Raw genomic sequence first — 59556 nt, forward strand, 5'->3', positions numbered from 1 at the left:
TTGCCACTACTTTGCCGTACTTTGCCACTACTTTTCCGTCCTTTCAGTACTTTGCTGTACTTTGCCACTACTTTGCCGTACTTTGCCACTACTTTGCTGTACTTTACTACTACTTTGCCGTATTTTGCCACTACTTTGCCATACATACCTCTACTTTGCCACTACTTTGCCGTACTTTGCTACTACTTTGCCGTACTTAGCCATTACTTTGCTGTACTTTGCTACTTCTTTGCCATCCTTTGCCACTACTTTCCCGTAATTTGCCACTACTTTGCCACTACTTTGCCTTTCTTTCAGTACTTTGCCGTACTTTGCCACTACTTTGCCGTACTATGCTACTACTTTGCCGTATTTTGCCACTACTTTGCCGTACTTACCTCTACTTTGCCGCACTTTGCCACTACTTTTCCGTACTTTGCCATTACTTTTCCGTACTTTGCCACTACTTTGCCGTACTTTGCATTAACTTGCTGTACTTTGCAACTACTTTTCTGTACTTTGCCACTACTTTTCCGCCCTTTGCCACTAATTTTCCGTACTTTGCCATTACTTTGCCGTCCTTTGCCATTACTTTTCCGTACTTTGCCACTACTTTGCCGTACTTTGCAGTACCTTGCCGTACTTTGCCACTACTTTGGCATCCTTTGCGACTACTTTGCAGGACTTTGCCACTACTTTGCCGTACTTTGCAACTACTTTGCCGTACTTTGCTTCTACCTTGCTGTACTTTGCCAGTACTTTGCAGTACTTTGCCACTACTTTGCCGTACTTTGCCACTACTTTGCCGTACTTTTCAACTACTTTGCCGTACTTTGCCTGTACTTTTTCGTAGTTTGCCACTATTTGCTGTACATTGCACTACCTTGCTGTACTTTGCCACTACTTTTCCGTACTTTGCCACTACTTTGCCGTACTTTGCCACTACTTTGCCGTCCTTTCAGTACTTTGCTGTACTTTGCCACTACTTTGCCGTACTTTACCACTACTTTGCTGTACTTTACTACTACTTTGCCGTATTTTGCCACTACTTTGCCATACTTACCTCTACTTTGCCACTACTTTGCCGTACTTTGCAACTACTTTGCCGTACTTTGCCACTACCTTGCTGTACTTTGCCAGTACTTTGCCACTACTTTGCCTTACTTTGCACTACCATGCTGTACTTTGCCACTAGTTTGCAGTACTTTGCCACTACTTTGCTGTACTTTGCCACTACTTTGCCGTACTTACCACTACTTTGCCACTACTTTGCCCTTCTTTACCACTACTTTGCCGTACTTTGCCATTACTTTGCTGTACTTTGCTACTTCTTTGCCATCCTTTGAAACTACTTTCCCGTAATTTGCCACTACTTTGCCACTACTTTGCCGTCCTTTCAGTACTTTACCACTACTTTGCCGTACTTTGTCACTACTTTGCGGTACGTTGCAACTGCTTTGCCGTACTTTGCCACTACTTTTCCACACTTTGCAACTACTTTGCCGTACTTTGTCACTACTTTGCCGTACTTTGCCACTATTTTGCCGTCCTTTGCCACTACTTTCCCGTACTTTGCCATACTTTGCCACTACTTTGCCGTACTTTGCCACTACTCTGCCGTTCTTTGCATCTAGTTTGCCGTACTTTGCCACTACTTTGACATACTTTGCCACTATTTTGCCGTCCTTTCAGTACTTTGCTGTACTTTGCCACTACTTTGCCTTACTTTGCCACTACTCTGCCTTACTTTGCTACTACTTTGCCGTATTTTGCCACTACTTTGCCATACTTACCTCTACTTTGCCACTACTTTGCCATCCTTTGCACTACTTTGCAGTACTTTGCCACTACTTTGCCGTACTTTGCCGTACTTTGCCACTACTTTGCCGTACTTTGCCACTACTTTGCCACGACCTTGCTGTACTTAGCCACTACTTTGCCGCACTTTGCCACTAACTTTCCGTAATTTGCCATCACTTGTCCGTACATTGCCACTACTTTGCCGTAGTTTGCACTACCATGCTGTACTTTGCCACTAGTTTGCAGTACTTTGCCACTACTTTGCTGTACTTTGCCACTACTTTGCCGTACTTTGAAACTACTTTGCGGTACTTACCACTACTTTGCCCTACTTTACCACTACTTTGCCCTACTTTGCTACTACTTTGCCGCACTTTGCCACTAATTTTCCGTACTTTGCCATTACTTTGCCGCACTTTGCCACTATTTTTCCGTACTTTGCCATTACTTTTCCGTACTTTGCTACTACTTTGCTGTACTTTGCTCTACCTTGCTGTGTTTTGCCACTACTTTGCTGTGCTTTTCCACTACATTGCCATACTTTGAAACTACTTTGCCCTACTTATCACTACTTTGCCATTACTTTGACATACTTTGCTACTACTTTGATGTACGTTGCCATTACTTTGCCGTACTTTGCCACTACTTTGCGTCCTTTGACACTACTTTCCCGTACTTTGCCACTACTTTGCTGTACTTTTCCACTACATTGCCATACTTTGAAACTATTTTGCCCTACTTATCACTACTTTGCCACTACTCTGCCGTACTGTGCCACTACTTTGCCGTACTTTGCTACTACTTTGATGTACGTTGCCATTACTTTGCCGTACTTTGCCACTATTTTGCCATACTTTGCCACTACTTTGCCGTCCTTTCAGTACTTTGCTGTAGTTTGCCACTACTTTGCCACTACTTTGCTACTACTTTGCCGTATTTTGCCACTACTTTGCCATACTTACCTCTATTTTGCCACTACTTTGCCGTACTTTGCCACTATTTTGCCATCCTTTACCACTACTTTGCAGTACTTTGCCACTACTTTGCCGTTCATTGCCGTACTTTGCCACTACTTTGCCGTACTTTGCCACTACTTTGCCGTACTTTGCACTGCTATGCTGTACTTTGCCACTAGTTTGCAGTACTTTGTCACTACTTTGCTGTACTTTGCCACTACTTTGCCGTACTTACCACTACTTTGCCACTACTTTGCCCTTCTTTACCACTACTTAGCCATACTTTGCCATTACTTTGCTGTACTTTGCTACTTCTTTGCCATCTTTTGAAACTACTTTCCCGTAATTTGCCACTACTTTGCCACTACATTGCCGTCCTTTCAGTACTTTGCTGTACTTTTTGCCGTACTTTGCCATTACTTTGCCGTATTTTGCTACTACTTTGCCGTATTTTACCACTACTTTGCCGTACTTTGCGATACTTTGCCACTACTTTGCCGCACTTTGCCACTACTTTCCCGTACTTTGCCACTACTTTGCCGTCCTTTCAGTACTTTGCTGTACTTTGCCACTACTTTGCCGTACTTTGCCATTACTTTGCTGTACTTTGCTACTACTTTGCCGTATTTTGCCACTACTTTGCCATACTTACCTCTACTTTGCCACTACTTTGCCGTACTTTGCAACTACTTTGCCGTACTTTGCCACTACCTTGCTGTACTTTGCCAGTACTTTGCAGTACTTTGCCACTACTTTGCCCTTCTTTACCACTACTTTGCCGTACTTTGCAACTACTTTGCCGTACTTTGCAGTACTTTGCCACTACTTTGCCCTTCTTTACCACTACTTTGCCGTACTTTGCACTACTTTGCCACTACTTTGCCCTACTTTACCACTACTTTGCCGTACTTTGCCATTACTTTGCTGTACTTTGCTACTTCTTTGCCATCCTTTGAAACTACTTTCCCGTAATTTGCCACTACTTTGCCACTACTTTGTCGTCCTTTCAGTACTTTGCAGTACTTTGCCGTACTTTGCCACTACTTTGCCGTACATTGCTACTACTTTCCCGTATTTTGCCACTACTTTGTCGTACTTACCTCTACTTTGCCGCACTTTGCCACTACTTTTCCGTACTTTGTCATTACTTTCCCGTACTTTGCCACTACTTCGCCATACTTTGCCACTATTTTGCCGTCCTTTCAGAACTTTGCTGTACTTTGCCACTACTTTGCCGTACTTTGCCACTACTCTGCCGTACTTTGCTACTACTTTGCCGTACTTTGCCATTACTTTGCTGTATTTTTGCTACTTCTTTGCCATTCTTTGCCACTACTTTCCCGTAATTTGCCACTACTTTGCCATCCTTTCAGTACTTTGCTTTACTCTGCCGTACTTTGCCACTACTTTGCCGTACTTTGCTACTACTTTGCCGTATTTTGCCACTACTTTGCCGTACTTACCTCTACATTGCCACTACTTTGCCGTACTTTGCCGTGCTTTGCCACTACTTTGCCGTACTTTGCCACTACTTTGCCACGACCTTGCTGTACTTAGCCACTACTTTGCCGCACTTTGCCACTACCTTTCCGTAATTTGCCATTACTTTTCCGTACTTTGCCACTACTTTGTCGTACTTTGCACTACCATGCTGGACTTTGCCACTAGTTTTCAGTACTTTGCCACTACTTTGCTGTACTTTGCCACTACTTTGCCGTACTTTGAAACTACTTTGCCTTACTTACCACTACTTTGCTACTACTTTGCCCTTCTTTACCACTACTTCGCCGTACTTTGCTACTACTTTGCCGTACTTTGCCATTACTTTGCTGTACTTTGCTACTTCTTTGCCATCCTTTGCCACTACTTTCTCGTAATTTGCCACTACTTTGCCACTACTTTGCCGTCCTTTCAGTACTTTGCTGTACTTTGCCGTACTTCGCCACTACTTTGCCATTCTTTGCTACAACTTTGCCGTATTTTGCCACTACTTTGCCGTACTTACCTCTACTTTGCCGCACTTTGCCACTAGTTTTCCGTACTTTGCCACTACTTTGCCGTACTTTGCACTACCTTGCTGTACTTTGCCACTACTTTTCTGTACTTTGCCACTACTTTTGCCGCACTTTGCCACTAATTTTCCGTACTTGGCCATTACTTTTCCGTACTTTGCTACTACTTTGCCGTAGTTTGCACTACCTTGCTGTGCTTTGCTACCACGTTGCTGTACTTTTCCACTACATTGCCATACTTTGAAACTACTTTGCCCTGCTTATCACTACTTTGCCACTACTTTGCCGTACTTTACTACTGCTTTGATGTATGTTGCCATTACTTTGACGTACTTTGCAACTACTTTGCCGTCCTTTGACACTACTTTCCCGTGCTTTGCCACTACTTTGCTGTACTTTTCCACTACTTTGCCAAACTTTGAAACTACTTTCCCCTACTTATCACTACTTTGCCACTACTTTGCCGAACTTTGCCACTACTTTGCCGTACTTTGCTACTACTTTGATGTACGTTGCCATTACTTTGCTGTACTTTGCCACAATTTTGCCGTCCTTTGACACTACTTTCCCGTACTTTGCCACTATTTTTCCATACTTTGCCACTACTTTGCCGTCCTTTCTGTACTTTGCTGTTCTTTGCCACTACTTTGCCGTACTTTGCCACTACTTTGCTGTACTTTGCTACTACTTTGCCGTATTTTGCCACTACTTTGCCATACTTACCTCTAATTTGCCACTACTTTGCCGTACTTTGCCCCTACTTTGCCATCCTTTGCCACTACTTTGCAGTACTTTGGCACTACTTTGCCGTTCATTGCCGTACTTTGCCACTACTTTGCCGTACTTTGCAACTACTTTTCCGTACTTTGCCACTACCTTGACGTATTATGCCACTACTTTGCGGTACTTACCTCTACTTTGCCATTACTTTTCCGTACTTTGCCACTACTTTGCCGTACTTTGCACTACCTTGCTGTACTTTGCCACTACTTTTCTGTACTTTGCCACTACTTTGCCGCACTTTGGCACTAATTTTCCGTACTTTGCCATTACTTTTCCGTTCTTTGCTACTACTTTGCCGTACTTTGCACTACCTTGCTGTACTTTGTCACCACTTTGCTGTACTTTTCCACTACATTGCCATACTTTGAAACTACTTTGCCCTAATTATCACTACTTTGCCACTACTTTTCCGTACTTTGCCACTACTTTGCCGTACTTTGCTACTACTTTGATGTACGTGGCTATTACTTTGCCGTACTTTGCCACTACTTTGCCGTCCTTTGACACTACTTTCCCGTACTTTGCCACTATTTTGCCTTACTTTGCCACTACTTTGCCGTCCTTTCAGTACTTTGCTGTACTTTGCCACTACTTTGCCGTACTTTGCCGTAGTTTGCCACTACTTTGCTGTACTTTGCTACTACTTTGCCGTACTTTGCCATACTTACCTCTACGTTGCCACTACTTTGCCGTACTTTGCCAGTACTTTGCCATCCTTTGCCACTACTTTGCAGTACTTTGCCACTACTTTGCCGTTCATTGCCGTACTTTGCCATTACTTTGCCGTACTTTGCAACTACTTTGCCGTATTTTGCCACTACCTTGCTGTACTTTGCCAGTACTTTACAGTACTTTGCCACTACTTTGCCGTACTTTGCCACTACTTTGCCGTACTTTTCAACTACTTTGCCGTACTTTGCCTATACTTTTTCGTACTTTGCCACTATTTGCTGTACTTTGCTACTACTTTGCCACTACTTTGCCGTACTTTGAAATTACTTTGCCGTCCTTTGCCACTACTTTGCGGTACTTCGTCACTACTTTGCCGTACTTTGCTACTACTTTGCCGTACTTTGCCATTACTTTGCCGTACTTTGCCACTACTTTGCCGTCCCTTGCAACTACTTTGCCGTACTTTGCCACTACTTTGCCATACTTTGCCACTATTTTGCCGTCCTTTCAGTACTTTGCTGTACTTTGCCACTACTTTGCCGTACTTTGCCACTACTCTGCCGTACTTTGCTAGTACTTTGCCGTATTTTGCCACTACTTTGCCATACTTACCTCTACTTCGCCACTACTTTCCCGTACTTTGCCACTACTTTGCCATCTTTTGCCACTACTTTGCAGTACTTTGCCACTACTTTGCCGCACTTTACCGTACTTTGCCACTACTTTGCCGTACTTTGCCACTACTTTGCTACCACCTTGCTGTACTTAGCCACTACTTTTCTGCACTTTGCCACTACCTTTCCGTACTTTGCCATTACTTTTACGTACTTTGCCATTACTTTGCCGTCCTTTGCCACTACTTTCCCGTACTTTGCCACTACTTTGCCATACTTTGCAACTACTTTGCCGTCCTTTCAGTACTTTGCTGTACTTTGCCACTACTTTGTCGTACTTTGCCACTTCTCTGCCGTACTTTGCTACTACTTTGCAGTATTTTGCCACTGCTTTGCCGGACTTACCTCTACTTTGCCACTACTTTTCCGTACTTTGCCACTACTTTGCCATACTTTGCCACTACTTTGCAGTACTTTGCCGCAACTTTGCCGTACTTTGCCGTACTTTGCCACTACTTTGCCGTCCCTTGCAACTACTTAGCCGTACTTTGCCACTACTTTGCCATACTTTGCCACTATTTTGCCGTCCTTTCAGTACTTTGCTGTACTTTGCCACTACTTTGCCGTACTTTGCCACTACTCTGCCGTACTTTGCTAGTACTTTGCCGTATTTTGCCACTACTTTGCCATACTTACCTCTACTTCGCCACTACTTTCCCGTACTTTGCCACTACTTTGCCATCTTTTGCCACTACTTTGCAGTACTTTGCCACTACTTTGCCGCACTTTACCGTACTTTGCCACTACTTTGCCGTACTTTGCCACTACTTTGCTACCACCTTGCTGTACTTAGCCACTACTTTTCTGCACTTTGCCACTACCTTTCCGTACTTTGCCATTACTTTTACGTACTTTGCCATTACTTTGCCGTCCTTTGCCACTACTTTCCCGTACTTTGCCACTACTTTGCCATACTTTGCAACTACTTTGCCGTCCTTTCAGTACTTTGCTGTACTTTGCCACTACTTTGTCGTACTTTGCCACTTCTCTGCCGTACTTTGCTACTACTTTGCAGTATTTTGCCACTGCTTTGCCGGACTTACCTCTACTTTGCAACTACTTTTCCGTACTTTGCCACTACTTTGCCATACTTTGCCACTACTTTGCAGTACTTTGCCGCAACTTTGCCGCACTTTGCCGTACTTTGCCACTACTTTGCTACGACCTTGATGTACTTAGCCACTACTTTGCCGCACTTTGCCACTACCTTTTCATACTTTGCCATTACTTTTCCGTATCTTGCCACTACTTTGCCGTACTTTGCACTACCATGCTGTACTTTGCCACTAGTTTGCAGTACTTTGCAAATACTTTGCTGTACTTTGCCACTACTTTGCCGTACTTTGAAACTACTTTGCCATACTTACCACTACTTTGCCGTACTTTACCACTACTTTGCCGTACTTTGCTACTACTTTGCCGTACTTTGCCATTTCTTTGCTGTACTTTGCTACTTCTTTGCCATCCTTTGTCACTACTTTCCCGTAATTTGCCACTACTTTGCCACTACTTTGCCATCCTTTCAGTACTTTTGCTGTACTTTGCCACTACTTTGCAGTACGTTGCCAGTACATTGCCGTGCTTTGCCACTACTTTGCCACGACCTTGCTGTACTTAGCCACTACTTTGCCGTACTTTGCCACTACTTTGCCGTAATTTGCTACTACTTTGCCGTAATTTGCCACTAATTTGCCACTGCTTTGCCGTCCTTTCAGTACTTTGCTGTACTTTGCCGTACTTTGCCACTACTTTTCCGTACTTTGCCCTTACTTTTCCTTACTTTGCCACTACTTTGCCGTACTTTGCACTACCTTGCTGTACTTTGCCACTATTTTTCCATACTTTGCCAATACTTTGCCGTCCTTTCAGTACTTTGCTGTACTTTGCCACTACTTTGCCGTACTTTGCCACTACTTTGCTGTATTTTGCTACTACTTTGCAGTATGTTGCCACTACTTTGCCATACTTACCTCTAATTTGCCACTACTTTGCCGTACTTTGCCACTACTTTGCCATCCTTTGCCACTACTTTGCCGTTCATTTCCGTACTTTGCCACTACTTTGCCGTACTTTGCAACTACTTTGCCGTACTTTGCCACTACCTTGCTGTACTTTGCCAGTACTTTGCAGTACTTTGCCACTACTTTGCCGTACTTTTCAACTACTTTGCCGTACTTTGCCTATACTTTTTCGTACTTTGCCACTATTTGCTGTACTTTGCTACTACTTTGCCACTACTTTGCCGTACTTTGAAATTACTTTGCCGTACTTTGTCACTACTTTGCCGTACGTTGCAAGTGCTTTGCCGTACTTTGCCACTACTTTTCCATACGTTGCAACTACTTTGTCGTACTTTGTCACTACTTTGCGGTACTTTGCCACTACTTTGCCGTACTTTGAAACTATTTTGCCGTACTTTGCTACTACTTTGCCATACTTTGCCATTACTTTCCCGTACTTTGCCATACTTTGCCACTACTTTGCAGTACTTTGCCAGTACTCTGCCGTTCTTTGCATCTAGTTTGCCGTATTTTGCCACTACTTTGCCGTTCTTACATCTTCTGTGTCACTACTTGTCCTACTTTGCCACTACTTTTCCGTCATTTGTCACTACTTTCCTCTACTTTGCCATACTTTGCCACTACTTTGCCGTACTTTGCCACTACTTTGCCATTACTTTGCCGTCCTTTGCCACTAATTTGCCGTACTTTGCCACTACTTTGCCGTACTTTGCTACTACTTTGCCACTACTTTGCCGTACTTTGCTACTACTTTGCGATACTTTGCCATTACTTTCCCGTACTTTGCCATACTTTGCCACTACTTTGCCGTACTTTGCCAGTACTCTGCCGTTCTTTGCCACTACTTTCCCGTATTTTGCCACTACTTTGCCATACTTTGCCACTATTTTGCCGTCCTTTCAGTACTTTGCTGTACTTTGCCACTACTTTGCCGTACTTTGCTACTACTTTGCCGTATTTTGCTACTACTTTGCCGTACTTACCTCTTACTTTGCCACTACTTTTCCGTACTTTGCCATTACTTTGCCATCTTTTGCCACTACTTTGCAGTACTTTGCCACTACTTTGCCGCACTTTACCGTACTTTGCCACTACTTTGCCGTACTTTGCCACTACTTTGCCGTATTTTGCCACTACTTTGCCATACTTACCTCTAATTTGCCACTACTTTGCCGTACTTTGCCTCTACTTTGCCATCCTTTGCCACTACTTTGCAGTACTTTGCCGTTCAGTGCCGTACTTTGCCACTACTTTGCCGTACGTTGCAACTGCTTTGCCGTACTTTGCCACTACTTTGCCGTACTTTGAAACTACTTTGCCGTACTTACCACTACTTTGCCGTACGTTACCACTACTTTGCCGTACTTTGCTACTACTTTGCCGTACTTTGCCATTTCTTTGCTGTACTTTGCTACTTCTTTGCCATCCTTTGTCACTACTTTCCCGTAATTTGCCACTACTTTGCCACTACTTTGCCGTCCTTTCAGTACTTTGCTGTACTTTGCCACTACTTTGCAGTACTTTGCCACTACTTTGCCGTGCTTTGCACTACTTTGCCGTGCTTTGCCACTACTTTGCCACTACTTTGCCGTCCTTTCAGTACTTTGCTGTACTTTGCTACTACTTTGCTGTACTTTGCCACTACTTTGCCATCCTTTGCCACTACTTTGCAGTACTTTGATACTACTTTGCCGTTCATTGCCATACTTTGCCACTACTTTGCAACTACTTTGCCGTACTTTGCCACTACCTTGCTGTACTTTGCCAGTACTTTGCTGTACTTTTCCATTACATTGCCCTACTTATCACTACTTTGCCACTACTTTGACACTACTTTCCCGTAATTTGCCACTATTTTTCCATACTTTGCCACTACTTTGCCGTCCTTTCAGTACTTTGCCACAACTTTGCCGTACTTTGCCACTACTTTGCTGTACTTTGCCGTACTTTGCCACTACTTTGCCATCCTTTGCCACTACTTTGCAGTACTTTGCCACTACTTTGCCGTTCATTGCCGTACTTTGCCACTACTTTGCAACTACTTTGCCGTACTTTGCCACTACCTTGCTGTACTTTGCCAGTACTTTGCCACTACTTTTCCGTACTTTGCCACTACTTTGCCGTACTTTGAAACTACTTTGACGTACTTACCACTACTTTGCCGTACTTTACCACTACTTTGCCGTACTTTGCTACTACTTTGCCGTACTTTGCCACTACTTTGCCGTCCTTTGCCTCTACTTTGCCGTACTTTACCACTACCTTGTTGTAATTTGCCACTACTTTGCCGTGCTTTGCCACTACTTTGCCGTGCTTTGCCACTACTTTGCCGCGACCTTGCTGTACTTAGCCACTACTTTGCCGCACTTTGCCACTACCTTTCCGTAATTTGCCATTACTTTTCCGTACTTTGCCACTACTTTGCCGTACTTTGCACTACCATGCTGTACTTTGCCACTAGTTTGCAGTACTCTGCCACTACTTTGCTGTACTTTGCCACTACTTTGCCGTACTTTGAAACTACTTTGCCGTACTTACCACTACTTTGCCACTACTTTGCCCTTCTTTACCACTACTTTGCCGTACTTTGCTACTACTTTGCCGTCCTTTGACACTACTTTCCCGTACTTTGCCACTATTTTTCCATACTTTGCCACTACTTTGCCGTCCTTTCAGTACTTTGCTGTACTTTGCCACAACTTTGCCGTAATTTGCCACTACTTTGCTGTACTTTGCTACTACTTTGCTGTACTTTGCCAACACTTTGCCATCCTTTGCCAATACTTTGCAGTACTTTGATACTACTTTGCCGTTCATTGCCGTACTTTGCCACTACTTTGCAACTACTTTGCCGTACTTTGCCACTACCGTGCTGTACATTGCCAGTACTTTGCTGTACTTTTCCATTACATTGCCCTACTTATCACTAGTTTGCCACTACTTTGCCGTACTTTGCTACTACTTTGATGTACGTTGCCATTACTTTGCCGTACTTTGACACTACTTTCCAGTACTTTGCCACTACTATCCTGTACTTTTCCACTACATTGCCATACTTTGAAACTACTTTGCCCTACTTATCACGACTTTGCCACTACTTTGCCGTACTTTGCTACTACTTAGATGTACGTTGCCATTACTTTGTCGTACTTTGCCACTACTTTGCCGTCCTTTGACACTACTTTCCCGTACTTTGCCACTATTTTTCCATACTTTGCCACTACTTTGCCGTCCTTTCAGTACTTTGCTGTACTTTGCCACAACTTTGCCGTACTTTGCCACTACTTTGCTGTACTTTGCTACTACTTTGCCGTACTTTGCCACTACTTTGCCATCCTTTGCCACTACTTTGCAGTACTTTGCCACTACTTTTCCGTTCATTGCCGTACTTTGCCACTACTTTGCAACTACTTTGCCGTACTTTGCCACTACCTTGCTGTACTTTGCCAGTACTTTGCAGTACTTTGCCACTACTTTGCCGTACTTTGCCACTACTTTTCCGTACTTTGCCATTACTTTTCCGTACTTTGCCACTACTTTGCCGTACTTTGCACTACCTTGCTGTACTTTGCCACTACTTTTCTGTACTTTGCCACTACTTTGCCGCACTTTGCCACTACTTTCCGTACTTCGCCACTACTTTGCCATACTTTGCAACTACTTTTCCGTCCTTTCAGTACTTTGCTGTACTTTGCCACTACTCTGCCGTACTTTGCTACTACTTTGCCGTATTTTGCCACTACTTTCCCGTACTTACCTCTACTTTGCCACTACTTTGCCGTACTTTGCACTACCATGCTGTACTTTGCCACTAGTTTGCAGTACTTTGCCACTACTTTGCCACTACTTTGCCACTACTTTGCCGTACTTACCACTACTTCGCCACTGCTTTGCCCTTCTTTACCACTACTTTGCCGTACTTTGCCATTACTTTACTGTACTTTGCTACTTCTTTGCCATCCTTTGAAACTACTTTCCCGTAATTTGCCACTACTTTGCCACTACTTTGCCGTCCTTTCAGTATTTTGCTGTACTTTGCCGTATTTTGCCACTACTTTGCCGTACTTTGCTACTACTTTTCCGTACTTTGCCATTACTTTTCCGTACTTTGCTGTCCTTTGCCACTACTCTGCCGAACTTTGCCGTATTTTGCCACTACTTTGCCGTACTTACCTCTACTTTGCCACTACTTTTCCGTACTTTGCCACTACTTTGCCATCCTTTGCCACTACTTTGCAGTATATTGCCACTACTTTGCCATACTTTGCCGTGCTTTGCCACTACTTTGCCGTACTTTGCCACTACTTTGCCACGACCCTGCTGTACTTAGCACTACTTTGCCGCACTTTGCCACTATCTTTCCGTAATTTGCCATTACTTTTCAGTACTTTGCCACTACTTTGCCGTACTTTGCACTACCATGCTGTACTTTGCCACTAGTTTGCAGTACTTTGCCACTACTTTGCTGTATTTTGCCACTACTTTGCCGTACTTTGAAACTACTTTGCCGTACTTACCACTAATTTGCCACTACTTTGCCATCCTTTGCCACTACTTTGCAGTACTTTGCCACAACTTTGCCGTACTTTGCCGTACTTTGCCACTACTTTGCCACAACCTTGCTGTACTTAGCCACTACTTTGCCGCACTTTGCCACTACATTTTCGTAATTTGCCATTACTTTTCCGTATTTTGCCACTACTTTGCCGTACTTTGCACTACCATGTTGTACTTTGCCACTAGTTTGCAGTACTTTGCCACTACTTTGCTGTACTTTGCCACTACTTTGCCGTACTTTGAAACTACTTTGCCGTACTTACCACTACTTTGCCGTACTTTACCACTACTTTGCCGTACTTTACCACTACTTTGCCGTACTCTGACATTTCTTTGCTGTACTTTGCTACTTCTTTGCCATCCTTTGCCACTACTTTCCCGTCATTTGCCACTACTTTGCCACTACTTTGCCACTACTTTGCCGTCCTTTCAGTAGTTTGCTGTACTTTGCCACTACGTTGCCGTACTTTGCCACTACTTTGCCGTACTTTGCTTCTACTTTGCCGTATTTTGCCACTACTTTGCCGTACTTACCTCTACTTTGCCGCACTTTGCCACTACTTTTCCGTACTTTGCCATTACTTTTCCGTACTTTGCCACTACTTTGCCGTACTTTGCACTACCTTGCTGTACTTTGCCACTACTTTGCTGCACTTTGCCACTACATTGCCGTACTTTGAAACTACTTTGCCGTACTTACCACTACTTTGCCACTACTTTGCTGTACTTTGCTACTACTTTGCCGTACTTTGCCATTACTTTGCCGTACTTTGCCACTACTTTGCCGTACTTTGCTACTACTTTGCAGTATATTGCCACTACATTGCCGTACTTTGCCACTACTTTGCCATACTTTGCCACTACTTTGCCACTACTTTGCCGTACTTTACCACTACCTTGTTGTAATTTGCCACAACTTTGCCGTGCTTTGCCACTACTTTGCCGTGCTTTGCCACTACTTTGCCACGACCTTGCTGTACTTAGCCACTACTTTGCCGCACTTTGCCACTACCTTTCCGTAATTTGCCATTACTTTTCCGTACTTTGCCACTACTTTGCCGTACTTTGCACTACCATGCTGTACTTTGCCACTAGTTTGCAGTACTCTGCCACTACTTTGCTGTACTTTGCCAGTACTTTGCCGTACTTTGAAACTACTTTGCCGTACTTACCACTACTTTGCCACTACTTTGCCCTTCTTTACCTCTACTTTGCCGTACTTTGCTACTACTTTGCCGTACTTTGCCATTACTTTGCTGTACTTTGCTACTTCTTTGCCATCCTTTGCCACTACTTTCCCGTAATTTGCCACAACTTAGCCAATACTTTGCCGTCCTTTCAGTACTTTGCTGTACTTTTCCGTACTTTGCCACTACTTTGCAGTACTTTGCACTACTATCCTGTACTTTTCCACTACATTGCCATACTTTGAAACTACTTTGCCCTACTTATCACGACTTTGCCACTGCTTTGCCGTACTTTGCCACTACTTTGCCGTACTTTGCTACTACTTAGATGTACGTTGCCATTACTTTGCTGTACTTTGCCACTACTTTGCCGTCCTTTGACACTAATTTCCCGTACTTTGCCACTATTTTTCCATACTTTGCCACTACTTTGCCGTCCTTTCAGTACTTTGCTGTACTTTGCCACAACTTTGCCGTACTTTGCCACTACTTTGCTGTACTTTGCTACTACTTTGCCGTACTTTGCCACTACTTTGCCATCCTTTGCCACTACTTTGCAGTACTTTGCCACTACTTTGCCGTTCATTGCCGTACTTTGCCACTACTTTGCAACTACTTTGCCATACTTTGCCACTACCTTGCTGTACTTTGCCAGTACTTTGCAGTACTTTGCCACTACTTTGCCGTACTTTGCCACTACTTTTCCGTACTTTGCCATTACTTTTCCGTACTTTGCCACTACTTTGCCGTACTTTGCACTACCTTGCTGTACTTTGCCACTACTTTTCTGTACTTTGCCACTACTTTGCCGCACTTTGCCACTAATTTTCCGTACTTTGCCATTACTTTTCCGTACATTGTTACAACTTTGCCGTCCTTTGCCACTACTTTCCCGTATTTCGCCACTAATTTGCCATACTTTGCGACTACTTTTCCGTCCTTTCAGTACTTTGCTGTACTTTGCCACTACTCTGCCGTACTTTGCTACTACTTTGCCGTATTTTGCCACTACTTTGCCGTACTTACCTCTACTTTGCCACTACTTTGCCGTACTTTGCACTACCATGCTGTACTTTGCCACTAGTTTGCAGTACTTTGCCACTACTTTGCCACTACTTTGCCACTACTTTGCCGTACTTACCACTACTTTGCCACTGCTTTGCCCTTCTTTACCACTACTTTGCCGTACTTTGCCATTACTTTACTGTACTTTGCTACTTCTTTGCCATCCTTTGAAACTACTTTCCCGTAATTTGCCACTACTTTGCCACTACTTTGCCGTCCTTTCAGTATTTTGCTGTACTTTGCCGTATTTTGCCACTACTTTGCCGTACTTTGCTACTACTTTTCCGTACTTTGCCATTACTTTTCCGTACTTTGCTGTCCTTTGCCACTACTCTGCCGTACTTTGCCGTATTTTGCCACTACTTTGCCGTGCTTTGCCACTACTTTGCCGTGCTTTGCCACTACTTTGCCACGACCTTGCTGTACTTAGCCACTACTTTGCCGCACTTTGCCACTACCTTTCCGTAATTTGCCACTATTTTTCCATACTTTGCCACTACTTTGCCGTCCTTTCAGTACTTTGCCACAACTTTGCCGTACTTTGCCACTACTTTGCTGTACTTTGCCGTACTTTGCCACTACTTTGCCATCCTTTGCCACTACTTTGCAGTACTTTGCCACTACTTTGCCGTTCATTGCCGTACTTTGCCACTACTTTGCAACTACTTTGCCGTACTTTGCCACTACTTTGCTGTACTTTGCCAGTACTTTGCCACTACTTTTCCGTACTTTGCCACTACTTTGCCGTACTTTGAAACTACTTTGACGTACTTACCACTACTTTGCCGTACTTTACCACTACTTTGCCGTACTTTGCTACTACTTTGCCGTACTTTGCCACTACTTTGCCGTCCTTTGCCTCTACTTTGCCGTACTTTACCACTACCTTGTTGTAATTTGCCACTACTTTGCCGTGCTTTGCCACTACTTTGCCGTGCTTTGCCACTACTTTGCCACGACCTTGCTGTACTTAGCCACTACTTTGCCGCACTTTGCCACTACCTTTCCGTAATTTGCCATTACTTTTCCGTACTTTGCCACTACTTTGCCGTACTTTGCACTACCATGCTGTACTTTGCCACTAGTTTGCAGTACTCTGCCACTACTTTGCTGTACTTTGCCACTACTTTGCCGTACTTTGAAACTACTTTGCCGTACTTACCACTACTTTGCCACTACTTTGCCCTTCTTTACCACTACTTTGCCGTACTTTGCTACTACTTTGCCGTCCTTTGACACTACTTTCCCGTACTTTGCCACTATTTTTCCATACTTTGCCACTACTTTGCCGTCCTTTCAGTACTTTGCTGTACTTTGCCACAACTTTGCCGTAATTTGCCACTACTTTGCTGTACTTTGCTACTACTTTGCTGTACTTTGCCACTACTTTGCCATCCTTTGCCAATACTTTGCAGTACTTTGATACTACTTTGCCGTTCATTGCCGTACTTTGCCACTACTTTGCAACTACTTTGCCGTACTTTGCCACTACCTTGCTGTACATTGCCAGTACTTTGCTGTACTTTTCCATTACATTGCCCTACTTATCACTAGTTTGCCACTACTTTGCCGTACTTTGCTACTACTTTGATGTACGTTGCCATTACTTTGCCGTACTTTGACACTACTTTCCAGTACTTTGCCACTACTATCCTGTACTTTTCCACTACATTGCCATACTTTGAAACTACTTTGCCCTACTTATCACGACTTTGCCACTACTTTGCCGTACTTTGCTACTACTTAGATGTACGTTGCCATTACTTTGTCGTACTTTGCCACTACTTTGCCGTCCTTTGACACTACTTTCCCGTACTTTGCCACTATTTTTCCATACTTTGCCACTACTTTGCCGTCCTTTCAGTACTTTGCTGTACTTTGCCACAACTTTGCCGTACTTTGCCACTACTTTGCTGTACTTTGCTACTACTTTGCCGTACTTTGCCACTACTTTGCCATCCTTTGCCACTACTTTGCAGTACTTTGCCACTACTTTTCCGTTCATTGCCGTACTTTGCCACTACTTTGCAACTACTTTGCCGTACTTTGCCACTACCTTGCTGTACTTTGCCAGTACTTTGCAGTACTTTGCCACTACTTTGCCGTACTTTGCCACTACTTTTCCGTACTTTGCCATTACTTTTCCGTACTTTGCCACTACTTTGCCGTACTTTGCACTACCTTGCTGTACTTTGCCACTACTTTTCTGTACTTTGCCACTACTTTGCCGCACTTTGCCACTACTTTCCGTACTTCGCCACTACTTTGCCATACTTTGCAACTACTTTTCCGTCCTTTCAGTACTTTGCTGTACTTTGCCACTACTCTGCCGTACTTTGCTACTACTTTGCCGTATTTTGCCACTACTTTCCCGTACTTACCTCTACTTTGCCACTACTTTGCCGTACTTTGCACTACCATGCTGTACTTTGCCACTAGTTTGCAGTACTTTGCCACTACTTTGCCACTACTTTGCCACTACTTTGCCGTACTTACCACTACTTCGCCACTGCTTTGCCCTTCTTTACCACTACTTTGCCGTACTTTGCCATTACTTTACTGTACTTTGCTACTTCTTTGCCATCCTTTGAAACTACTTTCCCGTAATTTGCCACTACTTTGCCACTACTTTGCCGTCCTTTCAGTATTTTGCTGTACTTTGCCGTATTTTGCCACTACTTTGCCGTACTTTGCTACTACTTTTCCGTACTTTGCCATTACTTTTCCGTACTTTGCTGTCCTTTGCCACTACTCTGCCGAACTTTGCCGTATTTTGCCACTACTTTGCCGTACTTACCTCTACTTTGCCACTACTTTTCCGTACTTTGCCACTACTTTGCCATCCTTTGCCACTACTTTGCAGTACATTGCCACTACTTTGCCATACTTTGCCGTGCTTTGCCACTACTTTGCCGTACTTTGCCACTACTTTACCACGACCCTGCTGTACTTAGCACTACTTTGCCGCACTTTGCCACTACCTTTCCGTAATTTGCCATTACTTTTCAGTACTTTGCCACTACTTTGCCGTACTTTGCACTACCATGCTGTACTTTGCCACTAGTTTGCAGTACTTTGCCACTACTTTGCTGTATTTTGCCACTACTTTGCCGTACTTTGAAACTACTTTGCCGTACTTACCACTAATTTGCCACTACTTTGCCATCCTTTGCCACTACTTTGCAGTACTTTGCCACAACTTTGCCGTACTTTGCCGTACTTTTCCACTACTTTGCCACAACCTTGCTGTACTTAGCCACTACTTTGCCGCACTTTGCCACTACATTTTCGTAATTTGCCATTACTTTTCCGTATTTTGCCACTACTTTGCCGTACTTTGCACTACCATGTTGTACTTTGCCACTAGTTTGCAGTACTTTGCCACTACTTTGCTGTACTTTGCCACTACTTTGCCGTACTTTGAAACTACTTTGCCGTACTTACCACTACTTTGCCGTACTTTACCACTACTTTGCCGTACTTTACCACTACTTTGCCGTACTCTGACATTTCTTTGCTGTACTTTGCTACTTCTTTGCCATCCTTTGCCACTACTTTCCCGTCATTTGCCACTACTTTGCCACTACTTTGCCACTACTTTGCCGTCCTTTCAGTAGTTTGCTGTACTTTGCCACTACGTTGCCGTACTTTGCCACTACTTTGCCGTACTTTGCTTCTACTTTGCCGTTTTTTGCCACTACTTTGCCGTACTTACCTCTACTTTGCCGCACTTTGCCACTACTTTTCCGTACTTTGCCATTACTTTTCCGTACTTTGCCACTACTTTGCCGTACTTTGCACTAACTTGCTGTACTTTGCCACTACTTTGCTGCACTTTGCCACTACATTGCCGTACTTTGAAACTACTTTGCCGTACTTACCACTACTTTGCCACTACTTTGCTGTACTTTGCTACTACTTTGCCGTACTTTGCCATTACTTTGCCGTACTTTGCCACTACTTTGCCGTACTTTGCTACTACTTTGCAGTATATTGCCACTACATTGCCGTACTTTGCCACTACTTTGCCATACTTTGCCACTACTTTGCCACTACTTTGCCGTACTTTACCACTACCTTGTTGTAATTTGCCACAACTTTGCCGTGCTTTGCCACTACTTTGCCGTGCTTTGCCACTACTTTGCCACGACCTTGCTGTACTTAGCCACTACTTTGCCGCACTTTGCCACTACCTTTCCGTAATTTGCCATTACTTTTCCGTACTTTGCCACTACTTTGCCGTACTTTGCACTACCATGCTGTACTTTGCCACTAGTTTGCAGTACTCTGCCACTACTTTGCTGTACTTTGCCAGTACTTTGCCGTACTTTGAAACTACTTTGCCGTACTTACCACTACTTTGCCACTACTTTGCCCTTCTTTACCTCTACTTTGCCGTACTTTGCTACTACTTTGCCGTACTTTGCCATTACTTTGCTGTACTTTGCTACTTCTTTGCCATCCTTTGCCACTACTTTCCCGTAATTTGCCACAACTTAGCCACTACTTTGCCGTCCTTTCAGTACTTTGCTGTACTTTTCCGTACTTTGCCACTACTTTGCAGTACTTTGCACTACTATCCTGTACTTTTCCACTACATTGCCATACTTTGAAACTACTTTGCCCTACTTATCACGACTTTGCCACTGCTTTGCCGTACTTTGCCACTACATTGCCGTACTTTGCTACTACTTAGATGTACGTTGCCATTACTTTGCTGTACTTTGCCACTACTTTGCCGTCCTTTGACACTAATTTCCCGTACTTTGCCACTATTTTTCCATACTTTGCCACTACTTTGCCGTCCTTTCAGTACTTTGCTGTACTTTGCCACAACTTTGCCGTACTTTGCCGTACTTTGCCACTACTTTGCCACAACCTTGCTGTACTTAGCCACTACTTTGCCGCACTTTGCCACTACATTTTCGTAATTTGCCATTACTTTTCCGTATTTTGCCACTACTTTGCCGTACTTTGCACTACCATGTTGTACTTTGCCACTAGTTTGTAGTACTTTGCCACTACTTTGCTGTACTTTGCCACTACTTTGCCGTACTTTGAAACTACTTTGCCGTACTTACCACTACTTTGCCGTACTTTACCACTACTTTGCCGTACTTTACCACTACTTTGCCGTACTCTGACATTTCTTTGCTGTACTTTGCTACTTCTTTGCCATCCTTTGCCACTACTTTCCCGTCATTTGCCACTACTTTGCCACTACTTTGCCACTACTTTGCCGTCCTTTCAGTAGTTTGCTGTACTTGCCACTACGTTGCCGTACTTTGCCACTACTTTGCCGTACTTTGCTTCTACTTTGCCGTATTTTGCCACTACTTTGCCGTACTTACCTCTACTTTGCCGCACTTTGCCACTACTTTTCCGTAGTTTGCCATTACTTTTCCGTACTTTGCCACTACTTTGCCGTACTTTGCACTAACTTGCTGTACTTTGCCACTACTTTGCTGCACTTTGCCACTACATTGCCGTACTTTGAAACTACTTTGCCGTACTTACCACTACTTTGCCACTACTTTGCTGTACTTTGCTACTACTTTGCCGTACTTTGCCATTACTTTGCCGTACTTTGCCACTACTTTGCCGTACTTTGCTACTACTTTGCAGTATATTGCCACTACATTGCCGTACTTTGCCACTACTTTGCCATACTTTGCCACTACTTTGCCACTACTTTGCCGTACTTTACCACTACCTTGTTGTAATTTGCCACTACTTTGCCGTGCTTTGCCACTACTTTGCCGTGCTTTGCCACTACTTTGCCACGACCTTGCTGTACTTAGCCACTACTTTGCCGCACTTTGCCACTACCTTTCCGTAATTTGCCATTACTTTTCCGTACTTTGCCACTACTTTGCCGTACTTTGCACTACCATGCTGTACTTTGCCACTAGTTTGCAGTACTCTGCCACTACTTTGCTGTACTTTGCCAGTACTTTGCCGTACTTTGAAACTACTTTGCCGTACTTACCACTACTTTGCCACTACTTTGCCCTTCTTTACCTCTACTTTGCCGTACTTTGCTACTACTTTGCCGTACTTTGCCATTACTTTGCTGTACTTTGCTACTTCTTTGCCATCCTTTGCCACTACTTTCCCGTAATTTGCCACAACTTAGCCACTACTTTGCCGTCCTTTCAGTACTTTGCTGTACTTTTCCGTACTTTGCCACTACTTTGCAGTACTTTGCACTACTATCCTGTACTTTTCCACTACATTGCCATACTTTGAAACTACTTTGCCCTACTTATCACGACTTTGCCACTGCTTTGCCGTACTTTGCCACTACTTTGCCGTACTTTGCTACTACTTAGATGTACGTTGCCATTACTTTGCTGTACTTTGCCACTACTTTGCCGTCCTTTGACACTAATTTCCCGTACTTTGCCACTATTTTTCCATACTTTGCCACTACTTTGCCGTCCTTTCAGTACTTTGCTGTACTTTGCCACAACTTTGCCGTACTTTGCCACTACTTTGCTGTACTTTGCTACTACTTTGCCGTACTTTGCCACTACTTTGCCATCCTTTGCCACTACTTTGCAGTACTTTGCCACTACTTTGCCGTTCATTGCCGTACTTTGCCACTACTTTGCAACTACTTTGCCGTACTTTGCCACTACCTTGCTGTACTTTGCCAGTACTTTGCAGTACTTTGCCACTACTTTGCCGTACTTTGCCACTACTTTTCCGTACTTTGCCATTACTTTTCCGTACTTTGCCACTACTTTGCCGTACTTTGCACTACCTTGCTGTACTTTGCCACTACTTTTCTGTACTTTGCCACTACTTTGCCGCACTTTGCCACTAATTTTCCGTACTTTGCCATTACTTTTCCGTACATTGTTACAACTTTGCCGTCCTTTGCCACTACTTTCCCGTATTTCGCCACTACTTTGCCATACTTTGCGACTACTTTTCCGTCCTTTCAGTACTTTGCTGTACTTTGCCACTACTCTGCCGTACTTTGCTACTACTTTGCCGTATTTTGCCACTACTTTGCCGTACTTACCTCTACTTTGCCACTACTTTGCCGTACTTTGCACTACCATGCTGTACTTTGCCACTAGTTTGCAGTACTTTGCCACTACTTTGCCACTACTTTGCCACTACTTTGCCGTACTTACCACTACTTTGCCACTGCTTTGCCCTTCTTTACCACTACTTTGCCATTACTTTACTGTACTTTGCTACTTCTTTGCCATCCTTTGAAACTACTTTCCCGTAATTTGCCACTACTTTGCCACTACTTTGCCGTCCTTTCAGTATTTTGCTGTACTTTGCCGTATTTTGCCACTACTTTGCCGTACTTTGCTACTACTTTTCCGTACTTTGCCATTACTTTTCCGTACTTTGCTGTCCTTTGCCACTACTCTGCCGTACTTTGCCGTATTTTGCCACTACTTTGCCGTACTTACCTCTACTTTGCCACTACTTTTCCGTACTTTGCCACTACTTTGCCATCCTTTGCCACAACTTTGCAGTACATTGCCACTACTTTGCCATACTTTGCACTACCATGCTGTACTTTGCCACTAGTTTGCAGTACTTTGCCACTACTTTGCTGTATTTTGCCACTACTTTGCCGTACTTTGAAACTACTTTGCCGTACTTACCACTAATTTGCCACTACTTTGCCATCCTTTGCCACTACTTTGCAGTACTTTGCCACAACTTTGCCGTACTTTGCCACTACTTTGCCACAACCTTGCTGTACTTAGCCACTACTTTGCCGCACTTTGCCACTACATTTTCGTAATTTGCCAGTACTTTTCCGTATTTTGCCACTACTTTGCCGTACTTTGCACTACCATGTTGTACTTTGCCACTAGTTTGCCGTACTTTGCTACTACTTTGCCGTATTTTGCCACTACTTTGCCGTACTTACCTCTACTTTGCCGCACTTTGCCACTACTTTTCCGTACTTTGCCGTTACTTTTCCGTACTTTGCCACTACTGTGCTATACTTTACCACTACTTTGCCGTACTCTGCTACTACTTTGCCGTACTTTGCCATTACTTTGCCGTACTTTGCCACTACTTTGCCGTACTTTGCCACTACTTTGCCATTACTTTGCCGTACTTTGCCACTACTTTGCCGTACTTTGCTACTACTTTGCAGTAATTTGCCGCTACTTTGACGTACATTGCCGTACTTTTCCACTACTTTGCCGTACTTTGCCACTACTTTGACGTACTTTGCCGCTATTTGCTTTACTTTGCCACTACTTTGCCGTACTTTGGAATTACTTAGCCGTACTTTGCCGTACGTTGCAACTGCTTTGCCGTGCTTTGCCACTACTTTGCCGTAGTTACCTCTACTTTGCCACTACTTTGCTGTACTTTGCCACTACTTTGCCATCCTTTGCCACTACTTTGCCACTACTTTGCCGTACTTTGCCACTACTTTGCCGTTCTTTGCCACTACCTTGCTGTACTTTGCTACTACTTTGCCGCACTTTGCCACTACTTTGCTGCACTTTGCCACTTCATTGCCGTACTTTGAAACTATTTTGCCGTACTTACTACTACTTTGCCACTACTTTGCCGTACTTTGCCACTACTTTGCCGTACTTTGCCACTACTTTGCCGTACTTTGCTACTACTTTGCCGTACTTTGCCATTACTTTGCCGTACTTTGCCACTTCTTTGCCGTACTTTGCTACTACTTTGCCGTATTTTGCCACTACTTTGCCGTACTTACCACTACTTTGCCACTACTTTGCCGTACTTTGCCACTACTTTGCCGTACTTTGCTACTACTTTGCCGTACTTTGCCACTACTTTGCCGTTATTTGCTACTACTTTGCCGTATTTTGCCACTACTTTGCCGTACTTACCTCTACTTTGTCACTAATTTGCCGTACTTTGCCACTACTTTGCCATCCTTTGCACCTACTTTGCAGTACTTTGCCACTACTTTGACGTACATTGCCGTACTTTGTCACTACTTTGCCGTACTTTGCCACTACCTTGTTGTAATTTGCCAGTACTTTGCCGTACTTTGCCAGTACTTTGCCGTACTTTGAAATTACTTTGCCACTACTTTGCCGTACGTTGCAACTGCTTTGCCGTGCTTTGCCACTACTTTGCCGTGCTTTGCCACTACTTTGCTGTACTTTGCCACTACTTTGCCGTACGTTGCAACTGCTTTGCCGTGCTTTGCCACTACTTTGCCGTGCTTTGCCACTACTTTGCTGTACTTTGCCACTACTTTGCCATTACTTTTCCGTACTTTGCCACTACCTTGCCGTACTTTGCCACGATTTTGCTGTACTGTGCCACTACTTTGCCGTACTTTGCCACTACTTTGCTTTACTTAATCACCACTGTGCCGTACATTGACACTTTTTTGCCGTACTTTGCTACTATTTTGCCGTACTTACCACTAATTTGCCACTACTTTGCCGTATTTTGCCACTACTTTGCTCCTATGCTGACAGTGATATATTTTAAGTCAAGTGGTGAAGTTAAAAGTTGAAGGGGGATTGTGGGGTCTGATCCTGACAGAAACCCTCGCGAAGAACCTACACTGACAGTGATATATTTTAAGTCAAGTGGTGAAGTTTAAGAGTTGAAGGGGATTGTTGAGTCTGATCCTGACAGAAACCCTCATGTAGGAACCATACTTACAACTGTGATCTATTTTAAGTTGAGTGTGTATGTATTAAATAATAGCACAACACGACAACAAAAATTACCCACAACAGACAATTTTGATGTAAAATACAGTTACTTTTATTGCTTAGAAAACATCGGACCATGAAAGGTTATACATTATGCGATCGTTGTCATACAAAAACAAAGGTAATTACATAGAATGAAAATTGTGCTTTAGAGATCGAATAAACTAAAAATAAATACAATATTTCTGATGAAAAAAGAAACTATATTAGATTACACCACTGTATTGCACACTACCCTTGAATGGAGAGTGTATTGAAGTCATTAATTTGTGGATGTTTTATATATTGTGTGATTAGCTTTATAAAATGTAATACGTCTTCATAATGACCTCAAAATATACTTTTGAATGTATTACAGCCTTGTTCTTGATTTACTGCATTCATTGGCAGTGGTCCGGTTTTGACATATTTGCTAAACTACATATGGTTATATATATTACATAATTCTGATTAAATGGTGTTTAATTCATCATATTATTATTACCCTGTTAAAGATCAAGCAAGATCCATGACCTGATAAGCAGCATACACGTTATAGTGTTCACTCTATTTTACATGCACTCAGAGACTGGGATATATGAAAATGTTAAAAATAAAAATAGATTCAAATTTTAAACTTGATCAATACAGTTTCCAAAACATGAGACACACAGGAGTTTTCCCATGAAAAAATATTCAATGTCTTAGCATAGGGCAAATTACTAAAACTGGTGCATCTTTACAAATTGCTCTATATCGCTTTTTTCAAGTTTTAGTTCAAGACACAAGTTTTCAATATTGTAAAGAAAAATTATAATTGAACAGCTCATAGTTTACTTTTCCCATAGAATAGAATCCTGTGTATTAACTCCATTATCCACTTAAAGCAAGATTTTGTCAGTCTTAACAATATTGGGCATGACCCTGCTTTTTTTCCAATCTATATGCAAAATATAAAAAAAAAATTGTATTGAGCAAACTTAAAATGAAATGATATATGTTGATACATATAAACCCATATAATAATCTAATAGCATATTAAAAAAACACAAAATTAATTAATATATTAAGAAATAACAGTAAGTAAATATAACTAACAAAACACTACAGTATGTACCATAGTACATACAGAAAATGAATTTATCTACAACCAAACCAATTCTGAATTTTCAATTGACTGTGTACCGGAATCCTGAATTTGCACTATTAGAATCACATCTCTAATAGAAGTGCACATAATTACATTTATTTTATACTGGATTATTAAAAAATGTTAATATTCATAATTGCATACTACATGTAATAGAGCAAATATTCTATTTAATTATCTATGAGCAAGGATTAAAAATAATTTCACATTTACCACAAACATATAAACATCTAACATACAAACATTTTGGACTATAAAAATAACATCTAAAAAACTATGAAGTAAGAAATTATTGTAAATACCCGGTAGTTCAGTATATTCTAACTCTTATAAAAGGAATTGTAAGTAATTTATAGACAAACTATACACTTTGTGATTTAAACTTTTTAATATAGCTCTTCATTATGGATTGAGCATTATAACTGTTTTTTAAATTACAAAACTGACAATTTAGGATGACTGAACTGTAGTCCCACAAAGCACCAGTATAAATGACCTCTACACAGCTGATTTCACAAGTATTGGCAAACTAAAATACTTTTACAATTTTTTTTATCAAACTGTCAAATAACTGCCTTAACACGGCTCTTCTGAATTACAGCTTTTGTAGACACTCAATGCAGAAGCAACAAAATTATTCGCTAAAAAATAGGAAAACAATCAACTTTACCTTAGTACCAATCGTAATAGCTCAGATGACTTTGTAGAGTATCTTAACTCTTCAAAAGAAGATTGATAAAGTTCTGTATTATGAGGTTTTAAATAATTAGCCAGGTTAATCAATGTTCCCACAATGTTCTTGCCATAGCACAACCATTTGAAAGTGCATCCAAAGGTGGTCACATGTTCTTTATAGTGTGATTATACATGTATTAAATTATGGTTCAATAATACCAACTATGTACAATGTCAATAGTTCGCAAAGTTCAGCATAAAAACGTCAGAGGTGTTGACTGTATCCATAGCGCACACACTTACGTAAACAACATAAGTTTGGCAATAGTCAAAATAAGTCAACAACAATAATAGTTTGTTTATGTGTGATTCTAATAGAAGATATATATAGCCCTTGTAGTCAGAAAATGATTTTAAATATAAAATAGAAGCAATGTATAGAAGGGCAAACCAATATATTGGATTATTAAATAATTATCAACTTTATAAACCAGTACAGTGAATTTCATAAAGACATGAATGTTTTTTATAAACATTTAAAAAAAAAAATATTTATAAACATTTACTCTGGAAGACCCTCGCTCTTCATTCTATTTTAAAACCATTTCATAATGCTGGTCAGAAATGAATCTTAGCGAGTTCCCTTCAATTTTTGCCAGATTTACTGTTTCTAATGAAGAATTTCTGTAGATTTTAACAAAATGTTGGCCCCTTTTCTATTGAATTTTTATGGAATTGAATATACGAATGTAGTATGTATAGAATATTCATTTTCTGTAGGAATTGTATGAAAATTTGCAGACTTTTGTGGAAAAAAATATTAAATTACATTCTATTATATTTCAATATAATTTATACAATTCTGTATAAAATCTTCAGATCATTTTCATAAGGGATACATCGCATTTTGATTGGTCAAGTTGTTTTCAACTGTGAGTTTAATACATTTATAAATACTTTAGATAAAAAAACATTGAATTTCATGAAATTAACTGTAGATTTCCTTTAAATTTAAAAATTTATATAAATACTATTTTTTTGACTGACAGTCGCCTACATGCACATGGATGGCACCTTTCATGTGTAAATCTTGCAACTGTTTGAATTCAGATGGCATCTCATGCCAGTGCATTTTCTTCTTCTTCTTGTTAAGCATATAAGCATTCTCATTAAAATAGTGATAGTAGACTGGTCTACCGTGCATGTCTTCCTGGAAGGGCCAGAAACCATAGAGATGAACCTCATCACACAGTCCCATAGCAATGGTGAACAGCAATAGTCCTACAAGAATGGAATGGAGAAAACAAAAATTATCATTGAAGCTTTTAAAAACAATCTTGGTGGAACATCACTTTTGATTTACTTTATTAGTAGCAATCAGAAAAGGTGATTTTAATCATCTAGCACTTGCACAAATGTGCTGCTAATAGAGCAAATATGGTATTCCACACCTCAACAGTCTCTTCCAGTCCAAGAGTAAATGTGGAAACTCTCTCAGCCCAGGAGCAAATGGTTAATTGAACTGTTGTCATGCCAACAGAAGATATACTTTGAGTACAGTAAATGCATTAATTATTCACTGGGTTTAAAATTTCACTATCCTTGCTCATAAGTAAAATCTGGTAAATTAAATTTACATGAACATGTAAAATAACAATAAAACTCATTGTTTTATTTACAAAATTAAAACACATGCTCAAATCCTTCAAAATAGTAAAATCATGCAAATGTAAGTGAAAATTGCATTGCAATATTTTGTGTACTTGAGAATGTACCATCATGACCTTAATCATGTAAAATAATACAAATAAGACAGTATGTGAATTGTAGCAAGCTAAGATAATATCACATGGCAACTTATGAATAGTTTCAAATAACTGGGTATACAGGGTTAAACTATCCTGTAATATAAACAATAACTTCAGGTCATGTAATAGTTGCACTTGTGTGGATTGCATCACTCACTGGATAATTACATATAATAAGCCATCTCTAATGGGCAAAGTATAGTATTTCACAATCACTCAGTTTATATTACAGTTTTTATATAGGTACAATGTGAACACTAAAAAGTAGTTCTTATTTTATAGCACCATTACATGCACCCCAGTGTAATACTTCCTTCACGGCTGCCACCTATACCCCATGATGTGGCAGTGTGAAGGTTAAAATAAACTCTTAAATGTGGGAAGATTTCAGGACAGTTGATGTAGGCAATAATGTCATCTGTATGTTCCGAGGCATATACCGGAACTCAATTTATTATGATATTGAAAACGCACCATCTAAGAATTCACAAAACTGATATGCTGGGATGGGATTAGAATTTAAAGAAGCTTTTTACAATTTATAATTTACAGCATTTCAATTTATTATCCAAACGAAATTTGACATACTTGCTATTTCTGCAATCGAAACAAATTGATTCAATTTTAAGTACACTCTTTCCTATGCTGAGGTCAGTTCCAAAATTAATACAACATGTTTTAGTTTTGTCCTGTTGATTTATCGTTTTGTTTTTAATGGCTGCGTAAGCTTAGTGTTTTTATATAGTACTATTCTTTTCTAATGATTGACAATACTGTATGCAAATGGTTTATTTAACTGAAATTTCAAGATACTGCTTACAGAAATTAAGTGGGATTCTCGTTGCTACCATTTAATTGTGATATTTTCTCTAATTTACGAAGCAGTAAAATACACCTCATCTGTACAACATTAAATTTTACAATTATCTGCAAGGCCACATCAACTAAATTTTATGGATCTGTAATTGTTAAAACAGATGTTGCAGATCGACACATTCATATACATTTTGATTTCATAATTTTTATTACCAAAATGGTCACTAGTAGTGTACCCACTTGTGATGCAACTTTTACCTAGCCTTCCAATGACACAACAAAAACCATACATTGATATTGTATAATCTTCAGAAACTCTTATATTTATATTTACAACATGAACAAAATATAATATGAATATTCAATGAAATAATCTGTCACCTTATAGTAAATATTCTATTTCTAAATTACATTGCAACAGACAATTAACTTCCCTGGGTATGTGGCTGTGGAAAAATGTTAGGTGTGTGCAATGATTTTAAAAAAACAGCCATTTGTGAGGCTGTTTGTAAAAAAAAAAAGTTTGTTTTTTACATGTTTGAAAAATGTGTTCATTACTTGAGTCTCTATTTTCTCCATTGATCAAGGCCAATTTCTCAAATCTGCCAAACTCATTTTTTTCTTTGTTACATGACCCAAATACGACCCCCACTTAAGAATTCACAAAATTTGTATTTTAGAATAGAAATGCAAAGCTGAAGGTTTTGTGATTTATAATTTACAACAAGTTTCCATGTCTTCAATTGAAACAAATTGATTCAATTTTAAGAACACTCTTTTCTATGTGAAGGTCAGTCCAAAATGAATACAACATGTTTTAGTTATGTCTGTTGCTTGATCTTTTTGTTTTTAATGGCTGCGTAAGCTTGGTATTTTTATATTATACTAACATTTTTAAGACCCCATCCAGACCCTTAGCTTGGCCTAAAAAAGATATTGTATTAGATGTCTATTTGGAAGATTTACTATTATATTCATAACTATTCAATTTGGCACGGCATTTCCGACACGACAAGTAAACTCAACAGGGTCTATAGGCAATAGGCAATAGGCAACAGGGTCTATAAGCAATATTTCTTACCCCACACTTGGGGTACCCAACTATTATTTACCTGCAACATCAACCAAATTTGATAGATCTTCAGTTGTTAAAACTGATGTTGCAGAATCTTTTATGTACATTTTGGTTTTATGATTTTTATTACCAAAATGGCCAACAGTAGTGTGCTAGCTCTGAAAGCCAATATGACACATCACTGATGCATTGCACCAAGATTTTTTTTTTTTGCAACTTAGTCCCTGGCCTTCTAATGACTTACATTAGAACAAAAATCTTACTTTGATATTGAAATCTTCAAAAACATCTTATTATAGTTTGTCACCAAGCTGATTCAATTTGATTTTTGAGATTCTACTGTAAATGCATTAATTATTCACTGGGTTTTAATTTCCCTATATTTCCTGATAAGTAAAGTCTGCTAAATTAAATCTATGTCATTGTTTCCTTGACACATTTTACTCAAGATCCCTATAAAATCATTCGTTTGAGGGCGCACTCCACCGGTCAGCCACTTTGAATCAAACCATGATGCAAATCATCATCAGTTACAACCAAATTAATTCTGGATCTGACTGATATTGACCCAGGCATACAGAATATCATGTGGAAATTTTGTGGTACTGTGATTTTAAAGTATTAAGATGGCAAAACTATAACTTATCATGAATAAATATTGAAACATTTACAAGAAATGTTATTTTTCCTCAATATGGACTACACCGGTAAGCAGCCAAAAAGCAATACTTTAACCAATACATACGTAATTTTGAATTATTAGTACGCTTTATTCTAGTATACACAAATTAATAAATTTACATAAACCAAAAATAATATAATATAAACAGTCTTCATTAGTAATCAAGCGATCCCTCATGAGCTAAACACCAGATGTCCTAAAATAAAAAGTTGATTATAAAAAAGCAACAATTTCATGCAATGACCTAATTAAATGTGTCAATTGAAATTGTTGGGGATTAGTAAATTGGTAGATTACATTAGTACAGCGGCAAGATCTGGTTCTAGAACTAATTTTGTAGATTTTTTTTTTTAAATGGATGTCAATGGATCATCTTGAATTGAATCATGCAACACATGCCTGTGCAAAGACTGAATGTGATTGGTTAAGGCATGTCAGAAACATGATTGTGGAACAGCAATTTTGTTCTTGGTTTCAGACGTGTTAGAACAGAAGCTAATAATATTTACAGTATATATTTCTAAGCAATTTGTTCATAGAATAAAAAGAATTTACACAATTTAGGGGTGAATGATTTTGAATTGGGGGGGGGGGTAGAAACTGTACATTAAATTATGTTATTGTTACAGTAACTATGAAATACTATATCCTCTATAATTCATGTTGATGATTTGTATGCAGTGATATATGATTTCTGCGGGATTTTACCCTGTGTAGATCTTCCTATCAAAACTAATACCTCTCCCATAATACTCACAGGTTAATCCCTTATAGTAAATATATATTGTAAGTTAACTCTGACATTCTGTACAGCATGACCCAATTATTTTAATCACAATGCAACATATACAGGCAATCACTGTCGGCTCACACCACAAGAGACTTGTATTACAGCACGTAAAGTACACATTTTATAGTTAATACATGACATGCACTTTGTTACCTTAAGTAAGAGAGCATGAATCAATCACACATATACCCTACTGATGGTTAAAGATCATTATTTCATTCATACTGACAGATGGAACTTATAAAACAGATACCAAGCATATCTATATTCTTAAAATAATCACATGTCTTCAGGGCTTTTTATTCTATACATATAGTGCGTTATCAGATGACCTGAACAGACTGATACTGACATAGTAAATGGCGTAGTGAATATAACATTAGTAAACATTCATATAGTTGCTCTTACATCAACATTTTTGTGGCAATTATATTGAAGTTAATTCTTGTGTTATTTTCTATTCATGTTGTGTATTTCTAAAGGCAACAGCAAGAAACAAAAAAAAACATTGTTTTAATGGTTGTCGCTCTAATGATAACACAAAAATAAATTATTTTTCGACTTTCATGTTATATGTAATACAGCAAGGTAATCAGTTTTTTTTTATTAAACCTGACTGTATCTAAATATGATTATGTTTTTTTTAGTTTTAAGTCAACAAGTACCGCAACCATGGTATATAACCACAATCAAGATCATCAAAACACTTGCAATGCATCATGGGAATCGGGATTTTGTAAGTGATAAAGAGAAACTCCTTCCGTCATAAAATCAGTGAGGGGTACAATGTAAAAACAGGTTTCGCTGACAGGTTTCGCTTACGTTAGACATCTCACTATAATGAAACTACAGGTATAATGCATTAAGGAAATTGTCAATTACAAGTAAACACATATCTAACTGTGATACAAATGGTGATATGAATGATTTCAAAACAGACAAGTGAGGCAGAACTAAATGACCCTAATACCCTGTTAAGCCAGCTTAAAGATTGGAATTATAAACTGTCTCGTATGTACCATATATCTGCTCTATTAGAAATGCATGTATCATATTAAAATTAGAAGCCCCCCCCCCCCATTTCCTCCATTAGAACCATATTTACAATTGAGACACATGTGAGCAACCAAAAATTGATTTTCAAGAATTATAAGTACAAAACTCTAATTATTCTTTGTTTTCCACATATTGAATGAACATAGAACATACAGCAATGATTTTTTCCTCATTAGTGATTTATGTGACTTGATATTAATTTACTAACACTGAATAGTAACAATTACTCATAATATTAACTCACCGGATGAAATCCTGACAGCTCCTACTCCTTGATCATTCCAGAACTTCCTGACCAACCACATGTGGGTTGGGTGAGCAAATACAACTTCCCTGGTAGTGGATCGCAGCGTTGTATAAGCTCTGAACGATGACTCTGTGCAGGTTTTAAAGGCAAATGCTGGTAAATAAATTGAAGCATTTCCATATTCTTTAAGCGCTTCAATAAAACTTTGTCTTGCTTCCCTGGTTTGAAGACCTGAGTAACTGTGAGAAGAAAAATAACGAAACAATATAAATATTTAATATTTTAAATGATGAACAGAAAACATTGTTGAATTACAATTTATCAAGGCTATCCCAGTGAACTGGCTTCTAATCAGTGCACATAACCTGTATACATTATTCCACTTTGTAGACAAAATATTCATCAAAATTAGAGAATTGAAGATATCATCATGAAATGAACAAATCTGAGAGTGGTCCACATGTAGTACCTATATACGTAATATCAAAGCAAATGGACTTGCGGTTTTTAACAAGAAGTTGAAAATATCACTTTTTACCAAAAATGACAAAAATATTCACCACAATTAGAGAATTAAAGATATCATTACAAAATGAACAAATCTGAGAAAGGTCCACATGTAGTACCTATATATGTAATATCAAAGCAATTGGACATGCGGTTTTTAACAAGAAGTCGAAAATATCAATTTTTACCAAAAATGACAAAAATATTCACCAAAATTAGAAAATTAAAGATATCATCATGAAATGAACAAATTTGAGAGTGGTCCACATGTACCAGTAGTACCTATATACATGTATGTAATATCAAAGCAATTGGACTTGCGGTTTTTAACAAGAAGTTCAAAACATCACTTTTTAACAAAAATGACAAAAATATTTACCAAAATTAGAGAATTAAAGATATCATTACAAAATAAACAAATCTGAGAGTGGTCCACATGTAGTACCTATATATGTAATATCAAAGCAATTGGACTTGTGGTTTTTAACAAGAAGTCGAAAATATCACTTTTTACCAAAAATGACAAAAATATTCACCAAAATTAGAGAATTGAAGATATGATCATGAAATGAACAAATCTGAGAGAGGTCTACCCAAGGTATTTATTGTTGTCCTAAATTATTTCAAAAACCTTGGTTTCAAAAAATGCAATTTTTCTTTAACATCCACTCTATAGAACTGTTAAAACAAGCAGCCTCTCGGCTGAGATAGCTCGATCCGCTGTTAGCAATGCATATTTCAATTAAAGAACAGAAGATATCATTAGAAAATGAACAATATGCATAGTATCAATGCAATGGGACTTGCTGTTTTCAACAAGAATTCAAAAATATCACTTTTTCCGAAAAATTACAAAAATGTTCACCAAAATTAGAGAATTCAAGATATCATTACAAAATGAACAAATCTGAGAGAGGTCCACATGTAGTACCTATAAATGTAATATAAATGCAATCGGACTTGCAGTTTTTAACAAGAAGTCGAAAATATCACTTTTTATCAAACATTACAAAAATATTCACCAAAACAAGAATTAAAGATATCATTACAAAATGAACAAATCTGAGAGAGGTCCACATGTAGTATCGATATATGTAATATCAAAGCAATTGGACTTGCGGTTTTTAACCAGAAGTAGAAAATATCACTTTTTACCAAAAATGACAAAAATATTCACCAAAATTAGAGAATTAAAGATATCATTACAAAATAAACAAATCTGAGAGAGGTCCACATGTAGTACCTATAAATGTAAAATAAATGCAATCGGACTTGCGGTTTTTAACCAGAAGTCGAAAATATCACTCTTTACCAAAAATGACAAAAATATTCACCAAAATTAGAGAATTAAAGACATCATTACAAAATGAACAAATCTGAGAGAGGTCCACATGTAGTACCTATATATGTATTATCAAAGCAATTGCACTTGCGGTTTTTAACAAGAAGTCGAAAATATCACTTTTTACCAAAAATGACAAAAATATTCACCAAAATTAGAGAATTAATGATATCATTACAAAATGAACAAATCTGAGAGAGGTCCACATGTAGTACCTATATATGTAATATCAAAGCAATTGGACTTGCGGTTTTTAACCAGAAGTCGAAAATATCACTTTTTACCAAAAATGACAAAAATATTCACCAAAATTAGAGAATTAAAGACATCATTACAAAATGAACAAATCTGAGAGAGGTCCACATGTAGTACCTATATATGTATTATCAAAGCAATTGCACTTGCAGTTTTTAACAAGAAGTCGAAAATATTACTTTTTACCAAAAATGACAAAAATATTCACCAAAATTAGAGAATTAAAGATATCATTACAAAATGAACAAATCTGAGAGAGGTCCACATGTAGTACCTATATATGTATTATCAAAGCAATTGCACTTGCGGTTTTTAACAAGAAGTCGAAAATATTACTTTTTACCAAAAATGACAAAAATATTCACCAAAATTAGAGAATTAAAGATATCATTACAAAATGAACAAATCTGAAAGAGGTCCACATATAGTACCTATATATGTAATATCAAAACAATTGGATTTGCTGTTTTTAACAAGAAGTCGAAAATATCACTTTTTACCAAAAATTACATTACAAAAATATTCACCAAAATTAGAGAATTGAAGAGAATTGAAGATAAGAGAGGTATACACCAAGTATCAAAGCATTCAGGCTTGTAGTTTCAAGAAGAAGTCGAAATAGTAAAACATTGACACGGACGACGACGGACGACGACGACGACGACGGACAATCACTCATATGATAAGCTCCGCTTGACAAAGTCGACAGCGGAGCTAAAAACATGATAAAATCACAACAAATTATAATGCCATATGATGCTATTATTCAATGAAAAATAAATTAAAAACATGCAGTACATAAAATTATATATCATTATGAACTATAAATAGCATAATATTTAGTGCAATATTGGTAATCTTGTTACAAGACAGCTGGAAGATTCCAAATGACTAGAGACTGAACTAAAATCTAGTAATGTGATATGCTATCACTGCATGAAACTCCTTAATATGATCCCTTTTAAAATAGTAGAAGATAATGTACACATAATTGCATGTTAAAAACCAGCATGAAACATCAGATAATGCTGTAATATATAGATGTATTGAGGAATTCAAATATTTAGATAAATGACATGCAACCAATGATAACATGCTAGTTGCGTTTTAAAATATTTTGTACATATTTGTACATGTACCATATTTGTGTTATTACAAACACATCTTTAATTGAAATACACATAAACCAGCAAATGCATTTATTGTAAGCAAAATTTGATTAATTAAATATAATTTATAATTTATAAAGTATATATATATACATATATTCATTTACATAATAAGTGAATGCGCTACTAATAGAGAAAATACAGTATATGACAGTGCTAAACCAATTATTTTCAATTTGTTGAAGTTCACCAAGAAATAAGTGTTACATTTATGGGGAAGGTAAAAGGTTTATATTTCATTTTTGGCAATATTGAAGTTTTTGAATGAAGTCAATTTTTGTTATCTTTCGCAAAACAAATTAACATTCATGAATTTATAAAAATTTTTATTAAAAGGTTCAGCCAATGAAGAAGTTGTGTTCATTTGGTCCAAAATTAACAGAGAAATTATGGAAAATACTTAAAATGTGCAAATGTTGTAACAAATATTTAGTGGAAAAAATTATGAGATTGAACAACTTGGTTAGGCAAACAAAATATGTTGGTGTGCAAGTCATTTTTCTGTGCAAGTAAATTTTCTGTTAATAAAATATGCACTCTGAAATTATTACCATAGTCCATAAAAAATTTCTTGTTTTTATGTAACCTGGCAAGGGGGTCTAGGGCTATATCAAATATGTTTTGACAGACATTGAGAATTTGTGAAAACCTTACTGTAAATTAAAAATGACTTACGTTGATTTTAGAATTGTTGGATTGCATGAGACCAAATCAGTTCTTGATCCAACATCTTTGCGATAATTGTAAACACCTGGCAAATTAAGTCTGCAAATAAAAAAAAGATAAATTGTAAACAAATATTTAATCTTGATACAATGGTATAAGAGACTAAAAATGCTAGAGTTGTATTTTGACTTTGTATGATCCACAAAACCTTTCACTAATCCCTGTGAGCATCGTAATGAATCCTGAACATGAATTTATGTTTGATTTGGCATTAAACATGTACCACAACTTTCAGTGGTCCAATATTTTAAGATTGCCCCTTACGGAAATACAAGGCTTCTGGCACATACTTGTGGCAAGCACAACTTAATGTGGCAAGGTTGCCACAAAGTTTGCGGCATGTATGCCACAAATTCTTGTAAAGATTGCAACTGCCAGAATCCAGCTTGTGGCACAGTTGCCAGAAAACTGCTTGTGGCAAGGAAATATAGGTAGGCACATCACACCCCCCACCCCCCCACCCCCACACACTACCACCACGCACAAAACCCCACCAACACAAACACAAAATCAAACAATGGATTTATTCTGAGTGAAGCAACAAATTTTAATTGCCTTGCTAAACTAGTCGTGATTTACAGGATTTGCAAAGTGCAAAATATTATTTTTGATAGTAAAGTCTAATAATAATTTTGAAAAATAAATAGATGTCATTTTTAAACATAAAGTATATAATAACAGAACTGTGTAACTTCACAAAATGTGAGAGGTCCACTCAGTGAATACATATGACACGTCCCCACTCTGTGACATAAACCTGCACGGTGTTGTTCCGTTCGGACATTCAAGATGCTGAGACCATGGGAAACATAATGACTGGTATGATGTTTCGGTAAAAAAAATATTTCAATCTACGACCTATAGATGGACTCCATGATTTTGGCACGTACGTAAAATTGAAAAAAAACTCTATACAGAACGTGGCAAGCGGAGATATACGTTGTTTTTTGATTGTTTTTCTTTAATTTCTGTTCTGTAATCTTGTTTTTTTATAATACAATATAATGTTCTTACATTGACAAGAAAAAAAAAATGCATACTTTTGTTTTCACATGAAAAGTTGCACCAGCTTTTAAAACATCAAATTACCGACGTTTTACAATTATCTGGGAGAGCAGCGATAATTCCCTGCCACAAAAGTAGGTGATTAAATTTAAAACCAAGTTGATAAAGATCATCCAAGGTTTTAAATTTAGCACATAATTTCCTTATTGATAAAACCACACCAATTCATTTTATGACAACATTTTGAATTTTCTAATTTTTGTGAATAATTTTGTCACTTTTCACATTTTCTTGAAAACAGCTTAACTGAATAGTTTATTAATGTAAGTGCATTCCTTGGGTTTACCACCATAATATTTTGCAACAGTGTCTTCAGTCTGCTTCTTAGTTTGGATCAAAGTATGCAGCAGAGCTATAACAGCCGACAGGCTGCATGCTTGTACAATATTGGGCTAGTACATTTTTCATTCCATTCATTCAATTTCTGACAATATATTTTTTATATTCAGTATAAGTTTGTAATTTGTAAGTCAAATGTGATGTGTAATAAAGAAAGATTTTAAATACATATTCAATGTTGACGTCACACAACCTTTATTTACTTACGGCTAAGATATACATACACTTATGCCCACTTTATAAATGTCCACTTTTGCCGCTTAGTTGCCACAAAATTATGTTTACTCTGTGTTGTGGCAATGTTGACACAAATAACTTAGTAGATGCTAGAATGATTGCTGCTACTGGCAATGATTGGCAACTAGTTGTCAGAATGTTCTGATAATCGAATATGCTTGCGCTATGCTTGCCACAAGCGTGCGAACTAGTTGCCACAAAAAAAAAACAGTTTGGTAAGGGGCCACACCAACTGATTTTATTCTTCATGGTGATCACAATAATTTGTGGGAGGTGTTTTGTACATAATAAACAGTGCATTGCAATGTACTTTAAACACCATTGAATGATCAGAATATCAATACATTACTGTAAGTATTACTCAACACTAATACGCCATAGTAAAAACAGATGGCAACACAATCATTACTCAGAAACACAATGGTTTTACATGTGAGTTGATGCCACTTAACTGCATTTGCGTACCATTGTTAACTGTTTATTAAAAAGTTAAACTTATTTCAAAGTAGGTACTGACAGTAGTATAGTAAATTGTTAAACTTAATATTAAGGAGTAAAACATGGCAAAGAGGTTATGATGATGTTTACTTACCTGACTACAAAGTCTGAGTCATCAATTTGTTGGCCACACATACTTCCAAGTAAGATACCACTGCTACCAACGACACTACATTTCTTCAATGTTTTATTAACAAAGGGCATTTCCTGGAGAAAATAAAATATACAAATAACAAGCCATGCATGGCACAGTCCCTGTTAGTTATCAAATTTAAGATATATAGTTTTGTTTATAGTAATATAGCTGGAATATAACCATGTCAGGAATATGATTTTTTAACATTAAAATGATTGACATTTTTATCTGATCGTCAAACAAGTACTTGTCCATATTGAAAGATATTGCTCTGGAACAGCATTCAAAATCAGCCATTTTGAATATACATGTATGTATATATATAACATGATGTATAATGAATATGTAAAATTTGAATATAATGAGTCAAAGCATTTAAGAGATATGGCTCTAGAACCCCAATCATTAAAGCAAAATGGCCGTCAGTCAGCCATTTTGAATCCAATCTGAAAAATAAAATGACGTGCATCAGGAACCCGTCTAATGTATGTACCAAGTTTGAACGAAATCCATCCATAAATGCCAGAAATGCTTGATATATAATGATTTTTTAGCACAAAAATGACCACCATTCGGACATTTTGAATAGGATCGTCAAACCAATATATCTGTTTATCTATGACATGATGTATAATGATTATTTAAAATTTGAATATAATCAGTGAAAGCAAGTCAGAGATATGGCACGAGAGCCACATTCATTAAAACAAAATGGCCGCCAGTCAGCCATTTTGAATCTTATCTGAAAAACAAAGTTATTTGCATCAAGGTCCCATAACGTCTAATGTATATACCAAGTTTGAACAAAATCCATCTGTAAACAGCCGAGAAATGCTTGATTTTTAGGATTTTTTAACACAAAAATGGCCGCTATTCGGCCTTCTTGAATCAGATAGTGCAACAAAATGATGTGCATCAAGGTCCTATAATGTCTAATGTATATACCAAATTTGAACAAAATCCATCTGTAAACAGCCACGAAATGCTTGATTTTGATGATTTTTAGCACAAAAATGGCCGCCATTCGGCCATCTTGAATCAGATCGTGAAACAAATTGATGTGCATATGTATAATATCATGTATGATGTATGTATGAAGTTTGATTGTGATTGGTCCAGGCATTTCTAAGATACAGGTCCGGACGCACGCACAGACGCATGCACGCACAGACACACAGAGGTCAAAACATAAGTCCCCATTTTCGGACTGCGTCTGAACGGGGACTAATAATGTTTTCTGAAAGCTGGAGTTGAGTTATAATAAGGAACATCTAAATAACACTTAACATTTTGAAGCACAGACTCCCAAAAGCACATTCATACACGTTATGTTTCTGCGCATCTAGTACTGTAAAATACTTTATTTTAGCTGGAATTTATTTTCGCTAAAAAGACTTTTTGGGTATTTTGTATGGAATTCATTTTTACTGATTTTTGAAGCGTTGAAGGTAATATATAAGAATTAATATATATGCTGGATTTTATTTTTACACTGAATCACCCATTCAGTATTTTACAGTAGCTTGTACACACTTACCTTTGGTAAAATATTGTGTACTTGTGATGTAATAAGTAATCTTTTTCTTGGTTCTCCTTCATACTGCAATGTCGAATTCTGTTTAACATTTTGCTTTGTAGTTAAAAAGAGTTCTCGTGTATGGCATGATTCTTCCAATTGTGTTCTACAGAAGAGAACATCACATGATAAAAAAAAAAAAATATGTATATTATAACGTATTTTGTTACTGTTTTGTTTTTATTACTGTTACATGTATGTCTTCAAAATTTACATAGTTTTGAAGAAAGACATTAACAGTCCAAGGTAATAAGTATAATTTTAAAAATAAAACTGATTAAAAAGTGATGTTTTATGATACATATGTATGTATGTATGTTTAAAATTTGAAAGTAAAAAACCCAGGCAAGTTAGACATTAATTGACTCTAAAATTTTTACCATTAAAATGGCTACCAGTCGGCCATCTTGAATTAGACAAATTATGTATCGATATATTCACATAAGCAACATGGTGTATTTTATGGGTATAAAGTATAAACACCCAACCTTCAATTTTATGAACGACCAAAATGTTCGACCATATGCAACACAATTGCACATATTAATGATTTACAAGTGGTATGTTCATCATGTACTTACCTTAGTTCATCTGCGGCTGTTGCATTAAAACTCCACTTCTTGTCAAACCATGGAAATCCTAAATTGCTATCGCTTTTAACAGTTGGTGCTGTCTGATTTTGAACTAATGTAATATCTTTACATTTCTCGCCTAAGATATCTCCAGCAGCGGAACAGATAGATGTATCATTACTCAATTCGCCTTTACTCACTTCTTTCAAAACTGCATTAGTCCTATTAGTCAATTCAGCTGTGTATATTTTTGTTTCATTACTTTTGTTGTTATTTGTGTTGCTAAGGTAACTCTCAACGGTGTCATCTTCATCGACTAAATCATCCTCGTTATCATCTCCATGTTCTATCTCCTCAATAACTTTGGTAGCAACGATATTACTATTTTTCTCATTTGCAATATAATCTGATTTCGTAAAAGTTAAAGTGTCTTGAATTTGAATTTTACTTCGACTCAGGGAAATATGTGTCTCGTCCTGATGTGAGGTTAAAAGAAGACCTTTACCGCTGAAAATTTTAACAAAGATGACAATGTTTACTAGAAGCACGAGTGACAAAATAAGTTTTCCAAAATTCCGCAAGCACCTTAAGAACTGTTTTATTGGCATCTGAAAAGTAGGAAAAAAATTAATGTTAATATGGGAATGCCAGGGTGTACATAAAGTCAGTATGGTGATCACATCAAGTAGAAATACCAGTTATGTCATATCCTGGATATAAATTTTTCAAGTCAATGAATCTATAGGTCTACCAATCCCTGTCTGAACACATTCTTTGACAATACAATTAACATACATGTGCATGTATGAGTTTTTAATCCTTCCACCACCAGTCTTTCTTGCTCAATTTTTTTGACACTTTTTTTATATTCTTCAATATTTCTGGAAATAAACTCTGATATTGGAGCCAACAGACAAAATTTTCAATTTCCACTCACAAAATTTTGCCATTTTTGTCTCAATCTTCTAAAGGAAAGTGTAGACTATAAACGGGACTGTTTTGTGAATTTGAGATGAAAAGAGGGAACTGGTGGTGAAATAATTGGTAGCTGAGAAGATATACTTTAGCAAATAATTAACTGACATCACAATGTATACACATAAAATAAATATATATACAGTATTCTATTTTGCCTATATGTATATAATAAATTTACATAAATGTCCATACATTTGTGCACAGCAGAATTTTATATTGTGTGCAAAATAATATTTGTATACACGTCATGTTATATACATGTATATGTTCAGTAGCAATTCATACAAAAAAGTACTAAAGTACTGTTTTTAGAAACTACAACTTTTAAATCTCTCAAATCTGACAAAAAATAAAACAAGAAATGTATTCACCTATCATTTTCTATGGCACTATACTAGCACAGTTTAAGCTTGCATAATGTACAATAACTGTATACTGGTATATGTATAGTATCAAAGAAATTGGACTTGTGGTTTTTAACAAGAAGTGAAAAATTATACTTTTTACCAAAAATGACAAAAATATTCATTAAAATTAGAGAATTAAAAATATCATCATGAAATGAACAATTCTAGAAGAGGTCTGTCAAAGGTAGATACATAAAGATTCAAATCAATCAGACTTGTAGTTTTCGGGAAGAAGTCGAAAAAGTAAACAGTTGATGTGTACGATGGACAATCACTCATATGATAAGCTCCGCTTGACAGTCGACAGTGAAACTAAAAACAGAATTTAACTGTCTGTAAAAATGTATATTGATGCCTTTGGATGTGATAGAATCAATTTGATATTTGTTAAATGTCCAATTTTATCATATCACACTTTCATTAATTTACGTACTGCAAATAGCAATATTAATAATAATAAACTTAATAAACTACTAAAAAAACTGAAGTTGTAACTGAATCGCAGACAACCATGTGGCCACCGTTTGACCATTGTGAGTTTATCTGCAAAAAAAATTGATGTGCATCAAGGTCCCATAGTTGTAAATGTACCACGTATAATATCATTTTGATTTGTATCATGGAATAATTACATATGCATATGTGTGACACGATGACTATGTGTGTGTCATATTTTAATATGACCATTTGTCTTGTATGTTCTTAGGATATTGGACAAATGATCTTAGCTGCCTGGAACACACAACTAGTTTTTTTTTAATTGTGCACATTTACAGAGGTTTAGTTTAATATTTATTTTTACTTTTTAAAATATTCCTAGCATAACTAATTTCATTACATTGGCAAGAGGGAGCTGATCAATTCAATGTTTTGTTTTGTTTTGTTTTTAATAAATATTTTTGAGTCAGGCAACATTTCCGGACATTGAAGTCACTGCTGTCTCTCCTGACAAATTAATATTAGTCTTAATTTCTAATTACAAATGCACATGTGCAAACCAGTATCCCAAACCTAATATGCAGGTTTTGAAGGCAGGGAAGATTGTACTTGGATTTATACTGCTGAGTAAATAGTCGGACCTGGAAATTGTATTGAAAAAGGTTAGCAATGGAGGTAATTGATGGTTACCCATGGTTGACCATGGTTACTCAAGCCATAACCACAGTTTACTATGGTCATCATGGTCATTGACCATGACAGTTCATGGCTGGCAATAAAATACCAAGCAGTCCATGCTATGCGTTCACCTTGGCTTCATACTAACAAACATATGGCCTTCACTTCACAGGCTTCAATATATTAAACACATGTTGACCATAAAAAACTACAAATTAATTTTATCTTCACTTAATTTTTATTTCCAAAATAATATTGGTGAAAATCATTTGTTTGACTTTCTTTAAATGTGTGGAAGATCTCATCCCCTGCTCCACATCACTCACATTTTGGTCAACCTCTACCAGTACATGAAGGAGTGTGGGAAAACCTTACAGTCCCCATCTAATACAAACAAGACATTATCTAGGCCAGTGTCATGTCAAGCAAATATGTTCTACTGAAGATGATTCATTGAAGCCCTATGACAAACAGATGATTTCCAGACTATTTGGAGGAGGATAATAATATCATAGCAAGAGAATTTTTGTAAAGAGAAGGTCAAATGGGACTCTTGTATAAACAAATTTAAGTACCAATTTTTTGAGTACAAGGTTATACCCCATTAAAATCAGTACCTTGGAGGATCTACCAAGTTTAATGTATATATTAAGAGAAATTCTATACCACCCATCCTGTTTTTGATAAGTTGTACTGGTCTTTATAACAAGCATTTATATAGCCATGTTTAGAAACATAAGCATAATGCAATGGTGGTGTAAAGTCAAACCTGTGTATAAAGACCACCTGTCTATAGCGACCACTTTTAGGCAGTACAAAGATGGTGAGCATATATTCGAACACACACTGCGATGATTTGAACACACTGTGTGCAGTAATTTGAACACACTGTGCAGTAATTTGAACACACTCTGCAGTGATTTGAACACACTCTGCAGTGATTTGAACACACTCTGCCGTGATTTGAACACACTCTGCAGTGATTTGAACATACAGTACTGTGTGGTGATTTGAACTCACTGTGCAGTAATTTGAACACACCATAATTTTACACATTTTAGTTTATTTAATACCAAATAAACATGATAATTCCCCATAATATGATATTCAAGATGATATTCAAAGAATTTATATTGACATTTCATCAAGATTTAATTGTCTCAAAAGCACTAACATTTTTTTCTCATTACAAGTGTAAGCATGAAAACAACCAGGACTAGACTACAGTAGATGATAATACTGCAGATAGTTCTATGTTCAGTCAATAAATATTTTACTACACACTCAACTGAAGAAACCTGAGTGCATGTATTCAACATTATATCATCAATGAATGTCATTAGTTCAAGTTGACTACTGTAAAATACTTTATTTTTACTTGGATTTTATCTATTTTTACTGAAGGGATGATTCAGTGAAAATTAAATCAAGCAAATATATATATTTTACACTCAGCACCCAAAAAGTTTTTTTTTCTGCAAACATTCATTCCTGTGTTTTACAGTAGTAGTAGCCAGAGAAAGAAAGACAATTTTGGTCAACTTGTTTTCTAAAAAAAACATAGTTGAACTATGGTTACCTTGCCTTTTGTTATATAATATTATTCCCTTTATCATAGTTTGTTTCAATATAAAAATGCATTGTCATAATAAATTTTGAATTTGGGTCGGACCAACACCGAGACAAATATGAACTGCCTTATTATATTCATTGTGTGACTACTGTATTATTTGAAAAGTAAAAAAACATCCTCTATGAATAGCTATCATGTTGCAAGCTCTGCCTTGTATGCAAATCAACTTAAATAGTTAGTTTTTTTCTCAATTTTTGCATGATATTTTCATACAGGACATCTGTCCTCCATACTCAGGGAAGACTTTATATTGATGAATAAGGTGACCAAATTTTGATAAAGTTTGGAATTGAATTAGTAAAGTTATTGTGCACACAATATTACAATTATTAACAATGACGACAATAGTGACGACGACAACGGCGGATAGACAAGACATTTTCCCCTTAATATACCTTTCCCTTCCATCTTTGATGGTACGGGCAAGGTAAAAACTATTGATGTACACATTTTAGACTGAGGAGTGAGATGGCATGAATACAGCTACAATCAGTAAGAGTGACATTATTATATTTTTAATTGAAGGAGCCAAAATAAAACGCTGTCTAGACATGACACACACTGGACTCAATGTAAGTCAGAGTCAACATAGTATTCTGTGATTATTATAAATATGGTTGATTACTCCATATGCAAGAAACCACACTAGTGGGTCACCTGGTATTAAAAAACATGCCCACCAGAAATCCTTATTGATATAGTAACCAAACCAAACTGTCCAGCTGAATTGATTTTTACTGTATGTACAAACACGTATATATATATATATACATTGCACACACACACACTGAATAGGATATGTTGCCTTGACAATCATCTAATAGAAGAATCTTATTTTTCCAATAAGATTCACAATTACAATGTTTTATATTCCAAAATATACCAAAAAGTGAAGAAATGGAGCAAATGCAATAATTTATTAAATACTATGCATACTTTTCTGATTCCAAAAATAAATTACCATACTTGACTAATTATACACCCCCACCCCCACCCACATGGTTATACACAACAGTAAAAGTAAATACTGTAAAATGACTAATTTTCACTGGGTTTAAATTTCACTGATTTACCATTTCAGGCATATTCAGTTGTTTTTAAATTCACAGTTTTGTCATTTATATAATTTGTTCTATGCTAAATTTTACATATTCACTGGGTTTTAATTTAGCGCATTTTCCAGCCAGCGAAATAAGCTAAATTAAAACCCAGTGAATAATTAACCATTTTACAGTAAATGAACAAAATAATTTGTGTGAGTGTGGCTTTTAATTTGCATAACAATAAATTAACTTATTTGCATAAAAAAAGCTTAAGTTGTGGGACACATTTACTATTCTTCCTTACTTTAGTAATACTTGCATTTGAGCAATTAACTCCTAGGTTTTCATCAGTTTTCACTTTTAGACAATCAATTTATTTGAGGAGAGATATCTGCTTACACTGACTGAGTCTATGGAAATGTGACACCAGGACACACATTCTTGAAATGTAAGTAACTCTGTCATCCCAAGGTTATGGACACATAACCTATTGGAGTTATAACCAATCAACAGAATATTACTATTTTATAGCATTTGGCTTCACTACTAAAACCATATTAAATAATTCCATTTAATACAATAGTTACAAGGATTTCTAAGATGAGGTTATGTAACTGATGCGATTTGTGACGAAAATAATATCATAAAGTCATGTGAATTATGAGAAATAAATCCAATCATGACGTTCTGTGTGACACTATTGACATATGTATGTGTGGTTGCTTTACTGCACCTCTGTTTGCATGGTGCTTCTGGTGGAGCAAATACAATAAAACTTCTAAAGACACATGTAGTGCGTATACTTCCTATTTAGCTGCACTCTAAATTTAATCTGAAAAGTTATGAATTCTTCCAAATTTAGTAGAAATAAATAATTACTGAACAGACCTGGGTTATCTGGTTGCTTAGCTACCAACTTCTAGATGGGATGGGGGATGGGGGGTGAATCAACACTTAACCACTAAGTGGGAATATGCACTTTTAGACAGACACTTCTAGTATACCAGCTTCAGTTTTGTCTTTCAGATATTCATGTTAACTTTGAAAGATTACAATATGTTCATATAAGAAGGAAAAAACACTTTTTTTTCATTTATACACCAATACAAAGTCAGCCATATTTGAATTCATAGCATTTTGCCCTCTGTATGTACTTTTGTAAGATCTTTCTGTCAGTGACGAAATACCTATGTCTGCTCAATTTTAGGAAAACTGAGGCAAGCAAATTAATGAATGACAATAATCACTTCTTTTCATTGTGATTACACTTACATGTAATAGCCGCACAACATGTCTGTGGAACTAAAAACTGGTCTATTTGCAATAGTATAAATAGTAATAAAGACTGGATTTGGTATTCTGCACAATCAGAAACCCCTACATACTATACAGGTTGTGGTAAATAGAAAAACAATTCCAAGCAACAATAAGGTATCCCACAATGCACTAGAAAGCAATTCCAAGCAACAATAAGGTATTCTACAATACACTAGAAAAACAATTCCAAGCAACAATAAGGTATTCTACAATACACTAGAAAAACAATTCCAAGCAACAATAAGGTATTCTACAATACACTAGAAAAACAATTCCAAGCAACAATAAGGTATTCTACAATACACTAGAAAAACAATTCCAAGCAACAATAAGGTATTCTACAATACACTAGAAAAACAATTCCAAGCAACAATAAGGTATTCTACAATACACTAGAAAAACAATTCCAAGCAACAATAAGGTATTCTACAATACACTAGAAAAACAATTCCAAGCAACAATAAGGTATTCTACAATACACTAGAAAAACAATTCCAAGCAACAATAAGGTATTCTACAATACACTAGAAAACAATTCCAAGTAACAATAAGGTATTCTACAATACACTAGAAAAACAATTCCAAGCAAGAATAAGGTATTCTACAATACACTAGAAAAACAATTCCAAGCAACAATAAGGTATTCTACAATACACTAGAAAAACAATTCCAAGCAACAATAAGGTATTCTACAATACACTAGAAAAACAATTCCAAGTAACAATAAGGTATTCTACAATACACTAGAAAAACAATTCCAAGCAAGAATAAGGTATTCTACAATACACTAGAAAAACAATTCCAAGCAACAATAAGGTATTCTACAATACACTAGAAAAACAATTCCAAGTAACAATAAGGTATTCTACAATACACTAGAAAAACAATTCCAAGCAACAATAAGGTATTCTACAATACACTAGAAAAACAATTCCAAGCAACAATAAGGTATTCTACAATACACTAGAAAAACAATTCCAAGTAACAATAAGGTATTCTACAATACACTAGAAAAACAATTCCAAGCAACAATAAGGTATTCTACAATACACTAGAAAAACAATTCCAAGTAACAATAAGGTATTCTACAATACACTAGAAAAACAATTCCAAGCAACAATAAGGTATTCTACAATACACTAGAAAAACAATTCCAAGCAACAATAAGGTATTCTACAATACACTAGAAAAACAATTCCAAGTAACAATAAGGTATTCTACAATACACTAGAAAAACAATTCCAAGCAACAATAAGGTATTCTACAATACACTAGAAAAACAATTCCAAGCAACAATAAGGTATCCCACAATGCACTAGAAAACAATTCCAAGCAACAATAAGGTATTCTACAATACACTAGAAAAACAATTCCAAGCAATAATAAGGTATTCTACAATACACTAGAAAAATAATTCCAAGCAACAATAAGGTATTCTACAATACACTAGAAAAACAATTCCAAGCAACAATAAGATATTCTACAATACACTAGAAAAACAATTCCAAGCAACAATAAGGTATTCTACAATACACTAGAAAAACAATTCCAAGCAACAATAAGGTATTCTACAATACACTAGAAAAACAATTCCTAGCAACAATAAGGTATTCCATAATACACTAGAAAATAATTCCAAGCAACAATAAGGTATTCTACAATACACTAGAAAAACAATTCCAAGCAACAATAAGGTATTCTACAATACACTAGAAAAACAATTCCAAGCAACAATAAGGTATTCTACAATACACTAGAAAAACAATTCCAAGCAACAATAAGGTATTCTACAATACACTAGAAAAACAATTCCAAGCAACAATAAGGTATTCTACAATACACTAGAAAAACAATTCCAAGTAACAATAAGGTATTCTACAATACACTAGAAAAACAATTCCAAGCAACAATAAGGTATTCTACAATACACTAGAAAAACAATTCCAAGCAACAATAATGTATTCTACAATACACTAGAAAAACAATTCCAAGCAACAATAAGGTATTCTACAATACACTAGAAAAACAATTCCAAGTAACAATAAGGTATTCTACAATACACTAGAAAAACAATTCCAAGTAACAATAAGGTATTCTACAATACACTAGAAAAACAATTCCAAGCAAGAATAAGGTATTCTACAATACACTAGAAAAACAATTCCAAGCAACAATAAGGTATTCTACAATACACTAGAAAAACAATTCCAAGTAACAATAAGGTATTCTACAATACACTAGAAAAACAATTCCAAGCAACAATAAGGTATTCTACAATACACTAGAAAAACAATTCCAAGCAACAATAAGGTATTCTACAATACACTAGAAAAACAATTCCAAGTAACAATAAGGTATTCTACAATACACTAGAAAAACAATTCCAAGCAACAATAAGGTATTCTACAATACACTAGAAAAACAATTCCAAGCAACAATAAGGTATTCTACAATACACTAGAAAAACAATTCCAAGCAACAATAAGGTATCCCACAATGCACTAGAAAACAATTCCAAGCAACAATAAGGTATTCTACAATACACTAGAAAAACAATTCCAAGCAATAATAAGGTATTCTACAATACACTAGAAAAATAATTCCAAGCAACAATAAGGTATTCTACAATACACTAGAAAAACAATTCCAAGCAACAATAAGATATTCTACAATACACTAGAAAAACAATTCCAAGCAACAATAAGGTATTCTACAATACACTAGAAAAACAATTCCAAGCAACAATAAGGTATTCTACAATACACTAGAAAAACAATTCCTAGCAACAATAAGGTATTCCACAATACACTAGAAAATAATTCCAAGCAACAATAAGGTATTCTACAATACACTAGAAAAACAATTCCAAGCAACAATAAGGTATTCTACAATACACTAGAAAAACATTTCCAAGCAACAATAAGGTATTCTACAATACACTAGAAAAACATTTCCAAGCAACAATAAGGTATTCTACAATACACTAGAAAAACAATTCCAAGCAACAATAAGGTATTCTACAATACACTAGAAAAACAATTCTAAGCAACAATAAGGTATTCTACAATACACTAGAAAACAATTCCAAGCAACAATAAGTTATTCTACAATACACTAGAAAAATAACTCCAAGCAACAATAAGGTATCCCACAATGCACTAGAAAACAATTCCAAGCAACAATAAGGTATTCTACAATACACTAGAAAAACAATTCCAAGTAACAATAAGTTATTCTACAATACACTAGAAAAAACAATTCCAAGCAACAATAAGGTATTCTACAATACACTAGAAAAACAATTCCAAGCAACAATAAGTTATTCTACAATACACTAGAAAAACAATTCCAAGCAACAATAAGGTATTCCACAATATTCTAGAAAAGAATTCCAAGCAACAATAATGTATTCTACAATACACTAGAAAAGTAATTCCAAGCAACAATAATGTATTCTACAATACTGTATTTGTTCTATTAGAAGGTAATTTTCATATAAAAGTAGTTTACAAAACAAATGGAGATGTACTTCTAATAAAATCAATACGGTAAAATCAAGCATATCTATGAAGTGGTTCTAAAGTATGGATAACTATTTCCTGTATATGTATATCATTTGTTATCTAAGCTTCAACATAATCTTATCAAACATTATATTATAGTTAAATTAAAATGTATAATGGTCAGACTTCAGTTTCACTATTTTTGATGTGTGAAAGTGTTTGTCAATTAATGGAGCAAGAAAGGCTAGAAAAAAGAATAGTTATTTTGTTTCATACATGTAGCACACAAAATGAAGAAAGTTATGAAAATGGAACTTTTTAGATCTTGATGATTTTAGAAAATCTAAACAAAATCCCAAATTCACAATTTATCAATGGTTACGTAAATAAAGAACTAATTTCCCTGGACAAAACTAATCAAAATTCAACAGAGTCTGATTTCTGAAGGCTGATTTTGGATAGTTTTCAGATAATCAGTGATTTAAACCTTGAACCTAAAACATTACAATGTGAAGGTAAACAAATCAATGTGTGTCTCATCAAAACAAATTTGCTGCTTGGAACAAAAATGATACTATCAACACTGTTCCAAGAATATTAACAAGTGTAATAAATAAGTGTATTGTATGTAACGGTCAAGATACTTAAATTTTGTATTTACAGCTAGGGTATGTTTGTAATTATTATTAGAGCCAAAATGTTGATGACAATTCTGTAAATTTTCTCTGTAAATATAGTGAGTAGAATTTGACATCATTTACTGGTGATGTAAGGCAAGCCCATGGGACTACATTGTTGCAGGTGATAAGAAATTGAAAAGTAAGTGAACAGGTTAATATGGACTCCATGTGACATCATATGTGTCTACTGGACTCATTACTATGACAGATGGTGGATGATGACTTAACACATAACATATGCTAATTACTATACAAGACCAGTTTATCAAATTGTTTAAAGACATGCATCACAAAATCTTTGACCCCAGAAATGTATTGTCTAAAAAAGAATTGAGATTTCAAAACGTCTGCGTTTTATCACATCCAACAGCTAAACGAATAAGCAACTTTTTGCTGCACATTTATTTGGTATATATAGCAGCATCAACATAGCTGTGTACATGTATAGCTTCATTGTTCTAGAGTACGTTATCACTGGAAAACATTAAATATATATATATATATATATATATAGGAGACAAACTAACGTGGACAAACAATCTGACTAGAAATATTCACACCATTTTAAATAAAAAAAGCCATGCATGGCACAGTCCCCGTTAGTTATCAAATTTAAGATATATAGTTTTTTTTATAGTAATATAGCTGGAATATAAACATGTCAGGAATATGATTATGATGATTGTTTGACCATTAAAATGATTGATATTTGTATCTGATCGTCAAACGAGTATTGAGAGATATTGCTTTGGAACAGCATTTATAATTAAAACAAAATCAGCCATTTTGAATACATGTATAATGAATATATGAAATTCGAACATAATCAGTCAAAGCCTGTCAGAGATATGGCACTAGAAGCCCATTCATTAAAACAAATTGGCCACTAGTCAGCTATTCTGAATCTGATCTGAAAAATAAAATGATGTGCATCAGGAACCCGTAATGTCTAATGTATGTACCAAGACTGAACAAAAGCCATCCAGAAATGCCAGAAATGCGAGATATTTGATGAATGGCCACCATTCGGCCATTCTTAATAGGATCATCAAACCAATATATCTATGACACGGTGTATAATCAATATTTAAAATTTGAACATAATCAGTCAAAGCTAGTCAGAGATATGGCAATAAAACCACATTCATTTAAACAAAATGGACACCAGTCGGCCATTTTGAATCTTATCTGAAAAACAAAATGATGTGCATCAAGGTCCTATAATGTTCAGCATATATACCAAGTTTGAACAAAATCCATCAGTAAACAGCCCAAAAATGCTTGATTTTGATGATTTTTTAGCACAAAAATGGCCACCATTTGGCCATCTTGAATCAGATCATGAAACAAATTGATGTGCATATGTATAATATCATGTATGATGTATGTGTGTAGTTTGATTGGTACAGGCATTTCTAAGATACAGGTTCGAACGCACGCATGCATGCATGCATGCACGCACGGACACACGAACACACAAAACATAAGTCTTAGTGTTCGGACTGCATAACTAACCATTAGTAAAAATATTGCCAAATTTGAATGAAACCGACCAAGGTACATCTGAGAAACTATTGATGAAACCAATATGTCCATATGAATAGCTATAATTTTATGTTTTGTCTTTTTACCAACTTTCAACAAAATCGGTTGATGTATATCTGAGAAAAGGTTAACGGACTCATAAATAAAGAAAACATGGCTGCTTATCAGCCATTTTGAATCAAATAACAAAACAAACTGCCATCATGTGTGCTGTTAATACCAAGTTTGTTCTAAAAAAAAGTTTTCAGAATGTACATGAGTTATCATTGCATTCAAAACAGCTGAATGATATACTAGTAAAAACACCTGAGACAGTTTTTTCACTCACTTATCATATCACAATTCTAGACTATGTTTAATTCCGCTATTTTTGCTGATAAAGAAATTCTCTAAATTTTCATATGAACTTTTGTTTAATGAGATACATGTAAATTGTGATTCTCAAAGTAAGCACAGCTCTGAATTTTCAAAATAATTATATACAAATTTGATATTTAATATGCACAAAATTACCACAATATCAAATTTCATTGAAATCTGTTGAATGGCTCTTGAGGTATCACTATGGAACAGCTGTCAATTGGCAAATTATTATGCAAATTAATTAATTAATAAACAAAGATTTCAAAAAACTACTGGTAAGCAGGTTGGTACATTATCTCAGAGCATATACATATACTAACTTGTTGAACAGGTACACATATAAAAGCTTCACACATTTGGACAAGTTAACCACAAAGACTCATATAGTGTGCTTTGAACACAGAAGCCAATTAGTGAGCCCCTGTTATAAAAGCCAAGCAAATAAATTTCCAAATATTTTATATAAAAACAAATTCCCTATACATTGATAACACTATTTATTGTAAAGTGGCTTCCTGCTTAGAGACACTGGAATCACAGGATACATAAGTAATTGTTTATGTTGTTAACACCTATTAATCTGTCCTTGGTTTCCCATTATAAGTAAACTCACTTTGCTTACAACAACCTACTGTTTCACAGATGCTGAACTCCAACAAGCAACATGCAGAGTTAAACATATATGTACCATGAAAAAATAAATCTAGCATTAATTTAACAGAGAATGACCAAATATTGAAGTAACCTTGTTTTTCAAAACAACCTTGAATTCATCTATGATAATGCTGAATGTGAGTTGGTTGCGTTACAGTGCATATATATGTATGTATATCTGTATACAGTTTTTGGACTATTAATCCAATTTATCTGATCAGAAAAAATGATGTACTTGAACTCTGTGCGATCATTCCGACAAATTTAAAAAAAAGATTGAATGTTACGAGAAATCAAGTTGTCGAAATTTTGTAGTTTAGGGATTATGAAAGAAAACCGGCTAAACACGTAATAGTACATGTCTTGGAAACGTGTATTCTCGGCGTGAGTCCCCTTCTCCCATCCCCGTAAAACTATTAAAGTGCGGGCTGTTTCGTTACAGTCTCAGACACGTCATTGCCAATTTCTACATGGAATTCTCATGAGAAAGCTCAGCTCCATAAACGCTAAGCGACCTAAACCTTGCCTGGCTAATTTCAATCACGCCATGAATGCCTGTTCCTTACGCGGGGGGTTCCTTTACTAGTAAGATCATCATGGTGGTGGTCCATGGTTGAGATGTCGCCGGTCAAGACGCTTATTCCGGGTGCTTACCGAACACGCCAACACGTTTGTACACGGTTTTACAGTAGCTTTCAACTTACCATTGTGAGGAATTAAGTTCCACTTTCCCGTACAGTTCTTTCCAGCTAAAATGGTCGCTGGCGTTATACCGATCCCTGTCAGCCTCTCCAGTGGAACCAAGAACTGAATATTACGTTCAATTATAAGACCGCATACAAGTTATAAATGCACGACGATTTGCGAAATAAATGTCTACTCATGAAAACACACACTGAGCACTGACACGACGATCAACAAACCATGCTCCCTGAGGCTTTGACGAGTCATCTGTTGCTGTATATTCTCACTAGATGGAAAGCTCTTCTCCACACAATGCTAGAGCGAAAAGTAAACTTTATTGACGCGGATAGTTTATACACGTCAGATATACTTCAGCTGTTCGGATATCTTCTAATTAGATGTAGGGGTGGATGGCGATATCATCTTCTCTGTACATTCTTTCCAATAGAATGTTTTATGAACTAGCATCAATCATCATTAACTTTTATAATTTGAAATTTTAAAAATAGCAACAATCATCATCTCATGTCCATTACAGATAGTAATGTTGTTCGCTTCGATGCACTCATAAACACAACCGATCCCCTATAACATAAAATGGTTTAGTCTAATCTAGAAACCAACCCGCGAGCCTCGCGTCGATCACTTTACCACACTGCTTTCTGGTGATGTGTGCTCTGACTTGCGTTTATATAGAAAGTGTTTACTACGTAATACTAGTATTGTCGTGTGAGAAAGTATTTATAGGTAGAATGTGAGTTGACATACCCACTCGGGAAAATCTCTACTCATAATTCAACCAGGGGTTAGAGAAATATCTGGCTTGCAGCGGTTGCAGGGATGCAGCTTCTAGATGGTCTCTTCATTTCTCCTCCCATTCAGTGAAACTCCTTAAATATGTAAACATGTGTATCACGTATACACGTATTACATGGCATAGCCTTCACTGACCTTGAGTAATATAATTTTAATACAATATACATTATTTCCATTTAAATGAAATATATCGTATGGTACTTGTTCAGCCGATTGTCCCGGAGATATCGCAATTATTTAACAATTATTTTGACTCATTTTAAAGATTCAATCCCCAAACGGCCTAATATTCTGGATGACATTACCAGGAATTATATACGGAAATGTGCGGAAGAGTTGACCATCCTATTAACGTTAATTTTAGAACAAATCTTTGCAGTTGAGTGTTTTCCTTCTGTTTTTAAGAAATCAAATTTTATACCTTTTTTTTAACTCAGGTGATAGAAACAATGTATATATTCATCGGTGTACAGTCACCAGATGAAGCCAAGAACCTTCTATCATGGAGCTAGAAAGCTCCATGCTTCTATAGACCCAAACGCCGCGGAACCACGGCTAATTAAGTTATTGTCTGAAGAAACACTTACGTCACTGATGGAAATAAAAAAAATCCAGAATCAATGCCGATTTCACAATTTTTATTCACGTGGTATGAGGTCAGCAGGCGTGATCACATGTCAAAAAGTGGAAATGAAAATTAATTTTGAAATATTATTTGTTTGAAGAATACCGGGGTGCTCTATGTATTCAATTTTAAACACATAACATGTTTTGCCCGTTGAGATAATATGAGCTGGTACATTATATATTTTGAATTTATTAATTTGTGTTTAGCAGTCAAACCATGAGATAAAATATTTATTTTTTGTATTTTGTTTAACTTTAAGTCAAACAAACGGTAAAACTAACAAAATAACTACCATGTAAGAACTGAGCTACTTATGTAATTCAATAATTGGCTCAATAAATAGTAAAGAGATCGATTGCTACAAAGTTGAGATGACGGAACAGACATTGGTGTACGAGTACAATCGACTAGTATTAGATATAGATGTAAATAATTTCTTAGCAATCAAGGCACATACGATTCGATATATAAACAGTCAACTGTTACAGTGTCTATATCTATATCCTTCAAAAGAGTCGTGAAGCTGTGAACACCATTTTTTGCATCTCAGTTCGGACCAGAATTGTTTTAACCTGGTGACTCCCTGTCAATATGAATATGATAAAGTTTTCGTTTACACGTAACTTATTGTTTCTCAATACATGTATATACATGTAGTTGCGGCAAGTTTTAAAACTTCTTTTTATATTTAATAGCAGCTAACTAACGAGTTAACATATTTCCAAAGACGGGTTCTACAAAGTCGCGTTGGCACCCAGCAATGGTCAGAATGGCGGAGACAGCGTACATGCCAATTAAGTTTGGAATTTGTAACTGCAGCAGACGAAATGCGGCAGCTACATTGTAACGTTTTATATTTTGGGGGATCGCCCAATAATGGTACAACAGTTTTGATTGACAAAAAAGCCTACTTCTACATAAATGTATGCAAGGTTATATGTAATTTCCGAAGACAACTAAACTTGACGACATAAGCCCAAATTGTGATAATTGCACAAGGGATTCCTTGTTCGATAATCGATATGCGGACTATATTACACACTCAATATTCGATGTGAAACATTTCCTATCGATATTAGTCTGAGAACCACCAGACTTCTGAGTTGTTTCCTGTAATGTAAGTCCTTCGTTTTTGAAATAAAAAAGGGTGGCCATTTCACTCACGTTACCATTGATAACATCGAACATTAAGTACTTCCTGGTTGCATCCTGCTATACTGTCTATGGTTGCATTGAACAGAAATCATAATAGCAGCATGTGACGGGATTTATTGTAGTGAAGGCAGTCAATAACTTAGTAGATGATAAACGGCACAATGTTTTATCATTCGTCGCGAATGCCCATATATTTCAAATTTTATGTTGTCGCCAAGTTACTTAGGATTGAAAGTGCCTTCACTTTATTTTATCAACGGCCATACAACTTTAAAAACGACCAGAAACACTACCTTGCGTGTTCAAATTGTAATCAGACAATAAGAGGACACTTTGTTTTGTTTTTTTGAAAAAAAAGGTTGATATCCTGACTCTACTTCCTTGCTCAATCTCATTTCAAGCTCAGAGACCGAACTAACACGTGACGCCTGAAATAAGTTCTCACGAAGCAGTACACAATCACATCGAAAAGGCGACCCGACACAAATTTCAGATATATTTGAACCCGGAGTTAAAATACACGGCAACGTCAACATTGATTCAGTACTGTTTTAGTGCCCTCTAGTGACCAAATGTTATTGGATATACTACTTTTGTTTTTTCCATCGAGTCGAAGTTCTGCAAATGCATAATTCATTCGCAGGTTTTTAATTTCGCTGATAGGTTAAATCCACGAGAGCTTCTAAATCAACAATAGAACTCATTGTTTCCCTGCCAATTTCGTGAACCCAGTGAAATTGCCCAAAACATCACAATTAAATGTTACTGAAAATGGCTGTTTTTACAATATGGTTCCGTTTATTTGCATTTATTTTGTATTATTATTTGATTTAAAAAACACACAGCAACTATGTTGGTCATCATGTTACGCTTACACAATAATTGTTTCGACATATGCACTTCTGTTTTCTGTATATCTAAGCT

General features: G+C 36.9%; 1 protein-coding gene across 1 annotated transcript; it reads right to left on the minus strand.

Moving 5' to 3' along the window:
- Positions 1-25438: 25438 nt before the first annotated feature.
- LOC100369631 (alpha-N-acetylneuraminide alpha-2,8-sialyltransferase-like) lies at positions 25439-56344 on the minus strand. Its single transcript, XM_078011690.2, has 7 exons — positions 56054-56344; positions 42120-42718; positions 41500-41644; positions 39921-40033; positions 37637-37726; positions 33686-33927; positions 25439-28495 (listed from the first exon to the last, which is right to left on the minus strand). Exons 1-7 carry the CDS (start codon positions 56054-56056, stop codon positions 28245-28247), a joined length of 1443 nt encoding a protein of 480 aa, XP_077867816.1. The 5' UTR covers positions 56057-56344; the 3' UTR covers positions 25439-28244.
- Between the last annotated feature and the right edge of the window lie 3212 nt (positions 56345-59556).

Source organism: Saccoglossus kowalevskii, chromosome 1 (genome assembly GCF_978046115.1).
Source record: "Saccoglossus kowalevskii chromosome 1, keSacKowa6.1, whole genome shotgun sequence".
Taxonomy (NCBI): Eukaryota; Metazoa; Hemichordata; class Enteropneusta; family Harrimaniidae; genus Saccoglossus; species Saccoglossus kowalevskii.

Bases quoted from the DNA above. Each gene is read 5' to 3' on its own strand.
- LOC100369631 (XM_078011690.2), bottom strand. The intron at 41,645-42,119 runs GTAAGTACATGA...TCTCTTCTGTAG, and splicing joins ACAGCCGCAGATGAACTAAG to AACACAATTGGAAGAATCAT. The intron at 40,034-41,499 runs GTAAGTGTGTAC...TATTTTCTCCAG, and splicing joins TACACAATATTTTACCAAAG to GAAATGCCCTTTGTTAATAA.